The sequence below is a fragment of the Puccinia triticina genome, chromosome 7A (genome assembly GCF_026914185.1).
Source record: "Puccinia triticina chromosome 7A, complete sequence".
NCBI lineage: Eukaryota > Fungi > Basidiomycota > Pucciniomycetes > Pucciniales > Pucciniaceae > Puccinia > Puccinia triticina.
In genome coordinates, this window is record NC_070564.1 from 5,768,221 (window position 1) to 5,838,534 (window position 70,314).

Here is a 70,314-nt window from a genome sequence, read left to right on the forward strand (position 1 = left end):
GAGGATGAGCTTTGACTGTTCATAGATCCACTGGAAGCAAGAGTTTGCTTTAATGAGTAAAGTCTTCATGTGTTCCGCCGAAGAATTGGTGCAAGGAACCAGCAAAACAAGTGGAAATACTCACAATTGCCTTTTTTCAAGGAACCCATTCACAATCGGAATGACTCTTGCGTTGGCAACAGCAGCAATGCCAGCAATCAGGTAAGGGCTTGCGATCCACATGTCCAGCACCAGATAAAACCTGGCGATTTTACTTGAGGTAGTTGAAGGTGCGTGTCGGTGGTAATTAGGTCGTATGAAGTACTTGAGGAAACTGAAAAACGCCCAAACACTTCAACCCTTAGCCAGTATCCCGCGTGGGATATCCGGTACCTTATAGAGGGCACCTCGAACAGAAACACAAGGACAAACAACCGTTGCAGACAAACGACTACAGCCGTAACCCGCGGGGCGAATTCAAAAAGGCCGTGGCGCCACGACCGCGCGGCCGTATTCTTCAGCCCCCAAGTGGACCACGATTTGCGCCACCATGGCCGTGGCGTACAGGTGACCCATGGCGATATTGTGGCGCCCCTGGGCGCCACGGTCCTCAGGGCGGTCCCGAGGCCCGAGCGAGACCCTGACCCGGCGTCCAAGAGGCGGGCCAGCGGTCGGCCCTCAGGCGCCCCGGCCGGGCCGCGATTGTGACCACCACGCAGCGATGGCGGCATTGTAAAGTTGGATGCGCCCCGATGCGCCCCTCGGCCGCCTCTATGCCGCCCTCGGGACTAACACCTTGGGCTTCCAACGATCACCTCAAAAGGCTCCCTCCCAGCTGAGAGCATCCGCATCGAGCTTAACAAAGCCTCTCCGAGGAGGTGCGAAGCGTCTCCGAAGGAGAGGCTTACCTCTAAAGTCACACCATTGGCCCTACAGACTCGAGAATTTCTGGCAAAAAAACACATATTTTCTTTATAATTACTAGCCCACTCCACCTACTGTGAAGTGGTTCTGGGGTGGTGATCCAGCGGTTTTTGGGCTCAAAATTTGAAATTCCCTGAGCCCGCGCGGGCTTGAAGGGGGGGATTGGGCACAGAAATCCACCATGTAACAACATTTACAGGAGGTTTCTTACAAGGGGGGATGGATACGGGGGAGTTTGAAGTAGGGGAAAATAAGCTAAGAAGCTGGTGATTGTAATGGTGCCAAAGGCAAGGAGATAATCAGAATTCTAGAGGGTGATATTGGGGAAAATGGGGGAGCGTAGGGTCCTCCCTGCCATTTGTCTTGATCCTGTAGGGCCAGACATGCAACTTTAGAGGCAAGTCCCTCCTTTGGAGGTCACTACGCTCCACCGAGGAGGGTACACTTGTGTTAAGTTTGCATCCGCATGCATGGCTAAGTTAGCCCGGATTAGGGCACTTAGTCCACCCCCGCATCCGCATTGGCTCGGATCAACTTGGGATCAACTTGACCCGGAGCTCCGTTTGGAGCTAGTGGGGTCTAGATGTACACCCCACTAGTCCTTGGACTAAACACAACATGCATATTCATCATGCTCAAAAGCGTGAACTTTCCGGGAAAAAGCCGGTGGGTACCCAGGTAATTAAATGCACACCCGCCGGATCCCTTCTGATTGCCAAGGTTGTACAGCCTTGGCAGCCAGAAAGCTCCTCCCAGTTGCCAATGTTTGCAGGGGAGCAAGTGAGGAATGATCAGTTCCCCCCTGTCCACGGAGGCAGTATGTGCGGACAAGGACCTGGGCATGCCTGAAGGGGGGGCGGGCGCCAAGTCATGCACATCGACAAATCCCTGCCACGCAGGTCATATGAATATGAACCCGCAGTGCTGATGGTGTTGAATCCCTCAGCGCTCTTCCCCCCATCATCGCCCAGAGCCTGCCACTCAGAGAAGCTCACCTTTCTCAGAAAAACCACCCACCCACCCCTTTTCACATGCAGGGTTCTTTGGGCTTACGCCCAAATCCCCGAATCCTCTATGTTCCCTTGGCATAGAGATCAGATGCAGGTGCATCCTCTTCTCCTGGTCAAGGTCAGAAAGGGTCATTAGCCCTTTCTGCCTTTCCTCCTGCACTTGCTGTGGTTCAATGACGGCACCAAAGAGCCACAGCAAGTACCAGGCAAAGAGCGGCAGCCACAGTGGACATACATACAACCTCTTTGACCAGGGGGGATTCCTTCCGGTGGCCGGGGCTGTATCTCGGCGACCAGAAGGAAATCCTCCTGGTTGCGGAGGTTATACAGCCTCGGCGAGCAATAGGAAATCCTCCTGGTCTGAGAGGTTATACAACCTTGGCGACCAGCAGGAAGTCCTTCTGGTCCGAGAGGCTAAACTGCAAAAAAAACTTTGTCAACTGTGAGCAGTTGACATGCGGCAACTCTGAGGAAGCTTGTGGTGTTACACCAGCCTTAATCAAGGTTTGACTCAACCAAGCTTCAATTGCACAGTCACTGTGCACCTTGCACAGTCACTGTGCACCTTGCACAGTCACTGTGCACCTTGCACAGTCACTGTGCACCTTGCACAGTCACTATGCACCTTGCACAGTGACTGTGCCAACAAAGGCACTTCTGCATTCGTGTGGAGTTACAATGGCAGCTTGGCTTGAGTATCCTGTTATTTTTGCAGTGTTATACAACCTTGGCGACCAGAAGGAAGTCCTTCTGGTCCAAGAGGTTATACAACCTTGGCAACCAGAAAGAAATCCTTCAATGGTACGAGAGGTTATACAACCTCGGCGACCAGAAGGAAATCCTTCTGGTTGCAGAGTTTATACATCCTTGGCGACCAAGAGGGATTCCTCCTGGTTGCAGAGGCTATACAACCTCAGTGACCAGAATTAAACTCCTGGTTGCAGAGGCTACACAACCTCTGCAACCAGGTGTCAATATACTGAGTGCAGAAGTTCTACAACCTCTGCGACCAGAAGGAAATTCTCCTGGTTGCAGAGGTCATATTGCAACCAGAAGGGTTTCCTTCTGGGCGCCAAAGCCATATGGCCTCCTTGACTGGAAGGGATTGCTTCTGGCACCAGGAAAAAAAAGTAGTCAGTTGATGACAACTGACATAACACAGCTCTGGTTTCAGCTCCAAAGCAACTCCATCTGCTAGTTCAGGGCTGGCTGGCACACAGCTCAGTGCCCATTTTGGCACAGCTGAAGCCTCTAGCTTGCAATTTTCACAAGCTGCTCCTCAGCGTTGTCCCAGGCACAGCTGCTGCTCAGCCTTGGCCCAGGCCCAGCTGCCCCTCAGTCTTGGCACAGGACAAGCCACTGCTCAGCCTTTGCCTGAGCAAGAACGGGTGTTGATAAACACACACCCATCCCCCGGAGGAACGCCCTCGCCCACGCCCTTTGAAAAGGGCATGTGGGACCGCACGCCCTTTATCAAGGGTGTGCGAGTCAAAGGGCATGCACACCCCTGTATGGGCGTGCAAGGGCGTTCACTGGCGTGCATCATGGCTCGTTGGGAGCCCCTCGGCGGGCAGGTGCAAGTATACCTGCTCGCCAAGAGCCCCTCGGCGGGCAGTTACAGATACCACCTCGCCGAGAGCCTCTCGGAGAGCAGGTATACATGCACCTGCTCGCCGAAAGCCTTGCCTGCTCGCCGAGAAGGATAACTCTTGGCGAGGAGGTATACAAACACCTGCCCGTCCCCCTCGGCAGGTAGGTGTATTTATCCCTGCTCGCCGAGAAGAATAACTCTCGGCGAGCAGGTATACAAACACCTACCCGCCGAGCCTGCTCACCGAGAGCCCCTCGGCGGGCAGGTGCATGTATACCTGCTCGCCAAGAGAAATCCTCGGCGAGCAGGCATACAGATCCCACCTCGCCGAGAGCCTCTCGGCGAGCAGGCATACATATCCCCGCTCGCCAAGAGCCTTGCCTGCTCGCCGAGAAGGATGACTCTTGGCAAGCAGGTATACAAACACCTGCCCGCCGAGCCTGCTCGCCAACAGCCCCTCGGCGGGCAGGTTCAAGTATACCTGCTCGCCGAGAGGCTTTTGGCAAGGTGGGATATGTATGCCTGCTCGCCGAGGATTTCTCTTGGCAAGCAGGTATAAATGCACCTGCCCGCCAAGGGGCTCTCGGTGAGCAGGCTTGGTGGGCAGGTGTATGTATACCTGCTCGCCGAGAGGCTCTTGGCAAGGTGGGATCTGTATGCCTGGAGCAGGTGTACATGCACCTACCCGCCGAGGGGCTCTCGGTGAGCAGGCTCGGCGGGCAGGTGTTTGTACACCTGCTCGCCAAGAGTTATCCTCATCGGCGAGCAGGGATACATACACCATACCCGCCGAGGGGCTCTCGGCGAGCAGGTATGTGTACTTGCGCCTGCCCACCGAGGGGCTCTCGGCGAGCAGGCACGGTGCACGCTTCTGCACGCCTAGGTGGGGGCGTGCACGCCCTCGCACGCCCTTGATAAAGGGTGCGCGGTCCCACACGCCCTTTTCGAAGGGCGTGGGCGTGGGCGTGCCCCCGGGGGACGGGTATGCATTTATCAATGCCCGTTCTTGCTCAGGCAAAGGCTGAGCAGTGGCTTGTCCTGTGCCAAGACTGAGGGGCAGCTGTGCCTGGGACAAAGCTGAGGATCAGCTTGTGAAAATTGCACTAGAGGCTGGATAGCCAGCTGGAGCAGGTGTCATGTCAGTTGTCATCTAGTGACTACTGATTTTTCCTGGTGTGGTCGCCAAGGCAGGGGCGGGTACCCGCGGATATCCGCAGGGGTACCCGCCCAGGGAGACAGGTACCCGCCAACGAGTGCGGGTGTCAAGAATTGGTCAAACAGACCAGCGGGTACCCGGGTACAAAAGTGCCATCTCTGCACAAACCTCCAAGCTGGGCGGGTTGAGCCCACAAGACGCCATCCTGAGCTGATGAAGTTTACACCACGTGCCTCAGCTTTCCATGGGGACCACCAACAGTGGTCCTGTGTTTCAGTTAGGTAACCCGGGGGGGGGCAGATCGGATTAAAACCGCGGGTAATATTGCAGAATGTGGTACCACCAGAGTACCACACGCTGCATCGCATCTCAAGTGGCCTTTGTAAAAACATAAAAAATGAGAGATTGATGTTTAGAGAAAAAAAAGAGAAACAAGAAATAAATGGGAGAAAACGGAGAGAAATGAGAAACAGCGGAATCAGATTAAGGTGTCTGCAGCAACGCCTTTGTCTTTGTCCTTGGGGACCTCCTAGGCTCTGCTCACCAACATTGCCAAGTCAAGAGTTTCATAGTGCTAGCCAGGACATCCTTACAAGACCTAAAGAGCCAGAGCTGAGCGAGAGCAGTGGGCTGGTCCTGGCCCTTGACAATCAGGGTTTTCCAGGCAGAGCTGACGGCATGGGTGAGTCTTTGATGTTTTGCGCGTCTTCATTGATTAACAAACTTTCAGAGTCCAAAACAAATTCCACTCAATCACTAAATTTCACTTAATCACTCTAGCGTGTTGCCATCCTTGGACCTGGGATGATGAAGGAGAGCACATGATCAACAAGAGGAAAACAAAAACACCAAGGCAAAGAACTCATCAACCAAGGGGAAAGAGATGCGTAAACAGAACAAGAGAGAGGGAGAACATCAATGACACACCTTGGATGCCGGCCGCAGAAATAAATAAACCAATGGAATCAGCAGTCATCCTCCAGCAGCTGTGCGCACTCAGAGGGACTCTTAGACCAACACTGTTCCAGGAACTTGGTCAATGGACCCTCATCAAAAATGAACCATCTGGGGACAAGACCCGGAAAAAATAAACGCCTTGGTATGATTGAGTCAGCAAGTCAATGATGGAGCAGATGTGGGAAACTGACTGATTGGGATCTCAGGGTTGTTGGCCAACGCATGGAGGAGGCCAATCGTACCACAGGCATTACTGATTGTTTGCCTTCACAACCATCCCAACAGGATGAGTGGTATGTACATAAAGAAACAAACAGCAATTTTCCAACTTGTTGAGCACTCAACTTGATAAAGATCAGTCACTTGTCCAATTTGACCGTCCCGCCGGCCTGTTCAACAATCTGTGCATGCTCAGCTGCCCGCACCACTTTGTACTACTTTGAGATCGGGAAGAGCATAAGGACCGCATAGACCGGCTTAGGGACCATCACAATAAGTTTGGTGTCAAGTCCTTACATGTCTGTGAAGCTCACCTTATCGGTCAACAGGCCTAGAGATGAATACAATTGTTGTCAAATGTCAGAGGTCTTCCAATGTGATCATGTTACATGATTTGAGGAAGAACATGGATTACTGACCAGATGACCAGGCATTCATCACCTCCGGATTAGATTCCAACAGCAGCCAGCACATCTTGGATGGAAACATCTAGCTAGTTGGTTTTCTTGATTGGTGATAGAAACTTGCTCAATCGGCTCAAGTCATGGTTTGCGCTAGCTTAACCAAGCCTCTCAAACAGAGGGTCCGGGGGACCCCGCCCAGAGGGCTCTATGTAGGAGAGGCTTATGCATAATGTCTGAAAGCTGGCAGACAAGGGAAGGATTTTCAACCCTAAAAACACAAAAACAGAATTTAAAAATCAACAACACATGTACAGAGAAATCTGAGTAGACAGTTCTCTTGGCAGTACTGATGCGCACCCACACCCAAGTTTTTGATGCATAAACACCAAAACTGATTGAATGAACCTGTTTTGAAGGTCAAAGGAATCCTGAAGGACCATTGCTCTGAAGATCCAATTTTGGATTTTCTGATAATATGCACAATTGAATATCCTATCTTCAACAATTGAGTGGCTACATGTGTAGGATCTGCAGATATCTGCAGGCTTGTGAATCCAATATCCACAAGGCATGATGGTTGTGATTCCTTGGTTTACATTTCTTTGTGTTTTCTTATTTTTAAAAGATTAGTATAAGGAAAACGGTTGGGATTGAGGAGATGAGACCAGCACCATTTGAAAGCTGAGGTTCTGAAGTATATTTTGGATCTGGGACAGGTCCGCAGGAGCTGAGGGGGGGGGGGGGGGGCTGGGTGATGCTAAGTATTTTTCCTCCAGTCATTCATGATTTCTTTCTCAGCCAAATTTTTGACTTTGCGCACAAGTCCCTCCCTGCGGGAGGGGCCGCTTCGCGGCCAGCCACAGCGAGCCTCCCACCAGGGGGGACTTGTGTCAAGTTAGGGTTCGCGTATGTAGTGATCGGTCGTACCTGGATAAGTTGTTGCTTCCCTTGGGAGCCGTTGAGTGTCCTCAAAACGCACACGAGCCACGGCCGATATCACTGAAATAACCCGAACACCGGCAATGCAAGGGCATCCGTGGGTTCCTCGTCGTTGGGAACGACGAGGAACTCACGGGGACAGTTTCCACCGGGATCCCAGAGGCAGCCGTGGAATCGTCGTCATTTTCCCCATCGGAATGACGAGGAAATCCCGGGCGGGTGGAGACGACGGGAAAGCCAGTCGTGTCCACCCATCTTCCCCGGGAGGGTGGTACCGACGGGGGGAGCAGTGAAATCCACGTGGGTTTCACAGAGCCGGCGATCCCGTCGTCTCCACAAACCCGCGGGCCAGGAAGCACCCCCGCCGTGTAGGGATGCTTGGTGACGATGGCCGTTGTGGTGCGGCCAGGAGTGAATTGCATATCCAAAGCTCCGGTTGGCCCCTTCGTTGCGGCGGGGTGCCACGTGGCAGCAGTGGGAACCGTGACTCGGTAGCCCAGTAGCACCTGGCCCCGTCATAAGCAGACCGACCACCCAGGCCATCCACCCGACTCGTGTGGAACTCGGGAAGACTCCAGCCAACAATCATCAAGCACCCTCTCCTAGCCTTCGCCTTTGCTGTTCCGAAAGTATGGAAGACGCCCACGCTGCCTCAGTCCAAGAGGTTTTGGACGAATTTCATCTCAAGCCAAACCATGGCCTATCCTCGGTCCAGGTCAAAAACTCAGAGAAACAATGGGGTAAAAATGGTAAGTGTCTCTCCCTCGATCTCTCTTCAAACGGATCCTGTCCCCCTTCAGGCCGTTATTGACCCGTTGTTGTTTTCATTTGCAGTCCTACCCCAGGAGGATGGAACTTCTCTCTTTGCCATGATCCTCGAGCAATTCAAGGACCAGCTTGTCATCATCCTTTTGATATCTGCCATAGTCTCGTTTGCATTGGCAATTTTAGAGGAATCGGAGGACAAGGCAACCGCATTCGTCGAGCCATTGGTGATCTTGTTGATCTTGATAGCCAACGCGACCGTCGGAGTGATACAAGAGACCAATGCCGAGAAAGCAATCGAAGCCTTGATGGATTACGCACCTGATGAGGCAACGGTCACTCGATTCGGGAAAACGTTCAAGGTTCATGCTTCAGATTTAGTGCCCGGAGACGTCATCACCGTCTCTGTTGGTGACAAAGTGCCTGCCGATGCCCGAGTGATCTCGATCTCCTCGGCCTCCTTTACCGTCGATCAAGCCGTCCTCACCGGTGAATCTCACAGTGTTACAAAGTCAACCGAGACCGTCAACCTGCCCGGTGCCGTTAAGCAAGATATGGTCAACGTCCTATTTAGTGGGACTACCATCGTCAGCGGGAAAGCTCAGGCTGTCGTGGTCGCCACCGGTAGTCGGACCGCAATTGGTGATATCCATGAATCGATCACCAGTCAGATATCTCAAAAGACTCCACTGAAGCAAAAAGTCGACGATTTCAGTGACGTCTTGGCCAAGGTGATCACTGTGATCTGTATCCTCGTCTGGGTTATCAACATCCGCCACTTCAATGATCCCAATCATCATGGTTGGCTAAAAGGTGCAATCTACTACTTCAAGATCGCTGTTGCTTTAGCCGTCGCTGCCATCCCCGAGGGGCTCCCGGTGGTCATTACACTCTGTCTTGCCTTAGGCACGACAAAAATGGCTAAGATGAATGCGATTGTCCGCTCTCTACCAAGTGTCGAAACTCTGGGCTGTACAAATGTGATCTGCTCCGACAAAACTGGAACTCTGACCACCAACCAAATGTCGGTATCTAAAGTGCGTGTCCATCCTGTTGCTATATGCCCTTTGATTCAACTAACATTCATATTTGATTTTGTTGACTACGTTCAGTTTTTGGTTGTCGAAGGTTCACAAATAACCGAGTTTGATGTCAAAGGTACAACATATGCACCCGAAGGCCATGTCTTGTGAGCAATCACATCTACGCGTCGACCAAATGTTTTACTCAAACTGACTGGTGCTCGCACTCTTCCTTACAGAGATGCCGCCGGTCGCCAATTAGTGGAGCCTGCTGCCGAATCGTCTGCGATTGAGATGCTAGCCCGGATATGCGCATTGTGCAATGAGGCACAAGTAGTTGTGAACGAGGTCAGTAGTGTCTTGTTTTAAACCCCTCCTTAGAATTCAAACTGATGGGTTTGCTTGGTTTCTTTTTCCTTTCGATAAAAGTCTACGCGCACTTACACCAACATTGGGGAACCAACTGAAGCAGCATTGAAAGTCTTGGTGGAAAAGTTACAAACTTCCGATCGAACGTTCAATGCCAAACTCTCTCAATTCGCTTCCGAGTCTCGAGTAAGAGCTGTGAACGACCACATCGAGGCTAGATACGAGCGAAAATTAGTGCTTGAATTTAACCGGGATCGAAAGTCAATGTCTGTGCTAGTCACGGATACTCAAACTGGACGGACCTCTCTGTTTGTCAAAGGAGCCCCCGAATCTGTTTTAGCTCGATGTACACATGTCAGCCAAGGTGGGAACACTGGCGAGCGGGTCAGTCTTGATCCCCAAACGCGCAAGGGCTTAGAAGAGAAAGTAAAAACATATGCAGAGGAAGGCCTTCGAGTGTTGGCCACCGCAGTTATTGAGGACGTGGATGACAATGTGGAACACTACAAGTCAAGCTCATCTGCTGATTACGTCAAGTTTGAACAAAACATGACCTTCGTTGGTCTTACCGGAATGTTGGATCCACCCCGCCCCGAAGTCAAGGAGGCGATCGCCAAATGTCGTTCGGCGGGAATCAAGGTGATTGTGATCACCGGTGACAACAAGTCGACTGCCGAGACGATCTGCCGGCAGATCGGCGTCTTCGATGCCACAGAGGATCTAGCCCTACAGAGTTACACCGGAAGAGAATTCGATGCCCTCTCGGAAAACGAGAAACTTCAAGCGGTCTTACGTGCTGGCTTGTTCTCCCGAGTCGAGCCATCCCACAAGCAGAAGATCGTTGACCTCCTGCAATCAACCGGATTGATTGTCGCTATGACTGGCGACGGTGTTAACGATGCGCCGGCCTTGAAGAAAGCCTCGATCGGAATCGCGATGGGAAGTGGAACGGATGTAGCCAAATTGGCTGCCGACATGGTCCTCGCCGACGACAACTTTGCAACAATCGAAAAGGCCGTCGAAGAAGGCCGTGGGATTTACGAAAACACTAAACAGTTCATTCGTTACCTGATCAGTTCCAATATCGGCGAGGTTGTTTCCATCTTCTTGACTGTCCTCGTCGGAATGCCTGAAGCGTTGATCCCGGTCCAACTGTTATGGGTGTAAGCACATATTTTTTCTTACTTGCTACCATCAGATCATTCTGCTCAACCACCGTTTCTTGATTTATTTATTTACTTATTTATTTATTCTAGGAATCTTGTGACAGACTCCTTGCCTGCCCTCGCCCTCGGTTTCAACCCTAAAGACCATTTGATCATGTCCAGACCTCCCAGAAGCAGCAAAGAACCCTTGGTCGGAGCCTGGCTATTCTTCCGTTACTGTGTCATTGGAATGTACGTCGGTTGTGCTACTGTTGGGGCTTACGCATGGTGGTTCATGTACTACGAAGCAGGCCCACAAATCACATTCAATCGATTGGTAGATGACTCTGTCACTCATATTACAAGCGCCCTGTTAGGAGAAGGTATCTGACATGACTCAATTTGACTGCTTTTTCAGACCAACTTCGGTCAATGCGCTACCAATGGGGCCTTGATGGGTTGCGATATGATCGGAGCCGAGTTCCAGAAGAAGGCGACAACGATGTCGCTATCTGTTTTGGTACTTATCGAGATGTTCAACGCGATGAACTCGTTGTCGGAGAATGAAAGTTTGTTCACCTTACCGTTGTGGACGAACTTGTACCTCTGTGGGGCGATCTCCTTGAGCATGGGATTACACTTCATGATCTTATACGTTCCATGGCTCGCCGTCAGTCTTTTCCTTCTCAGAACGTTTGCTTTGATCTTTTCACCAGTCGTTATCTTACAATTTCTTTTGTTATCACTTCCAGAAATTGTTTGTTATCACTCCCTTGAATGTCGCAGAGTGGAAAGCGGTCTTTTGGATCAGTATACCCGTGATCGTGATGGATGAAGTGCTCAAATTTATCAGTAACACTTTCTTTTGTGGGTTTTTGGTTTCGTTTCGTTCTGCTCCTGCCCTTCGATAACAATGTCGCTTGATTAATTAACAAATTTCGTTCTTCCTTTAGCTCTTGAAATTGAATCCTCAGATAAAGAAAAAACGGAATAAAAGACGATCGGCCAGCTGACTGGATCAAACTACGTTGGAATCTCATGTGATAAATATGTCTTCATCATCATTTTCATCTCCATCATCATTAGAAAGTGAATTAAATTCAAATTGCATTCTCTTTTCTACTAGAAGCTTAAAAATCGTGCCCGACCTCCCTTTGTTTTGTCCCTTTTTTATACATATTGTAATTAGTAGATACATAGAGACAGGATTCCCCTGGTCGTAGAGTCAATCTCCTCGTGAGAATGATGATGGATAATGAGATTCTCAACATGGGCCCTGACTGAGCTACTTGCTGCCACTAGTTTGTTTGAGTTTGTGGTGAAGCCCCCTCCATCAGATCCGAAGAGGGGTACTCTGGGCTACCCCCTCGTCAACCACAGGTCGCCCGGTCGACTGCGTCCCTATAAAACCCAGCGCCTGCAGAGAGCCACAACAAACACCGACCGTTCCAATCAACACTTCAATTTTCAATTTAACAATGACCATTTGGGCCTTCGGGCCATTTATCTCCGAGTCAGTTTATTTATTACCGACCTCCGCACTCTTTTAGACAGTTCCGAACCGTACGATCATCTCGGCTTCTCCGAGATCATCATCCTCTTAACGGCTTCAGGAGATTCAGAGTCAAGCGAAGATTAATCAGATCTCGTATTAGAAGTTGCCTTGTCCCGACACCCTGACCCATTCTTCGGAGTCGGATCATGGTTGTGTATTTCTTTGGTCAGGTGACTGTCAAACGGTTCTCACACTCTTAGTCACCATATTTTCATCCCATGTTTTGTTGCAATTCATCACTTGTAAATGGAGGCTGTTGGGTCGACCCTTGTCTTTCCGTAGAGCTTTGTGCAGTGTGAATAATCGGGTTCATTTGGAGTAAATAAATAAATTTACGTACCTCGTTCTTCAAATCTAAGCGAGCAGAGCTAAGCAGTTCACCCACCAATCCGATACATGTGTTGGTATTTATCACTATTGGATTGGTTTTGCGTCCAATACATTGTATCTGTACCGGATCTGCCAACCAATACGATCCAGATATATTCGGATACGTGGATTGGGTCACCGATCCAATCCACATTTCGATGGCCCAGAAAAGGAAGAAAAAAAAATCAATGTGATATTTACCATCATGTTGTATCTGTTTGCTAACTTAACGCCAGTCCCTCGCTTCGAAGGGCCCGGGTGCAGCCTGGGCTAACGTCTGCCTAACTACACCACGGACGCAAAAGATTGAAAGCCTTCCGAAGTTCAATCAAAAGATGTTCGAACTCCCCGCCAGCAAGAGGGGACGTCGCCAACTTTGTCAAACTAGTTGACCAAGTGAGTTCGAACTGAGGTTTCGAAGTCCTTTCAAAGGCCCTTCGGATATAATTCGAAGTGCCCGTGACATCGAATATTGTTCGGGTGGAGACTTCGAATACAACACAAAGTATCTTCAAATAATAATTGAATAGCCTTCGAATATAATTCAAACTCCGATTTGAATTATACATAATTGAGGCCCCGTTTGGAGCCAATATATAGGTGATATAATCATTTGTAAATTCAATAAAAAATACAAAACTCAACATAAAGAATCCATTTTTTTTGTTGGAAACCTACAGTACTGGTCTCATCAACTATGAAGTCAGATTTAACTAATTCAGCCATCTTCAGCACCATAATACCATTATATTGCTTTGTTTTGGTCAAAAGCAATATAATGGTACTACAGTACTGAATATGGCTGAATCAGTTGAATCTGGCTTCATAATTGAAGGGACCAGTATTGTAGGTTGCCTAGAAAAAATATTTGGAGGCTTTATGTTGAATTTTGTAGTTTTCATTGAATTAACCAATGATTATATCACCTATACTTATATCGGCTCCAAACGGGGCCTGAATATTGCCTTTGGGATACCCTGGAATTTTAATCAAAGCAAACTTGATTGAAATTCAAATGTACCTTGGAGAGTAACGTTTGAAATGAAATCAATATGCCTGGGAAGCAGACCCGGGCAATTGACAAGCTTAACAAAGCCTCTCTGAGGAGGTGCGAAGCGTCTCTGAAGGAGAGGATTACCTCCAATGTCGCACCATTGGCCCTACAGACTTGAGAATTTCTTGTAAAAAAAAGCATATTTCTTTTGAAAATGATTTGAAAAATGTAGTTTATGGTTCAAAGAAAAACTGAGTAGACATACTTGTAGCCTACCATCTCACCTTTCATTCCACATTTTTTTGACCCTATTCTCCCCCATAATTACTGCTCCAATCCACTTCTACTGAAGTGGTGTTTCAGGAATTTTCAAACTCACAAAATTTGAAATTTTCTGAGCTCTCAGATCATGTAGCATCTCACGGGTTTTATTATACATGCATAGTATCAGATAGTATCCTATAGTATCTGTTCCCCAATAAAAAAAATTGATCGGCTTGCCGCTCTTACAGTACAAAGTGCATGGGATGATCGGGGATGGTCCTTACTCGATGAAGACTTGAGACACACATTATTTATCTGGCAAGAAAAGTGTAACAAGACCTGAAAACCCACATAGAGCAAGACACCGACAAAATGATTAGACCCAAGAAGTCCCCGCCAAAATCAAGCCTGCAAAAATCAACCGGCGGCGTGACCGTTCTGAAGAAACTTCTTGGGCAGAAAGAAAATGCGCTGAAGAACAAAATCGCCAGTGAGGCTAAGAAGTTTTACGATGGTCAAGATGCGAAGCCACTTCAAGTAGTGACAGTCGCAAGCCTTGCCCAAGGCAAAAGTACATTTCTTCTGGCTGGCACCGGATTTGGCAAGTCTAGGATTCCGGAGATGTATGATCTGCTTGGTGATGATTGAGGGAGGGGTTCAAGGACTTGTGTGTTTGTGTCAATGAAAGGGGTATTTCTGTCAGTACTTGTAAAAATTGTGCAACAATCATGATACTGGAGGGAGAGTATGCGCAAGCAAAGTATGTGCTTATGACCGTTTCTTTGTCCCAAAATATCCGGCCTAAAACGCGGCGGATTTGTTACAGAAATCCTTCACGGAAAGAAATTTACAAGTTGTTTCTTGCCAGAGGGGAGGGATAAAATGGATTTTGAAATGGGAGAAAATTAGCTATGATCCTGGTGATTATAATGGTGCCAAAGGCAAGGAGAGAATTGGAAGTCTGGAGGGTGATATTGGGGAAAATGGGGGAGCGTAGGGTCCTCCCTGCCATTTGTCTTGATCCTGCAGGGCGAGACATGCAACTTTAGAGGCAAGTCCCTCCTTTGGAGGTCGCTAAGCTCCCCCAAGGAGGGTGCTTGTGTTAAGTTTGGGCAATTGATCCCTCGTACCCAACCCACCCCCGTCAGCAATTTCATTGTTCTGCTTGCCAGCGTTCAAATGGCTCAGAGCCCCACAAGGGGCACTATTGTAATATCATTGCATATCTCAAAATTGGGTAACATGTATCATAACAGGACATGTATACATATGAGGTAGGGTGTGTAGCAAGCTAGCAAGAAAAATTTGGATGGAAGGAACAGGGGGGGGGGGGGGGGGGTCACAGGTATTGAAAAAAGCTGCATGGAATTTGCTCAGTGTTCTGGTGTTCTTTAGGAGAAAAACATGAATTTGGTTGCATGAGGGTCAGTGGGGTGGTCATTTTGAATGGGCTCATTAATGTCCCTCCTCCTCCTCTGCCTTGCCTTCCTGATTCTGTGGCTGGTTCTTGAGGTATTGCTTGGCCACTAATAACCGCCCGCCCAGATCCAGTGGTAACAGCACAGCCAATTGCTAGTCTTGCAGACGCTTGTAGGTTCAGTGAATTCAACAGACTTGTCTTGGCCGACAAAACCGTGGTTGTGCATCCATAACTTGGAAGTTGATAACCTGGATCAATGACAAACCCCCGATTTAAGGGTTAGTATACAGCATTTTCAAGTGGGGTATTTTCTTGGACTGACCTTCCAAGCTGAGTCTGGCATGCATTGGTGATATTCACATTCCGCAGAACAATAAGCGCTGCCATTGAATCCCTGTCCATCAATCATCTCACCGCACCACACGTCAGGGAAGGAGGGGGGGTATGTGTTGGTGTGTGAATATGTTGCCAAGCGCGGAGGGGAGAGAGAAGAAAGTAGCCAATCAGGCCAGTGTCTAGATTTTTAGTTTTGATATCAATCTCAGCATTCCTTGGGAGAGGATGGAGGACAATGGTACACTTTTACGCGCGGCTGACCAGACCTAAATTCTTACTATTGTCAATATGTCCATCACCACCAATACCGGAGACCAACAGAGTAAGGATGCCCGCTTTGACAGTGGTTGCTATAGTTTGCTGCAAGGAATCAGAGCTTAGAGAGATTAGAGAATTTACCAAGCAAGCAGAGTCAACACGACCGGGGAACCTGATGTTCAGATACAAGGATTTGAAATTGATCAAGCTGATTGAGAGGGTAGGGTATCTGGCGAGACCCTTGATCAAGATTTTTGCGTTCTTCACATTGGTTAACAGGGGAATGGGGTGGTTGGAGGTGGCTGGGAGGCTGAGTTCGTCATTTTGGGGTAAAGTGAGGCAATGTCTGGAGTGAGATAGGCAATGTTGGCGTTGTCCAATTTGTGTTTGAATATTGCTTGATTTGCTTTCCAATATCGCTGCCTGAGGATAAAAGTAGAAATTAATTTGAATTGACATCAAAAACCCTCCGGAAAACAATCAAATGTTATTCAAAGCGCACTCAAACAAGAGTTTGACCAGAGTTGATTTGGCAAAGCTCACAGATAGTCCGGATATTTGCCGGATCAAGCCAACACTTGATGATTCCTCAAATTATTTCCCAAATCATGGGATAAAATTTGAAGAATATTCAAAATCCCACCAAGTAGCCCCATTTCAAAGTTTTTTCAAACATATTCCTTCACTTTGAACGGCATTTGGACAAATTGCTTGAAAGTGCGCCCATGGGGTAAGCCTCTTGAAGGGAGGGGGGGACCTCCGTACACGGCGGCGAACTTAGCAAAGTCCCTCAAGACTCCGGGCCCCCGGGGGGTAGGCTGAACTCGCGAAGCAAGCCTCCGTCCAACGATGGGCCACTACGCTACGCTACGCTACGGGCCAATATCCGTTAGTGTATCTGTGGTTATTTGGCGAGACAATTGGGGTATTGTTATCCCCAATTATAGCCCAATACACTAACAGTTAGTGTATCTAAAGTTTCTCATTGAAGATCTTGGGTATTGTTATCCAGAATACACTCAAAATACACTAACAGGTAGTGTATTTCTTTTAGATAACCAACATTTCCCTGAAAGTTAGTGTATCAGAGTTAGGATAAAAATCTTCTGCACTACAGTATCTGTTATTTCATGGTTTTTAGCCTCTAGAAAATGATTCTCAAAACATCATGTCCCAGATTTATTTTTTTTGTAACACAAAACCAACTTTACTACCAAAAATATCAATACACTGAAAGTAATTTTATCATTAATTGCAGAGATAAACTGACAGTTATTGTATTTGTTATCAGGAATAACAACAGATAACAATCATGAAACTAGGATTTGGTTATTGTTAACCTGGCATATTTCAGCTACACTAACAATACAATAACAGCCAAAAAGAATAACATCAAAAAGATGTATTGTTATTGCAATAAAATCAAGGATAACAGTATTATTTGTGTAGTGCAGTGGAAAAAACTAACAATACACTACACTAACAATACAGTTAGTGTATCAGCCCACCGTTGCTCCGTCAGGAGGGACTTATACCGTACCTCCCCATTCTGGCACACAGAGAATGGTTTTTTCAGATCTTTTTTTCCTTTTCTTTGTTGTACATCTTGCATACCATGACTTTTTGTTATTATTTTTTGCTCTAGATCAGCCCACCAAGCTACCGCTGATTCTGGTATTTTTTTTCTTCTTTTTGTACTGGCTCATCTGTATCCTGAGAAATTATAGAAGAGAAACAAACCTCATGAAAGTTACTGACTCTGTAACCCAGATTTGCAGACATTCATTGTGAGATTAGAGCACGGACCCTCATTTGAGGACCATGCTCATAAGTGGTGATGTAGCTGGACAACGCAATGGCCAGTTCATTACAGGATCCCCACCCAACCGGCCATTAGGTGTACACTCCACTCAATGACAAGTTATCGAGTGGAGTGGCACTCCATCCAATGACCGGATCCAACATGGCACTCCACCCAATGACCGGTTGGGTGGGGTATACACCCCACTTGATGACTGGTCATTTAGTAGGGTGTGCTCAGTCCACACTCCATCCATTCCAATGACCGGTCATTGAGTGGGGTGTATACCCCACCCAACCGGTCATTGGGTGGAGTGCCACTTCGCGGTCATCGGATGGAGCACCACTCCACTCAATGACCCGTGATTCCCATCCAATAAGTGGTCATTGAGTGGAGTGGGACTCCATCCAATGACCGGTTTTCAAGTGGAGCTGGGTCATTGGATGGAGTTTGGACTCTAATCAATTGTAGCACACTCCATTGGATGACCCATTGAGTGGGGTGTATGCTGGTGTATGGTATACTGTAAGTTGAAAAAAAAACTACATGTAGATTTCATTGAGCACAGATGATCTCTGTTACTCGACTTCAGTCAACTCCAAGGTTTTATTTTCTTGTATAATTTATTTGTACCAGAAGAAAAGGTATAACATAACTTATGAGATGATAGGCAGGAAGCAAGGCTTTATGCCAAGCAAATTTTTAAGGTTAAACATGTTGAAAGCAGGAAACTGTGATGGTTTGAATAAACCACCCAGCCAAACTCAGAATCTTGGCACGCCAAAAAGGGGCAATAGCGCGCAAGTCCCTCCTGCCAAGGGCTATTGGAGGCTTGCTTTGCAAGACCAGATGCCCGCAGCAGCAAGGGACTTGGGTTAAGTTCGACACAGCGGGGTTGCTTCCTGGCCCACGGTTTTGTGGAGACAACGGGATCACCAGCTCTCTGAAACTCACATGGATTTTGCTACTCCCCCCCATTGGTACCACCCTCCTGTGGAAAATGGGTGGACAAGACTGACTTTCCCATTGTCTCCACCCGCCTGGGATTTCCACGTCAAGAATGACAAGGATTCCACGGCCGCCTGTGGGATTGTGGTGGAGCCCACAAGCACAAAACATGCAGGAGAACAACGGGGAATCCACGGCTGCCCCTGCATTGCCGGTGGAACCAACAAGAACACAGCTCATTGGGAGATTAGGGCTAATTTGATGACAACCGCCGCGGCTTGATTACTCTGGATGACCCAGGGCAACAAAGCCTCCTACCAAGATGGAATCCAGGAACAAACAAGAAGTCCATCACACTCCTTGGCTTGGTTGGTATTTTCAATTTTGCCCGCCTTTGTTGTCAAAACTGCGGCCAATCATGACCAGCCTATCCACAAAGATGATGAGAGTCAAGAAAAAAATAACAACATTACAACCCCTGAGGCTGATGACACCACTACCACTACTGCCACTGCCTACACTGTCCATGAAGTTTTCAATTTGACTGATGGATCCAATTCCATACCCCAAACCACTTCGCCAAGTTGATTCCAAACACGTGCTGATGAGGCGCCCATACAAGTGAGCTTTACAATTCTTTACCATCATCGTGCGTGACTCCTACTGACTGCTGATCTGGCTCATGGTTGGGAGCTAGCAGGATGCAAAAGAGAGTAGGGCTATGCATCCTCAACCTCAAACCAGAAAGGGTGGCCGTCCTACCAGCCGGGCAAGGAGCACCAGGAGGAGCAGAGTGCTTGGTACAAGGTTATCAGCAAGATGGTCCAGCGGAGTAGATCAAGTAGAAAAACTTGCTGTAAGGGTCGCGTGGACCCTCACTGATGAAGAGGAGAAAGGGGCTCGGTACAAGGCTAAGAAGCCAGAATGTTTCTAGGTCCAATCTGAGGGGGCTGTATTTCTTGGGAGCTAGCCGGGAGAGATATAAAATTGAGGATCTCTCTTCAGTACAACTAGAACAAAATGAAAAGAAAGAAGAGAAGGAAAATTTCTTACCTAGCCGGGAGAGATATACAATCGAGGATCTCTGCCAGCTAGGATGTGGAAGTGAGAGGGAACTAAGTAGTCAGGTTGAGAATGTGTGTGATATCCTTTGTGAAACCCCGCAACGCGCGGGGGCTTCACACTTGCTGCTCTACAAGCTTGGTGTTGTGCGCTCCAACAACACCTGCTTGCAGGCTGTCACCACTGACAAGGAGGACAAGGTGGCATGCCTCAGCCAGCTCAAACTCTTCATCACCCAGCTCAAGGCCTCCACCCTCTCTTCCAAGCTCTCCAACTTCTAAGAACTACCACCAGCTAGTCCAATTCCTTCCTCCCTCAACCCGGCATCTGCCCACCTCTGCTCCATCTCTCTTTTTATACTTTCCCCTCTTCCTATTGTAAAATTCTGTCTCTTTGTTTTTGTTGCTGTTTTTCTTTTCTTTTATTCTGATCTATCATGGCCGCTTTATATTTCTTGTACCACATCCTGTGAATCCTAACCCATTTTATTTAATCTGCTCCGTGAAAGGTACCTGAGCCACACCACCCCTGGTGGATGCAAAAGAACAATGAGCCATGTGGATACATCAATGCCAGGGGCTCAACCTGCTTGTTGGTATCACTACAAGCCCACGCTGCATGTATCTTGCTCTAAATCAACTATCCCGTAGGGATCACAAGCAGTCCACGGGGATTCTACGTCAAGCCAAATGCTGCTGTGGATTCCCTGGGATGATCACAATGTGCCCGTGTGATCATCCCGGTGGAAATCCCGTGATTCCCTGGACCTCCAGCCGCTGGTCTGACCTTGCGCACAGGGATCACATGGAGTCCTCAAGGATTCCAAGTGATTTCCCTGTGGAGGGACTCCCCGGGTGTAGAAGAGGCTTATGACTAATGTCGTAAATTTGGCCTGAGAGTTCCGGGCAATTGTGGCATTTCAACCCTTTTTTTCTTTAGCCCCTCACAAAACAAAAACCATTCCAACCCGGGTGAAGCCAAGAAGGGGCTGAATAGCCAACCATCTTAGCTTCCAGCTCCTTTTCTCAAAATTAAAATTGAACACCTGAGCTGGATTGGGAAAGACATCTTAACAAGAGCCTGCTTTCCTCACATGCCATACTGCTTTCCGTCACAACTATGGATAAAAGTGGTAGTATGCATTTTCAGTGTAATACAGCTCTCCAGCTGGTATGCAAGCAACAGGAAGGTGTGTCAATCTAGATACATACACGCATAAGGTACAGGTCAACAAACCTTGAAAACCAAAAGTTTGAAGGAGAATGGAAAGAGAAGGGTTGGGTCTGTAGGGATGGGTGTAGCAGCAAAAGATGGGGACAAACCAGACAAATCTTGTGGTCCAAAAGGCATGTGTGGGTCTGTTTGGGAACACTGTCAAAATTTGAATGGCACAAAACACCCACCAAAAGGCCTCAAACCCTCAGCAACAGTGCAACAAGTACAATACATGTAATTGTATTTCACTGTATTGTATTGGAAAAATATCAAAATAAATGTATCTGTATCATAATTTTTTCCAAAAACTGTACATATGTAGCATTGGAATTGTTTGGTGAAACCAATACAAAATGTATTTATCATAATTGAATGTATCTGCATGAAAATATGATACAATGTATAGCCTATACAATACATGTATTGTAATTGCTGCAGCGTTGCCCTCAGGCCAAAAAGTGGAAATTAGTCCCAAATCCCTTCTTTGGAGTTTGCACTTTGCACCATCCCAGGCTGTACCAGGGCCCTCCAAAGTGGGGGAATTGTGTTAAATTAGGGCTGGCATGAAGCGTGAGCCTCCAAAGGAGGGACTTGGGACTAGGTCAAATCTTTGGCTTGAGAGCTTGGGGCTGTTTGGCAGGGAAAGTTTTACCCTCACATTTGCCCCACCTTCCTGGAGGAAAACCCTTCAAACAAAACAACTGGCCAAAGGGCCTGATTTTTCTCTATCTTTCTGCACTAGACAGACCACCAGGGTTTGTCATCTTCTCTTTCAATAAATTATTGAAATTTTCATTTTCCTGTGTGTTTGTACTATGTGAGTAACTGTATGGATCTGTGGCTGATATGCTCCCTGTGCCAATTGAACAAAGTGCCTTCAATAGAGACCCTCACTCAAATGCCATGGAATGGATACTATTAGCCCAAAATATGACAAAAGAAGTTATGGCCATGAAGCCAAGATGCTAGACTACATGCAAAAGTTCACGGCATGTTAATTGGCTTGATGGTTTGGGAGTTACAAGTGTCTGAGTTGCAAAAAGGCAAAAAAAGCCACAACAAGCCACAGCTTTCAGGCGGACTTTACTCACAAACCCCTCTTTCAGAGGCTTGCTTTTCAAGGCACCTTTGGCGCACCGGGTCCTGGCCCCTGAAACAAGGGGATTATGCTAAGCTAGATCTGTTTGTCAATAAAAATCCACCTAAGTCCCTCCCAAGGTAGGCCAAACCCAAAGGCCTCCCTCTAGGAGGGACTCATCCCTTATTGGTGAAATTTGCCTGAGAGAAATGCCAATAATCCTTACTTTTTTATGCTAAGGCCCCTGCACAGAACCGCCTTGGTGTAATCACCCTCTACATTTATACTTAGACTCATCAGATGCCTGGTCATCTCCTGCCACCTTTTTGTGCATGTTTCTCCTTCCCAAACGCAAGATACCAGGTGTGTAGTAAACAAAAACTTCATCCTGGCAAAACAGTCAAAGTATAAATGTTTTTCAAATGAGACCCCTTGGAATCTTGAGTGAACAGGCCCAAATGCATGTTATCACAAAGTTTTTTGGCAAGGATGGACATCTGTCCTGGATACCTTTCATTTTTTTCTCAAGGCAAGTGTATGGATTTGCACTAAAAATGATGTTTTACGGTGTAAAGCTCAAAAGCGTTTGTGAGAACCTTTTGCTGAGTGCGGAAAGGGATACATGAGGGAACCTCTGCCTTTCCTGGGTCACTAGACACTAAAACAAGCCCCCCCCCCCCCCCCCCAATCTTAGATTGGAAGGTTTTATGTAGTGATAGTGGAGGTGTATCAAAAGATAGTCTACTTTGAGAAGGTGGCTTAAGGGTTATGATGATGTAGCTGATGTGTAAGTTTTTGTAATGATGTTGTAATTTGTATGTAAGGGTGTGGGACCACAATATAGAGTGGAGCTAATACTGTAGAGTAAGCAAGTATTGTACTGTTATGGGGTAAGCTGAGTGCAAGTAGTTTGCTGAGAGAAGTTGCAACTGGGGGGAGGAGAGCCTCCTTAAATAGAAAAGAGTGAGACATTTTAGCTCCAGGGTAACAAGAGAATGAGGGGTTTTAGCTGCCCTGAAGGCTACAATGAGGTATTTTGGCTGGTGGTTGACAGGTCACATGAGGTCATGATGTCATATGAAGGAATTTACCTAGTGAGAGATAGGAGGTGAGATGCTTTAGCTGGCCTGGCCTGTCAACTGATTTCATCTGCGAGCTGCATGAGGGGTTTTTGCTATCTTGACACCTGCATGATCCTGCATGATGTCATCTGTCAACTGTCAGACTGCAGCCCCTATCACATTAGTCTGCATGCACCTGCATAAGGCTGCATTAGACTGCATAAGCCTGCATCAAGTGTGCATAACACTGCATGACACCGCATGACATGTGCATAGCACAATGTAATGAGTGCAGCTGATGAGGTCAAGTAAATGTAAAGGGTAGACAAGCTGTCAGGGTGGTCCATGTAACAGATTACATGGTCCTGGGTAAGTGTGGCCATGTAACGGATTACATGACCTGAGTATGGTGTTTGTGTGTATGTAACTGACTGATGGTGTCTTGAAGGGGTTGTATCTTCTGATCCAGAGGTGTAAGGTGTGTTGTCCATGTTGTCCTGTGTAGTTTTGGCTGTAGAATCCAGTGGTGCCGCCATGTTGGTTGATTTTGAGAGTGTAAATATGAGAAAAAAGGAAATTTTGAAAAAGCATACCACAATGGACCTCCAGCTTGGCTCTTGCAACCTCCCATCTTCAATGGGTTATTGTGAGCAAGGAATGAGTAAATGTGATGATCTAAGAGCTTCAAAAATTAGACAATATGCTTGGCTTTCACAATATCCATAAATCTTGATGAAATCTTTGGAGGTAAGCAAGCTATTGCAACATTTGTTGGAAATGGTGTTTTTAGCCATTCCTCTCAGACCTAAATCACCAATGCCGTGTAAGTCCCTCTGGTGGAGGCGCTTCCTAATTTATCTAAGTCCAGAGGTGGAGGCGTGAAGCGCCTCCACTGGAGGGACCTAGGTGGTATTGGTGACTTAGGACTGAGAGCAAAGGCCAAAAACATCAATTTTGAAGAATGTTCCCATAGCTCCTTCACCTCCAAGGACCCCAGAGAGCCCCTACAAAGCCGCCTCATGTAGCACTTATCTGGGGGACATTTTTTTGCAAAATGCTCCTCATGTAAATCAGCAAACATTTATCCAAAATGTTTTATTTGTCCAAGATGGCCCTAATGTAATTGGTATTTATTGAGGTTTGCCTTGAAATAAAAATAAAATATTTAGAGCATCTGCATTGGTTGCGGATTAAGGGGATTAGTGTAACTAATCCTCCTCGGCAACCGCATCAGGTCCAATTTAATTGGACTAAACTCCTCCCGGGAGTACAATTTGGAGTAAGCAGGAGTAAATTTACTCCTTGCTAATCCTGGGAGTAAGCGCTGCATGCAGACACTCCTCCCCACCCAAAAGTATGCACCAAACACAGCTTACATAAGCTGTAGGTGCATACTACATACTTAGGCTGTGTTTGGCAGTGTCATATTAGCACTCTTCACGTAAGCTAAACATCAGCAAGATTGAAATAAAGTTTATCCCATTGTGCCAGCCAATTTGGCTGGGAAAGTATGCTGATGTATATCTCTCACCATGGTCATAGATTTCTTACGTGAACAGTGCTATTACACAGTGTAATGTTCAAAATGCAATACCATTACATATGTAAAAAACATTTTTTAGGATAGTCTTTTGAAAGTAAGCTGTCATAAAGCTTGATAGTTTACTTCAAAAAGATCAGGCCCAAAAATAATGTTTTACATAATGTAAAGGGGCATGCCCCAATTATTTATTGCACAATAATGACACTGCCAAACAGGGCCTTACTCATCATTTAAGCCCGCACCAATGCGGTTGACCACCCGGATTAGTGCTAATCCCGGAGTAAGCTAATCTGCTACTCCTCAAGTTACACCCGCACCGATGCGGATGCTCTTAGGTCTTGGGTTGACAATTCCCAACCAATAAAGGCATTTTTTGTCCAATTTTGACCTGCTGGGGCTTTCTCCCAAAAAATCCTCCTCTGCATGTACCACGTATCTAGACCAGGTCCAGTTGGGAAAACCCCAATTTCCCCACGTATCCAAAACCCAGAATGAGCAGAATTTACATGAGGCAGCTTGGTCGGGGCTTTCTGGGGTACTTCTGGGAGGGACGTTAAGTTAGAGGCGCTTCGCGCCCCCACCATTGGACTTAGCTAAGTTTGTTGCTGATACGATACCCAGTATCAAATTCTTGCGTATTGAAAAAAAAATAAGATCCATGGTATTGCTGTTACCTGCCTTGGATCGGATCGGTTGCAGCGTTGGTTCACTCCAACCAAGGGAACTCATCAGAGCACTGAAATCACATCCCCCAGAGACCCAACTGAAGTCCCACCCTCCAACCCAAAAAAGTTATGTAGAACAGGGGCGCCCCCCGTCCATACCTGGGGACTAGTTAGGTTAGCTCAGAAACATACCACTTTCTTCCGTGATGAATTGCAAATGTCTTGGCACCACAATCGACTATCCTCCCCCTACTACATAGCCTCGCTCGAGGGAGTTTTCAGCCTATGTAGAAGGGGTCGACCGCCCTCGCAATCCCTCGCGCGCGCCCCTTTACATTGCAGACTGTCTTACATGTGTAACACGAACCTGTCTAGAAGGCTGTCCGATCCGCAATTCGGATCAGACTAAGTCGGGGAAAATCCGGATACCTACCTGATCGGTGATCACTGTAATTATGAGTGGGAGTTGTGATCCAAAGATAAACAGCTCCTTCTCGAGAACACCGCCCTCCCGTCCTGCGAGAACACCGCCCTCCCGTCCTGGCCCGCCTTGACCACCCGATCGACGGCACTCCTCAAGTTAAAGAGCTACCCCGCCGAGGACAATACTACCTACTACAATGGCGATACTACCAGCTCCGACAACAATACCGCCATTTCTAGCACGGCTCGCGGCAACCCTATCCGTGCGACAGGCAGCAGGATGGTTAACATGATCTACAATGGACCGGCTCGCCGCCCTCGAGTCCGCAGACGCGGCGACCCCCGTATCCGTGCGACAGGCAGCAGGATGGTTAACATGATCTATAATGGACCGGCTTGCCGCCCTCGAGTCCGCACAACACCAACCCAGCGCGAAATCCTTCAGCAAGCTCGCTTTGACCAGAATATCCGCGATGGTCAACGGCTGGGTGCTATTCCTGAAGCTCCAACCCCTCTAGCTAGACCGACCAACCCCACAAACGATGATATAACCAACCCTCCGGACGGAGCTAACCATCAGATGCCATTTGAGGAAAATCTCCAAGACCCCGCGTGGCTGGATGACGATCCTATCTTGGCTCATGCTAGCTATCATCGAATGCGCCGTTACGCTGAACGCCGAGAGATCATTAGCACCCAATGGACACAATTGGAGACCCAAGTCACATCAGCTTACCTGCAGTGTCAACGTGATACCTCCAACTGGACATATCAACCTCAAGGTTTACCAGCTGAGTTGTGTACCTGTTTGTCCGACAATATTCATGAACGACAAGTAGATCTCATTGATATTCTCCGTAAGTCCCTCTTCTCCTTAGTTTTGAATCAAGAGGAACTAATCAGCCTCAATTTTGTAGAACATCGTCCGCGCACCGCTATTCCCTTCTGCAAGTGTGTACCAGACGTAGTTCGATTAATTCACCACGGATATTTTGCCTCTTCTGCCGATCAACCACGAACAGCATTTTCAATACAATTGGTCCAGTTCCATCATTTCATGTGGCAATCAGCTGTTGTCTCTTCTTCAGCTTTTGTGAAAGCCCTCGCCGCCTCCTTAGGACCTCGAAGTAACCAAGCAATGTTTGCTCGCATCCTTGTACGCACCAAGAAAATTCTTAACGATGGATTGCAGCTCTCCAAAGTCAATCTTTGGGCCAATAAGTGCCCTCGATGTTTTGGTCCCGGGTTGAATGAAGTCAAATCAAACCCAAATGAACCAGACGTGATCATTGCTATGGATGGAAACTTCCAACAACAACACTATGCTCATGCCAGTAAAGACCGCCCTCGTGATGATCAGTATCCAGTCGATTTTCTGTCACCCTTGCAGCTAAATGCTGATGTTACAGCAGTAGAATCTACCGAGGCTGTTGCTGTAGGAATTGATGTAAGTGGCCTCTCTCACCAGGTAGAATAATTGCTTACAGCCAATGTACTCTAGCCACCATGTTCCGACTTGCATAAAGCCGCAAATGATACTCGAAGCGGGACAAGCTGGGAGAAGTGTGATGATAATGGTCTTTTTGCCGGCGCATGTCAACATGACGCTCCTTTGCTCTTTGCTAACATATTTCAGACTGGTGAAAAGTGAGCCCAGCTTATTGCCTGACATCCGAAATGTAGCTAACTACGTCAATATCTACAGGCTATATTATCCGGTTTCGATTGTGCGCAATATCATTGATGACTTCCCCAGCCACAAATTTGGCATTCTTTATGACCTTGGGTGCCATCTCGAGACTCATTTCAGGAAGGTAAGATATAAAAACATCTTGATTTGGTTGCAATCAAACTAACAAGCATGCTGTGTAGAGGGGATTGTTAGACAATTGGATTGATGACCTGACGTTTGGGACATCAGTGTTCCATTCATTTGTGCATGAATGGTCATGTCAAGTGAAGTATAACCCTCGACTGAACCCCTGGTGGGGATTATCAGATGGCGAAGGTCTTGAACGCCTCTGGTCTTTTTTTTCACAACTTGTTTCCGCACTTCGTGTCTCAACTCGACTACATCGGCTCACTCAACTACAGGCCCAAGCCGATTACTATACCCAAAACCTCATGGAAATGACAGGTGATTAACTCACATCATCCATCCACCCAAAGCGTTGAAGAGAAATTCATCATGATTTCAACCCCTTAGCCAATTGGATTTTCAAACGGCTGGTTTATGCTACGGAGGTAGTTCGGTCATCAACTTCTGAACTCAGCAAGCTCCATGCTAAAGACAACAGGTTTACTCCGGGACAGAACTACACGAACGAGTTCTTTGAGGAGCAATGGCGGATGGAGCAGGAATATCATCGTCGGACTAATCTAACTGTGAAGAAACAGAAGATTGAACTTGGGAAGCTTTTATGCCTCGAAGAAGCCCTTGACACTGCATGGTAAGCTTCTCGACTTCTATTTGGGGCACGTAACCATTACTTATTTTCTTATTGCATCTCAGGAGAAATGTGGTCCTTACACCTGAGCAAGCACTTGCACGTGCAACTGCGTGTGCTACTCTTACGCGGAAGATTGCCGACTTGCGGGCATTGGTTGGAGACAAATTGCTCACAGCAGTGAGTGGTATTGAGACGGGTAAATCAAACTGTAGCCTTTTATTATAAATGTTAGAAATTGACCTACCTACGCTTTGGATCTTCAAAAACAACAGTGGAGGAACGAGAACTGCTGATGAAGATTTGGTACAACAAAACAGAACTACGACAAAAGTTCTTAGCTTTGCTCCAGGAGAAGCAACCATTGGTACGAGTCCGCCGCAGAGGTGAATCAACCTCAATTGGTAGGCCCTCCTTGTTGTATGTCTTTTGTTGAGGAATTGAGCAATAAACGATCTCTACTTGCAGGTACGCGTGGTCAGCAAAAGCTCATGGCTTTGCTGCGAAAACATGCGGAGCGGCTGCATACAGTCCTGGATGTGTACACTAAGCAAGTCAATTGGTATGTGGCAGCCTATCCTGCCCGACCAGCTCCACCCATCATTGGGTATTCCCAACTCCTGGAGCTGCAATCCGACGACCCTTTCTGGAACGATGGCTTGTTTTCCGAATCAAACGAAGCATGGGCAATTGACTTGACAACCCAGCACGGAATCCGTCACCTGGCTTGCTTGAATCAAGGGAAGGAAGAGGTCCGTTGGCTTGGATGGGAAACTAGGAGGGCGATGCGATGGGCCAGTCACCGCCATAATCAACTCAAAACAAACATTCGGCTGCTCTCTGAACTATCGGAAGATCAGCAGACTTCCGATGATCTACCTGAAAATCTCCGCCCACTTGTTGCACATTCTTACCTCCTTGACAATGACAGCATGTCTATTCGGCTTCAGCGTGTTCGTGTTCTTCTCCACTCGGCATACATTGAGATGATGGACTTGCAGCTTGAGTGGGACCCACTGATAAGCAAAATCTTGAAGAACACCGCTCCTCAGAATGACAATGGCGAAATTGAAACATCTTGGAATCTGCAGATGAGTCACATCCATTGGCTTCACGACACAGATTATTTCTCTGGCATACCTGGGGATATGCATGACCTAGCCCTTGCAGCAGACAAACCTCTACCAGATAATTTGCCTCCCCCATTATCAGCTCCAAATTTTCCTCCCCCATCTTCAGATCCAAATGATAATGAGGAGGAAGATGATGGCCAACAGGACTATCTGGAGCAAATGGAGAATGTTTTGTCAGCCACAATGTTTGATGACTTGATTCAAGGTGGAGGGAGTGTGTGAATCATTTGTTAGCCATGTACTTGGATTCATTTATTGTGTTAATACCTTATTTTATTTGACTGGTCAGAAATGCTGCCTATTATTTGATTGGCCAAAGTTGCTTCTCATTGTTAGAGCCAAGTTGCTTCCCATCATTTTTGCCAGAAATGCTGCCTATCATTAGACTTACCAGATTCACTTTCCATTGTGAGAATTTCCCGAAATGGTTGTAGGGTGCATACTCAGGTGTAGGATGATAGATAAAAGTTGAGATTTGAGCAGTGAGTGGTAAAAATGGAGTGAAACATTTATGATTTCAATACTTGGGTCATATATTCTGTGGAAGATGCAAGCCACACAAATTTGAACTGTGCAGTATCTAGAAAGATCACAGGTTAGTCATCTGTATTTACCAAACTATTCCAAACAAAGTATTGAAGAATGTTTCACTATTCCACAATTTGGAATCATGATGTGTGTCATTTCTAATTAGTGCACTTCAATTCAAATTGAACATATGCTGGATAAGTATTAATAAAGCTGTTCAAAGTATGGAGAAATGTTTAAAATTAATTGAAGTCAAAATCTAGAACTCAACCAGGGGCCACAATTTCTAGTTTTTGGGCTTTGCAGTTAGGCTGGATGAGTATTACACAAACTGTTCAAATGATTCAAAAGCATGAACTTTTGTTTTATATTAATTGAAATCAAATATTCCATGATTTGGAATCATTGCAGCTGCAGCAGCTTGGCTTACTAAATTGGGACTCAGGAATGAGGGGGCACCATTTCTAGTTTGTGTACAATATAGCCATACTTGGATTTAAAATGAGAATGTTTCTGTTGGATGAATATTCTGAATCTGTACAATATATTCAAATCATTTTGAATATAATCAGACTGATTTGAAATGGCACACCTATTTGAGTGTCCAGTGTTACCAGAACTGCAAGTCCAGTGTGATTCTGATAGACATATATATATAGTGAGTGCATCAGAATTTTTGCTGAATGTATTTTAGAGTGATTGGTGCATCAATTAATTAGGCCCTTTTGTTAGTGTCATCAGCGAGCTTGATAAATAATCTGAAGGCAAGTGAAATCCAAGTGAAGCCCCCTTTTTTGCAGGGAGGATTTTCACATGTCACAAATATTACGTTGTTTATCACACTTGATTATGACACAACAAATGGGGCCTTATCACTTCAAACTGGGGCCTTATCACTTCAAACTATTGGATTAATAGATTGGTACACATTTTTTTTTTATCTCAACTATCAGTCAGATTCACAAATGATTACCTTAACTACGGGCAGACAGGTGTTGTTCCAGCACGCAATGTCACCCCAGCAGTCACTGCTGTCACCAAGTTTATGTGCCACTGCACACTTGTTGGTAATGAGCCTGTTTGAAGTAGCCTGTGCTTGATTTAGGTTGTGTGTTCAAGCCCCACATTGGTCAGCAGTACTGATGTTGACAAGTTGCATTTGATAGAAGCAACACCACACATATTACGTTACACTTAGTGTAGCGGTTTTTTGGGGCCGCTACGCTAATATTACAATGTAGCTTATACTCTAGCTGGTAGTTCAGTGGCTTTATTTAGGGTATCATCAACTTTAAAACTGCTGTGCTGTGCTGAAACTCAGCGGGTCAGAGGTTGAGCCCACTGCTGATTAATATCACCGGACAAAACTGGCAATTTTCAGCCAGCCAAATCAGCAGTAAACTGCTGTGCTAACACTGCTTTCAGTGGAAAACCTCTAAAAACAGCGACAGCACAGCAATCAAACAACACTCATCTGGGTACCAAAGGATCAGACAACGGCTGATATCAGCGGTTGAATGATATTTTTTTTTGGGAGTTTTGGAACAATCATTTTTTGGGATGTAGCAAACTTGGATGTTGCGCCCCGCTGCAGCTGGGGGAGTATTCAGCGCTCCCAGCAGGGTGCAGAAATGTGCGCGCACTGAAACCGGTCAGCAGCTGCGGCAGTTGTCAGCGCTGCCAGCGCAGCAAAGAAAAATAAGCGCACTAACAGTGGGAAAGCGGTCAGTGGCTGTGGCAGTAGTCATCCCTGCCAGCGGGGCGCAAGAAAATCAGCAACAAAGCAGTCAGCTGTTTTTTTGCTGCACTAATTCTCAGCTTTTGTGCTCCTTTTGGCGCTGTGTAACACTGATCAACATCAGGTGTCAGCAGTGGAACACTGAATTCAGCCTTAGCTCAGCACTCTAACCGCTTCACTAAAACTGATTGGGCTAGAGGATTGGCAGTAGCAAGACCACATATATTATACTAATTACATTAGCACCGCTAGAAATTAAATGTAGCTGAGAGCCGCTAAACTTCCAGGCTGTTAGCTTTAGCTGTAATATTGACCGGCTAAGCTCTGCTAACGCTAGATTGCAGCTAATTAGCGGGCCGCTACAGCTAATTAGCTGCAATTTGTAGCTAAACATGCACTTTTTCCCAAAAACTTTGTAGCTGTAATTGTAGCTGATTATAAGCTACATTGTAATACTAGCCTAGCGGCCACAAGAAACCGCTACACTAAGTGTAGCGTAATATGTGCAGTGTTGGTGGTAGACCGCTGTGCTGCAATGAAAGCGCAACGCAGCAGTGTTGCTTTTGGTATCATCAACCGTGATTGAGCATTGAAACCAAACAAAAGAACTCTGTTTGTTTTTTAACGTATTTCTTGCAGGCAAGGGTGCAGAGCAATGTGGAAAGCAAGATAAATGACAAGAATAAAACAGGAAGACAGTTTTCATGTTATGAAGATCTAGAAGAGTAGTGAAAATATTTCAAGACAGAAAATAAACGGAAAGACAACTCCAATTTGAGTCTGAAAATGTAAGAAAAAGTCTTGGATCAGGGGGGGATGGGTAGGAAAAGTGGGTTTCAAATGGTAGCTGCTTCGATGTTGTCGTCATAAGGGCTGGACTGATGAGCTGCATCAGTCTGGTTCCACGGAGTTCAAACGATGTCAATCAGATTATCGTCCAAGTCCAAATGAATAGCTGTTATGTGGTCAACATGGAGCGAACGACTCGGTCGGCTGATCCACTCAATTTTGGTCCTGGCCAGAGGTGCGAGCGCCAACTTATACCCGGAGCTGGCCAGTCTTGATTGAGTATTGGTCCACGGCCATGTCTTGACAATACCTTTGGTCTTGGCCTCTGGATTCATGATTGTGATTTCAGAAATGATATAGTTGGATGCAGAACAGGAGACATGATGTGTGTGCTTACTTATAAATTCACGCATCCTGTCAGTGACCTTAACATCATGTGATGGCTTCTTACCACCTTTGTTTTGGGGTTTAGTTGCCAAGTCAGTGATCTGAGCAATACTGTATCCGGTGATGTAGGATTGCAATCGAGCAGCATAATGCTTCTCAGCATCGACATCTTTGGCGTAATTGAGGAAAACGTTGGCAACAGGTGTGCTTTGCAAGATTTGATAGCTGCTTGCGCCAAGGTGGGTGGACACCGCAAAGACCACAAACTGCGCGTTGTGGGTTGCTGCGACTGAAGTGGCCTGCCACAGAAAAAAACCGGCTGTCAACTAGGTGTATCACAATAAGGGTGACAAGCGGGAGGCACACCTTTTCAATAAATTCATTAACACATTTCTGAACACAATGGTAGTCATTCTTGAGGGAGACCTCACTGCGAACGGAAGTAACACCACCACCCACCTGTCCTGAAGGAGCCGAGGAAAAAGGCTCTTCAGGAAGGATCAACTCACCCGACTCGTCTTCATCAAGGGCACGTTCTTCATCAGTCAATCCATCGTCAAGGTGTTTTGCAAAAGCTTTTTTCTCCTCCAGGGTAAGCTTCTTCCACAACTCAGAGACTTTCTTCATCGCCGAATCATCATCGACACCACCAACTAAAGATGATAGAAATGTTAGCCACCACATGGACATATGAAAAAGGTCAATCAGAACGGAAAAACATCAATAACTTACCTTCTTTGAATATTGTTCGAGCTTCAGGGGTCTTGAGAAAAAGATTCCAGCAGTTTGGTCCCTTTAGGGCGAGGCGCTTTCCCCTTGAAAGGTCCAATCTGTTATTCAAGCAATGTTAGACAGGGCGTAGGTTATGGGAAGAAACTCACAGAAAGCCATCAATCATCGCAATGGAGAGCTGATACTCAATTGCTTTGATTGCTAGAAGTTTCCTTTGCTCCTCATAGAATTCGAGAAAGAAATTGCGGTCTGCTTGGGACATCAATCCTTTTGAGTTCTCTTGCGCTTGGACAACAAGTTTGTTGTAGGACTTCTGAAGGAGGACTTCGATTGATTGGGGTGAAGCAGAATCATCGTCATTGGTGGTACGTTTCCTTTTTTTGGTTGGGCGTTCGGTAAGAGAGGTGGAAGCGGGTGGCTGAACTTGAGGGATACCAGCAGGTGAGTTGGGCTGAGAATTTTGGCTGGCGGCATCTTCAAGATTGTCAATAATGGGAGCGCTGTGACCAGATCGAAGAAGCAAAGAGTGTTGACTTGGGCTGGGGATAGATCCACGAGGATTCAGGATGGGCTGATCAAGACCGTATTGATACTGAGGTGGGACGATGTGGGCAGCGGAGTGAGGAGGCATGTTGAAGAGACCGGGTGACGGCTTGAGGAATAAAAAAGAGCGCGTTTCTGAGGTGGTGATCGTCTTCCAACAAACCAAGGTACCGTTTGGACACTGTAAGGTTAGGTCTAACTTGCAGCAGGGGATACGCTGCGCAGCCGCGGCTCTGTCCGAACTTGAAGACTGATGTTTACATGTAAGACAGTCTGCAATGTAAAGGGGCGCGCGCGAGGGATTGCGAGGGCGGTTGACCCCTTCTACATAGGCTGAAAACTCCCTCGAGCAAGGCTATGTAGTACACAGCAGTTGCGCGGATTAAGGTTTTGCCCGTCAAAACTGCCGTCAAAGACAAAACACCCGCCTGATTGACCGCCCACCTGTCGGCCTCCAGTCAGCCGTCAAACTGCCAGCCAAATTAACAGCTGAACAGCCGGCACTTGACTTCAGGCAAGTTTAACATAACTTGCCTGGGGTCGGTTGGCCGACGAACGCGCTTGACCTGACAACAGCCGGTGGGAACAGTGGCAAGATGCCGGCCTCCAGGCTAACCCCAAAAAAAGGGCAGAGGGCCAAGACAAAGTCCGCCCATCAGAGGGACACGTCACCCTCGGCCCTCTCATTTTTTCCAAGTCCGCTCATCGGATCACCGCCACCCTCCATCTGCCCCACCCTCACCAACCCACATCCTCAGATGTGTCCCTCTGCCCCTGCCTCCTCCTTGCCCGGCCCACACCCCATCCACAGCACGCCCACCTCCACATCACATCCTCCATCAAGCTCCGCACCTCGCTCGGCTCTCACATCCTCCATCGAGCTCCGCACCTCACTCGGCTCCATCGGCTTCTTCCGAGCCACGTTCAACTATTGCTCCTCCTCGTCTTCCTCCTTGCCTGCTTGCTTCTGAGCTTATTTTTACTATTGGTCGATCTTTCCAACCACAGGGAACGTTGCAAGGACCCGCCGAGATTTGTGCGGTCACTGATGGCCAGGCCTTTTCTTCTCATCACGGCCTCCAAGCTGAGGGAACACCGCATCAGCCAACCACGCCAAGCCCATGATGAGCCCATCCCGCCGGTGTGGTAAGCCAATCCTGAATATGGCACCAAAGTTTAAGTCTTTTCCCCTCAATATAACCCTCTCTGGAATACTCAAGCACCCACCTCCCTTAAGGATCAAGGCCAGGACAACTCATACCCATCAACAGGCCCCCCTTTCTCTCTTCACCCTTTTTCCCCACCTTCTGGATACCCACCTACACCAACTCAGTATTTCTCAGGCTCCCAGCTAGGCACAAGTGGGAGAAAGTCACCCATCAGACAGAGCCAGACTATTAGGAAAGACCCTGGACATTGACCATCTTTTCTTCCCTTCCCAAACCAGCATAACAACCCCAATTAGGATTAGCCACACATGTAATAACCATAGAGATCCCATCTTGGTTACCCCTTGTCCCCTTTGGTTTCAGCCCTTCCCTTTTCAGACTCTCATGTGATATGTAAACCCTTGTTGTGATGTTTCATTGTCTCTCCACATTTCAGCCTCTTCTCAGAACTTCCCATCTCCATAGTAGTTTCAGCCTCAGCCCCTTGATTGAGAATTTTCCCTGTTTCATCTTTTCTTCCAACCACAACTCAGCCCCATAATATTTTGTATATAGTCTGCCCTCTTTGGCCCTACCTTTTGTCCCCCATCAGATCCTGCCCCAGAAATTCAGATAACTGGTCACCATTCACTAGCCTAGCTTATGCCATTAAATCAGAGTGGACAAGCTTGATAAGTCTATGCCAAATATATCAGGTTGGACAGACTTTACATTACCTTTACCTTGCTATTAGATTAGTAGAAATTAAACCCTTAGACATACCTCAAGAATCCTCTATAGCCACACCTTTCCTTAAGAGTCCATACTCTTATATTCTTTTTCTTGTTCCCCTGAGAGGCAGCCCTTCAAGCACCAAATCCCTCTCAAGCTCTATTCTTCCCTCAGAGTAGTTCCACACCGGCTGAGTTCGAGCAGCACTTCGGCTCTGTTATCGGTTGGTCCTCGAGAACTGGGTGGTGTGGCTGAGAGACCGAGAGGCTGATGCTCCTCATTTGCTTCTCCCCCGCAGAGTTGTCAAGCAAGGCATTGGGCAGCTCGATCGTTGCCGTCTCCATAAAGGGTGATCATCGAGCTTGGCGTTCCCTCAGGCACGATTGTCGGGTTCGACATCAACACGACCCTCTTTAGTGGCAACGAAGCAACGGCCTGCTCGGTCTATGGCCTCGACAGACTCAGCCCTGCCCCGGACTCGCCGGATGATGCTCAGGTGTGCCCTCCGCGTATAAATAAGTATGGGGACGAACCACCGCAGGCAGAGTTGTTGGCGCTTCTGGAAAGAGAAGCCGCACTCTCCCTCTAGCTCGGTATCAAATTGATTTTTCTCTCCCATTTCCCTCTTGTCATTTATTCATAGAAAAAGCTGAAAAAAAAACATAGAAGAGCCAAAAAAAGAACAAAAGCAATGTAAAAAAACCATAAAAACCAAAAAAAAGTGCCCTGGCGGCCATAAAAACTTTTTGAGAGTGCCATGCGAGTCGACCCAACAAACTGGGTCAAACCTGCGTGATTAACAGGCAAATCGCCGGCGATTTGTGGTCAAAGGGCGGTCAAAAAGCCCTGACCGGTTTTTGTAGGGTCTCGGGTTGGACGGCGAGTTGCCGGATGGGTCAAGGTGCCCTATGTTTCGCCAGCGCGTTCTCTGATTGCGCATTGGCGGGGGTGCCGCCAAGTTCGGCGGTCCGCTTGACGGTTGACCGGAGGCCGGCATGTGAACGGTCATGAATGGCTGGGGCGCGTCCGTCAAATTGACGGCCGAACTTTGGGCGCTTCGGCGGCGATGTGCAACTGCCGTGTAGGGGGAGGATAGTCGATTGTGGTGTGTCTTGGTCACCAAGCACGAAACTTATCTAAGGCCCTCCGACGCGAGGTGGGCACGAAAGGCCGCAGGCAGAAAGCAGCCTCACTTCCAGATTTGCTTGTAAAGCTATGCCCTATATTCGCTGATCAGATCCAGCCTTAGAAGTTCATAGCTGCTCAAGAGTGGCTTGACACTCGCACAACGTTGTGAACCATTGGCGATACAACTTTGTCTGGCTCGCAGAATAGAATCGCGGGAACACAACGCAAATATTTGCAAGGAGGACGGAGGCTAGGCAAAACTTCTCATTTTAAAGACATGAGCCAAGAAGTCTCTGGGGGAGATGAGGAACGGCATACAACGCTAGAACGTAATGAAGAAAATGGTGAAAATCCCTGCGCGAATCTCTAGGTAAAATGCTACTCTTCGCAGGCAGTGAGCAACAGGCCATACGTGCAACGCCGCTGGAGCTTCTGGGGGCAAAAGGAAAAACAAAAGTTGGTTTTCATTGCTGGTCACAGATAGGACGCGGTTCCGCACTCACTAGACCGCATTCATCAGCAGTGGATTAACCCACGTCATACCTTCATTTCTTGTGAGAAGAGCAATTGCTGCAGGAGCACGCTAGAAACATAAACATGAAAGAAGTTAGACATCATCTTTGACGAAGGCGATTAGAGGAAGGTTCGGGTAGGCAACAACGTACAAGCACCGCAGGAGCAGTTTCCAGAGCAGGGATTCATCTTCTCGTGGTGATAAAAAGGTTTGTTGAGTTGAGCTTTAAGGCAGTACTCGAAGGTTTGCTTGTACGACTTGGGATTTCGGGTTTGCGGATCTTTGTGCTGGTGGGAGGAAATAGTAGAACCTGAGCGGAGGTTATATAGCCATCAGACACTCCAGATTCCTCTTCTTTTCCGACAACCCGCAGCCCGGCGTTCACTTCAAAACCCAGTCCCCAAAACCTATGTGCATGGCTTCAAACATAACCCTTATCTTTATCCAGCGAGCATCCCGATTGACATCATCGGATTCAAATTCAATCGATTGTCAGTCTCCTTGGTCACCGCCCTTCACCGCCCCGACCGGACTTTGGCCAAACGAAGATCATACATGTATAAACAATGGGAACGGGAAAAGCCTTGCATGGGGGAATTTTGATATGAATATCTTCGATCAAACAACCAGTTTGTATAGTTTGTATCCATTAATCAAAACTTACTTCGGGATCCAATCGATGTACATACATATTTACAAACACCGTCGCATCATCACGGGACATGCCACAGCTTATAAAGTATGCACCCCAGAATCCCTCCGTTCAGATGGTCAATCATATTCACATATTCATTTGTTTACATGATTTAAAGCTCGCTTATATCCTCGCTTGGCGCAGAGGGCTGAGAGACTGAGGGAGGGGGGGGGAAAACTTACTCGCATAGCATCTGCATAGACTGGCGCGAGTGTGGTTATTTCGATTGGCCCCGGTTGGGGAGTTCGATCAGAATCTCAAAACTGGTCGTGCAGTGTACGTGCACTTTCCTGTGATGCGGTGTCTTGGACAAGCTTGGGTTCCGGATTATTTTACTAAAGTGATGAGAAACGGACAAGAGGATGCGCACAATCACATTAGGGGGGTTCACAATAGGATAAAAATAAAACTTTAGAGCTAATTTTAAGGCCTTTATGAACAACTTTTTAAAAAATAAAGACGTTGCTCTGATTCTCAGGGGATACCCAGTCCTGCACACCTTGCCAGATTTTTAAAAATTTGTTGATAAAGACCTTAAAATTGACTCTAAAATTTTACTTCTATCCTATTGTGAACCCCCCTATTAAAAATAAAACTTGAGAGCTAATTTTAAGGCCTTTATGAACAATTTTTTAAAAAACAAAAATAAAGATGTTGCTCTGATTCTCAGGGGATACCCAGTCCTGTACACCTTGCCAGATTTTTAAAAATTTGTTGATAAAGACCTTAAAATTGACTCTAAAATTTTACTTTTATCCTATTGTGATCTCCCCTATGAGGGGGGTTCACAATAGGATAAAAATAAAACTTGAGAGCTAATTTTAAGGCCTTTATGAGCAATTTTTTGAAAAATGAAGAACTTGCACTGATTCTCAGGGGACACCCAGTCCTGTACAACTTGCCAGATTTTTAGAAATTTGTTGATAAAGGCCTTAAAATTGACTCTAAAATTTTATTTTTGTCCCCCCCCTATTACATGTAGAGAAACTGAGAGACAATTTTATATACATGTAGATTGAAGGGGGTCTAGGAGAGCTCTAACGGTAACCTAGTCTGGGGTTACAATCCTGACACTATTATCCTCCCATAATCCTCCCCCGGAAAAATTTGAAAGCCTCTCTTCCCAAAGCCTTGGTGAAAATATCTGCTAGTTGCTCTTTGGTGGGAACCCAGATAAGATCAGTTTTCTTCTTGTGTAGTGCTTGCTTTGTGAGGTAGAATTTGTGATCTACATGTCTTGCTCTTTTGTTGGCTGAATCATCTGTGCTTACTTGTATGGCCGCTTGGTTGTCGCAATGCATTAGGCCCGTGTAATTCTTTTTAAGGACATCACTGAGGAGATGCCAAACCCACAGCATCTGTCTTGTGCCTATCCCTAGCGCCATGTACTCGGCGTGACACGTCAAGGCCGCAATTGTTGCAAAACACCTTGAAGTCCATAGGATCAAGCATCCATAGAAAGTCACAAGGATTCCATACGTGGACTTCACAAATTCACCTCCCCACAATGTGTCACAGAAACACTTCAGCGGATGGTCCCCGCTGTCCGGGTACAAGTCCAAGAACAGGTCCTGAGAATCAGCTAGGTAACCTATAAGGTTCCATACTGCTTTCCAGTGAGTTGGTGCCGGGTTAGCTGAGAAGTGTGCTAAAAGGTTCACTGAGAAACAAATATCTGGTCAGCTGCCTACAGCCAGGTAGCTGAACATGCCAATGATGGAAAGATACTTAGTAGATGTGGAAGAGTCACCAGAGGTGTCAGTAATTGGATCCACTGAGGCAGGTAGCGGAGTTTTTGTCTTGAAGGCTCCATCCCAATGGGGATTCAGAATGTTGCTGATGAGTTTTGATTGTTGGAGGCGGAAACCGGATTGATTCCTGTTTATATCAAGGCCTACAATTGAATCTAAACTGTCAGACCATTTTATCTTTAGTAGGCCTTTCAAACCTTCTTCCAAAGACCTCAGTAGCGCTGCAGAGGATCCCATAACAATGCCATCGTCCACATGTATCCAAACAATACCGTGCTTATCTTTGTGTTTCACTGTGTAGAGAAAGTTTTTGTACTGACTTGCTTCAAAACCAAGGTCTTTCAGGACTCCTTTGAGATGTAGCCAACAGCAGCGCGCTGCTTGCTTTGTGCCATACAGAGCTTCGTGGAGAAGAAGGGATTCTCCTGGTTTGACTGTCATCCCTTTGGGGGCTTTGACCCACACCTCTTCATCAATTGGGGCGTTTAGATAGGCTGTAACAAAATCAAAAGAATATACTCTCCAGTTTAATTTTGCCGCTAGGGTTAGTACCAGCCTCATTGAGACAAAGGTTGCAGTAGGTGCAAACGTTGCAAGGTCGTTAAAGATGATGATTGGGATTCAGGTACCCGCCACAAGTCCGGGTACTTGGTTTATTTTTGACCAAAATTTGGTACCTGGTACCATCGGTACCCTTGGTGGTATACCCGGGTCTTCTTTGCTTGCTAGTGGGGGCGCCATGGGTGGGAAGATGATGATTGGGGAAGGATGCAAACAGACAGGATGATGTTAGGTGACAGGCAGAGCGTAGCTCAGAGGTCCCCGGTGTCCATGTAGCCAGAGGTGAGCCAGTGACTTTGGCACAAGAGTCTTGCATGTCAGACAAGACTCTACCGCACTGGAGCTGTCAGCTACATCATGCTGTGCAGGCTAGGCTAGCCAAAGGACAGACACTAGCAGCTCTGGAAGAGATGGTCCCTAACTCCAGAAGAGTCAGGGAGTTGTGGCCTTCTTAAGAAGACCAAGACAGAGAAAGAAGTGAAGCCAGGGATTTTTCTCCTAGCTCCCACTTCTGTTTGCTACTCATCTTCAGGAAACTACGTATCCTGAAGATCTTTTTTGCTCCGCCCACACACCCTAAGCACTGCGGGGGGTAGACTTCGAAGGCTTGGGGCTTAGCGCCTCAAACCCCACTCCCTGGGCAGTCTAGGTTTCTGCCTTGCTTGGAGGCGGTCCCTGATTTGACAGAGTCTCTACCCTCTGGCGCATTGAAGAAACCTTGTCCTCTCTTGGTCCCACACACAGTAGGCCTATAGGCCAACAAAAAGGGGCTCCCAGTACGGTAGAGCCCCAGGCGCAGCCTAGTCCCAACTGTGTCAGATGCAGAAACCTGCATTGGGGGGAGCGGCCAGATGGATGCCGCGCTGGCGCACTAGTCCCTGGGGCGCCGCCCCCCGATTTTCATCCACCCACTGAGGGCCACGTAGGCGGTAGTGGGCTGCATTTGTACATGCAGCTACAGTGGACGTGTGACATGTCTGAACCAGTTTCACAGGGACCCCGCTGCATGGCACACCAGGGAGGAATGTGTTGCACTATCTAGAGAGTGCCAGACCGTAATTTCTTTCTAGAAGTCTGCCAGATATGAGTTGAGAGTTGTTCATATGTTCATACTCAACTCATGCTGGTCTGATCTTTATCCCATCTTGTTTTCTATGGTGAGTTAAACTCAACTAATAGTGTTCTCCACTCATAGTCTGGTACACACAGGTGGTCTCCAATGACCGGTGTGTACTAGCCATCAAGTGGAGAAACCCTCCACTTGATTACCATTTTTTATGGCCATAAAGTGGAGAATACCTCCAATCCATTACTGGTTTGTAAAGAAATCAACTGGAGAAATACTCCACTCCATGATCCTCTGTATGAGCCATGGAGTATAGAAATCCTGCAATTTTTGACCATGTATTCCTGCCAATGAGTGGAGATATCCTCCACTCAATGACCAGTTTGTATTTCCATTCATAGGAGGTATTCTTTTCTCAATTACTATTTTATACCGGTCATGGAGTGAAGATATCCTCCACTTGATCACAGATGTGCTGCTAAAAGTTCAGCTTAATGAATAGTACATGTTGTTCATTTATGAGAGCGGCCCTTTCTACTATACATAGTGCTGGGTAATTCCTGGCTCAACTGCCAGGGAATGCTGACCATCCAGCTGCGCTTTTGTGAGCTGGGTGGACAGTATATATTGCCTAACAAGCTTGGGAAGGCTGGCTCAATGACCAGTATCTGTTGGTCATTGGGCTCGGAATTCACCCATGTGATGGCCAGTAGGTGCTGGTCATTGGATTTGAGCTCGGGGAGGCAGCGGGTTGATGTCCACTGCACTTTTCCACCACAATGTTCGGCCAAACGTTGTGGTGGACAAATTACAGGGTTCCCCGAGTTGGGGAAGCAACAACCTGATGACCAGCACATGCTGCACATTGCGCAGGCCTTTCTGAGCTTGGCAGGCAGTAAATACTGTTCACCAAGCTCGGAAAAGCCCAGTTGGATGGCCAGAATGTGGTGGATATTGAGCTGGGACTTTCCCAGAGCAATGAAAAACACACACTGGTCATCAATTTTGGTTACATGGGTAAACTTCTGGCCAATGTCCACCCTGATGTTTGCCCAAACATGAGGGTGGAAATTACAAAATAAAAAACCCCTCCCTGGTAATAAAGGGGAATTCTGAGCCAATCCAAGTGTACCCCCGTGCCCATAGTTCACTTGTACCAACCTTCAAACCACCAGACACCAGTTTTTTTACTTACTTTCCTCACATATTTGGGCAAATCCTGCTTTCTGAAGGCCACTTATTTTGAGTGTTCTGGATAAAGCAGGTCTGCAGTGTAGAAGTATTAACTAACAGGTGGTGCTACACAAGTACCATGTGATGAGAGCAATCAGAGACATTTTTTTGAACCATGCAAATCAAAACAAAGGTAGATAGGAGGAGATTCACGTAATATGGCTGGGTATAACATCTAAAGATGATAAATTTACAAGAAAAAATGTGTTACCAACATCGGTATTTGTGTGGGCATTATGATTCAATAATTCACCACTCACCTTGGATTTCTCAGACCAGATTTTGAATTATTTCTCCAGCTAGCTCCAGGAGCAAGGGAATATTGATGCACTTGTGAATATCCAACAATCTACCGTGTTTCCCTTGAGAAGCTTTGTTTAGGCCTCTAGAACATGCATTTTTCAGTCAATTGTATTTCAATTTATAAAAAAAAATTGTACAGTGTGTAGTTATGTATTAGGCAAGGTGTATATTCCCAAATTGACAACTCTTCAAAATTCACAATTCAACATTGTTTTCTGGTTCATCCCTTGGAAAAAATGGTAGGTAAAATTGACTCCAGCATTTTCATATTTCATATTTATGGGAGGAAAATTGCATGTTACACAGGTTTTCCTTGCTCTGACACTGATTGATACTTGAAGAATAGAAAGTTGATGGCAAACCACTTTCTTTCCATTTTAATATAGGGAATCCGCATGGAAGAAATATGCTGCAAGGATTCATCAGCCAGTTGGCTGATCCTCTGAAGTTTCCACATTTCAAAATTATGTTGCATGGTATGATTTTATGGGTTTTTTGACTGAAAAGATCTGCAATGAAAATTATTCCCCCTCACTTGGATGAGGATGTATTTTAGAATACAGATAGGTATATTTTTGGAAACACTTGTGTGCATTGAAGCTCAATTCCACAGTTGTTATCATGATGAACCTAACACAAAACTTCAGCCAAGAGATGTTCATGTGTTGGAATTGAGTTACAGATCATTCCAAAACAACTTGACCTACAGTTACCCTTGTATTTGGAAGAAAGTGAAAAAGAGTTGAAGTTCACATTTGACTCACATCAGACCCCATTTCATACAAAATTACGGCTTGGCACTCCCTAGAGAGTGCAACACATTCCCCCCTGGTGGCATGTCCACGCAGCAGGGGTGTGGGGGAGGCGGTACCCAGGTACCTGCAGATTTTACCACCCAAAAAACAGGCACCTGGTACACGCCGGCGGGTACCCAACAGGCACTCGCCGCACCCGCCAGGCGGTACCAGGTACCCAATCATCATCTTTAATTTGGAACCAGAGCCATAAGAATGCCCCTCCTGCCCCTCCTCATGGTGCTGGACAGCTGCCCTCAGCCTGAACAGAGGGGCTGACGGAGCCCGGGATTTTTACACCAGCTGCAAGGACAAGAGAGATGTGGGATAATTGAGCCCAAAGTTAATCTTGAATCAGAAAACAAATCCATACAACAAAACAAAAAAAATCCAAGATTCTTGAAAAAACACAATATGTATATTTTAATCTTGTATATGTGACTCCCAATGATTGAAATGATAATAACAGGGGTTTACAATGGGCCATCAAAGGCTTGGTACCATTCCTTGAGGCAAATAAGGACCTGCCCCTCCTCCCCCTTGCCCTCAAACACTTCCATGCCCACCTGCTTGGAAAGCACACCAGCAACATCCACTCCGCGGCCTCCCACCACATCTCCTCCAAAAAGGCCCGCCGGCTGGTCATCAAGGCCTACTACCAAATCCTGCCCACTTCCACCCTCTCCCTGTGGGAAGATTGTGGAGGGACCAAGAGCCTCAGAAGAAGCTTGTCGCCGTCCTGGGCGGCCAGGGCATTAATGGCGCTTGGCCAAGTGCAAGGGCTGACACCAAACAGGATTTTGTTGCAGCTGACAGGGGGCCTTGCGGGGCATTTGCAAGGGGTAGCAGGAGCGGCGCTGATCAGCAGACACCTGGGTGCGGGGAAGGACAGCTGGACAGGACTGGTCCTAGCTTGACGGAGCTCACAAGGTTGGCAATCCATGCGCTTGAATTGCTATTCCACATTGGCCTTGAGACCGCCTGGGCTGGGTTGGGTTGGAAAATTTCCAACCCGCCCTGCCCCATTTGTAAATGGGCCGGGGCGGGTTGGGTTGAGAGATAGTCATTTGGGACCCGGGTACTGCACCGCTTTTTGGCCAATTTCTGCTACCTAGTACCGCACCCGGCATTGCCTGGGAGGTACCACGGGTACCGCGGGTACCACCTGTGATATTTTTTGGTGTGGCAGAGTCCTGCTGTCCTGCTTTCTCCATCCAGTTTTTTGCCGCCCTTTGCGACAAGCTGGAGGGCGAAAAGACCACTGTTTGCCGGGAGGGACTCCTCCCAGCAAGCACTGGCTCTCCTCTTTGACCGGAGGAATCCCTCCGGTTGAGGAGGAATACACACCTCTGACTGGAGGAATTGATCCATCCAATTGGAGGCATGTACACCTCTTCGACCGGAGGAATGGCTCCGGTCAAAGAGGCAAGTCCACCCAGTGAGCTGGATATGTGTCCATCTTGCCCGGTGGACATCCCTTGCTAAGCTGGATACATAATATGTATCCAGCTTTCCAAGATGACTCATCCCTCACCAAGATGGATACACAATATCCAGCTTGGCTAGTGAGGTCTCACCGCGAGCTGGACACATCCAGTTCCCTTGGAAGATTCCTCTCGGCGAGCTGGATACATATGTATCCAGCTTGGCTAGGGGACTCCTCTCCAGCTCATCAAGAGGTTCTTCGGCGTACGCAAGCTGGATACAATATATGTATCCAGCTCCGCGGGAGGAGTCCCCTTGGCGAGCTGGATACGCCAAGAGGAATCCTCCCAGCTTACTGGGAGGCCTTTGCCAAGCTGGATCTACCAAGTCCAGGCTCTCAATCCCCCAGGGGGTGGGAGGTACTTGTAGGCGGTACCCGGGTACCGCACCGCTTTCTGGCCAAAACCCGGTACCTAGTACCCCACCCGGAACCGCTGCGCGGGTGCGAGGCGGGTGCAAGGGGGTACCCGCCAAGCGGTACTAGGTACCTCCTGCGGGTACCAAATGACTATCTCTAGTTGGGTTGGAGTTTCAAAATATCAAGACCTGCCCCATGACCCGACCCATCAAAAATGGGGCGGGTTGGGGCAGGCTGGCTCATGGGCCAGTCTTGAAAGATGATTTCATAAAAATTGCTATTGAGACCTGACCGCCCTCATGGGTTGGGTTGGCAAGGGTCAAATTTTGTCATCATGTACAAGTTTGATCCTCTGTGATCATGCACATGGGTTATCAGGGTGTTTGGAAGGAAAAAGATAGTTTTTTTTTTTAGATCATACACAATTGCAAATTGCTTTCAATTTGCCATCAGTATGTTTTTAAGCCTACCCCTATGCTCGCCATCACCGGCCTCCCCCTCGACTATGTTCCGAGGCTCCAGCGGCGAGGACTAGATTCCCCTCAGGGGTTGAATTTTTTTTTGGTTCCATCCCCGGGGTTCAGGGCATGCCCCGATCAGTCCGGGGTCTGTGCTTCGGGACCAGCCTCATGCCCCGTCCCGAACCCCGGGTCCCACCCTTGGCCCACGAATTCCGGCAGCGGGAACCGGGTGGCATCAAGCAGCGCAGACGAAACCAACAGCCGTAGACCATGATGCTTCCGATCTTCTTCAAAGTCTTGTCTCGACCTTCGGCGACCCAGTTACTATCCCCGAACCCGACAGCTCAGCTGACTCGGGCTGCTTTCCATTCTTCCAACATTGCCGAGGGCGGACGATTGAGGTCGGTGAATTTTTGACAAGAACCATCACTTGCATTTTCCAATTATTGACTTGAAGAATGGCTTCATTTTTTACAAAGCAAGATTCCTTGGCGACTATCGACTACCCGGAAAGCTAACCTCAGGAAACGACTGAGAGAGGTCGATTCGGTTATCCAAGCCGTTAAAGACAGCGGTGTTCAGTGTGGTGCATTGGTAAGAATCACTCCAAACGAAACTTTCCAGGGCCACTCAATCAGCCAAAATTTACCCTGTCCCGATCACGTTTCTGGATTATAGACAAAAGCTATGGAGTTGCCTACTGAAGCCGACATGACTCCGAGGGACAAATACTTCGTCTTCTCAGCCCGGTCCAAAGGATACCGGAAAGGCATACACAAAGTGTAAGATCGTAGCTGCTGGTTTCCTCACTATGTTTTGATCAAGTCCCTGACATTCAAAACGATTCTTGTCTTCGTTCTTCTTACCCAGGCCTCATTTTACCAAAATCACCCACCGAGTCAACCCGAAGGGGTTCTGATCTTATAAATCTACTGTTAATCTGTGATATGAAATATAAAATATAAAATACATCCCATGAAAAATTTGCAAATTGTGGGGCTCCTATGTGCATGTCATTTGTCGCATACGTGGTTTGCAAGGGGCCTCACTTTTGAAGTTTTTTGTCAATTGCAAACAGTGAGATGAATTTCACTATTGATAGCATGTAATAGCAAAATATATCTTTAATAAGATTAGAAATGTAGTAAAATAATATGGCTAACACACTTTATAAAATGACAATCTACCATCAATTTTTCTATACTTCATCAATATTTTTTTGTATTAAAGCGCAGGATAAAGATTGGCAAGTTGTACCTGGTAAGTTTTTTTTTTTTGGTGGTCAATAATGTGAGACCAATTACAATACAATAATATTGTTAGAGATGTTAATAATAACAGTTAAATATATACTAGAGGCCAAGGGGGCTTTGCAGCTGTAAATACAGAGTCCTGTTACATTCCCATCCAGGTACAATAGGTCCCAGTCCCAACCTGGCTAGCATAGCACCTCCAAGAACACACCACCCCATGGCATAGGCATGATAGGAATATAGATTGCAAATAACCCATTGACATCAAGCCTTCCAGATGACATGAATTCCCACCAAAAAACAAATCTATCTGAAATTGTGAACCTGATACTTGAGTCATCTCCCACAACACCAGGAAAAAAAAAAAGTCACTTGATGACAAGTGACATCATGCCAGCTCCAGCGGGCTACCCATCATCTACCCACCATCTACCCATCATCTACCCACCATCTAACCACTTTCAGAATTTCCACAGGAGATCCTCAGTTTTCAATGGGCACCACTGATCCCCATTTCTGGTCAGCTGATACTCAGCTTTAGCTCCAAGCTTATGCTCAGCTTTGTTGCCCAGCTCATGCTCAGCTTTGTTGCCCAGATCAGAACCAGTCCTGGCCCAGCTGCGTTTCAGCTTTTTTCCACTCATGGCTCATCTTAGACTCATACTAGGACTATCATTGGCCCAGCCAATGCTCAGCTTTGGACCAGTAGTATTGGCTTAGCTGATTTTCAGCTTTGGATAAATCTCGGCCCAGCCAATGCTCAGATTATGAGTCTGACCACTCCTGTAACAGCTTATGCTCATCTGTGGACCAGCCTTGGCTCAGCTGATGCTCAGCTGTGGACCAACCTTGGCTAAGACAATGCTCAGCTGTGGACCAGCCTTGTCTCAGCTGATGCTCAGCTGTGGACCAGCCTTGGCTCAGCTGATGCTCAGCTGTGGACCAGCCTTGGCTCAGCTGATGCTCAGCTGATGCTCAGCTGATGCTCAGCTGTGGAACAGCCTTGGCTCAGGTGATATTAATCTTTTGAATAGTCTTAAAACATCTGATACTCAGCTTTAGAACAGCCTTGGCTCAGCCAATGCTCAGCTTTGTACCAGCATTGGCTCAGCTGATGCTCAGCTTTTGAAAAGTTTTGGCCCAGCTGGTGTTAATCTTTGGAACAGTATTGTCCCAGCTGATCCTAAGCTCTGCACAAGCCTTTTCCAAGATGATGCTCAGCTTTGGACCATTGTTGGCTAAGCTGATGCTCAGATTTGGAATATTCTTGGTCCAGCTGACACTTGAGTTTGTATCAGGCTTGGAATATCCAATGCTCAGCTGTGGCCCAGGCTCAGCCAATGCTCAGCTTTGGCCCAGGCTCAGTCAATGCCTACTGCTCAGCTTATGATGAGCATCAGCTGTTCCTGGGAAAAAAATTAGGATCAGCTGACTGTGCCACATTGAGTGCTCTGTTGCAGTCCTGCAAGCTCTAAAAGTGCTGGTGGAGCAGACTTGGAGCAGCGCTGGAGTAGCTCTGGAGCAGAAACCAAAGCTGCATCATGTCACTTGCCATCAAGTGACTATTTTTTTTTCCTGGTGCAACAACAATTTTTTTTAAAATGAACCCCCATCAACTTATTGCCTAACAAAATCTTCATTTATTATGTGACTATTTAGGCCATAATAACAGGGGGTTTCACAATAAGAATTCTTGCTTAAGTTCCTGTAGCACCAAATTTGGTTACTTGGGGGTGACATCCTTGCTTAAAATTTAGCCTGAAGTACAAGCCATAAAGCACCCCAAGCAGCATGTAGCAATACTGGCAAGCGCTCCAACTCTTTCCTGGGTATCCTTATTGTGAAACACCCTAATAACATCTATCATTGGACCTCTGAGATGACTCATCCTCTGTGACCTTTTCAAACAAGACAAAACTTGTTGGGTGGTTCTTTTAAGTTCTCCCTTGAAAGGCTTGCAGTTTTTTCTCCACTGATAGTAACAAAAGCAAGTAATGGTCATAATATCAAAAAACGTAAAACTTTTGTTAGGGAGCAAGACACTAAAATTGGTCATGCTTCTATCAACATTTCCGCCTAATTAGCACTCAAAAATACAGTTAAAGTGTTCAAAGTTGAAATCATAAACTTTTCAATACATAAAATCATAAAATTTTCAAATGATGATTTTATATGTACCATTTTAGAAATGTTGCTCTAATATGAGTGTTTGGGTGGTACATATTTTTTTCAGCTTAGATTTTATGATTTTATGGTGTTATGATTTTATGCAAGTCAACTTTGAACACCCTAAGTGAATGATTTCATGTGAACTGAGAATCTACAGGACTTTTATAACTATTGTAAGATATCCCATTCAATGTTGAACTGAAGTTGATTATTGGGACCTCAATGAGGATCCCTCCTTCATGAAATTCCTCCAAAAATTTTCTATTTACCATCCTGGGATGTCAGTCCCGTCCTCTATTGATTACATAAAGAAGGGTTGGGTTTGAAGAAAACAAAGCATGTTGGACTAAAATTGGCTTGTATAAAATCCTACACATACAATTTTTGAAAAATTCAAAATCCTTCTTGATGGGGATGAAGACCCCCAAATTGGGCACACCCTGCTCAGCATTATTTTCCCATGGGGAGTTCAGTGTATTTTACATGATTTTTACAAAGAAAAGTACCTCAGAACCCCAATGGTGACACACGGGCATGCTTATTTTGGATAGAAGCCTCTCCTGCACTTCGTGCGTTTGACGGAGAGGCTGCACACGCTCAGAGCTGTTGAGGGGCCAAACTTAACACAAGTCCCTCGGAGCTCGGTGGTGCTTCGCGCCCCTCCGTCCGGCTCAGGTTGCAGGTGGGCTTGGGCGGCCCGCGGGCAGCCCTAGCCCGTCCTGGGTTCGGGGCGGGCCCGGACAGGCCTATATGAAAGAAAACACATCAGCGGCCCGGCCCACGGAAGCCCATGTTTGTCCCGGGTTGGGGCCGAACAATCCGGCCGGCCCAAGTTGGCGGGTCCGAGGAGGAAAATGAGGATGATTCCTGATTTTGTTTCTCCTACTTGTTTTCTATATGCATTATCATTCTTTGAATACACGGAGCTGTTTTCTCAAAAGATAACTGCTGATGATTTTAAATATCATATAATCATTGTTTCAGTACTGAACTCAAGAAAAAGAAGTGCCTCCGGCCCTCCATTGATAAAAATTAAACACCCTTGGGCTCACCCGGCTGCATTACTCAGAGCCCGTGGGCCGACGCGAGCCCGACGCGAGCCCAGTCCGAATACTGCTTTCTGGGCCGTGGGCTGGGCAGAGCTTTGGCTCATTTTGACCCGACCCGGCCCAGCCCGCCTTTCCAAGTGGGCCGGATCCGGTTAGCGATTTCGGGCCCGAGCTCAGCCCACGTCCCTTCGGTACGCGGGGTCGGGCCTCCCCGACCCTGATCGAGAGGCTTCGTTAAGCTCGTCGGCAATGATCCTGTAGCAGGTGACGTCACACTTGCTATTTCAAGATGCTCTTGGCCATCCGACGAAGCGTTTCATGCTTGCCCCACCGTTCACTCACTCATACGAGACGGTACCAATCTAGCCAGACGAGCTTCCAGAACATCATTTATTCGAACCCATCACCAGCAGTTGGTCTCTTGACTCTCAACAGACCGAAAGCACTCAATGCACTCTCGTCGCCTCTATTCACCGAAATAAACGAGCTTTTGAGCTCAATCAATTCATCCTCCTCTCCAGTCAGATGTCTCGTCATCACTGGCTCTGAAAAATCATTTGCAGCCGGCGCCGACATCACCGAGATGGCCAACAGGTCCTTGGCCGAGGTTTATGATTCTGACTTCCTCAAGTTCTGGTCGGAGAAAATCAGCTCTTTTAGAGTCCCAATCGTGGCTGCCGTGAGTGGTTATGCACTTGGCGGGGGTTGTGAACTGGCTATGATGTGAGTCTTGGAGCGGATGCCTTGTTCGGATGTTTTCTCCCTTATCGCTGATATCTCTTTTTTCATTATGATTTTTGTGCATGTAGGTGTGATATAATTTTAGCTTCGAAAGATGCAAAGTTTGGTCAACCAGAAATTAATGCGAGTAGATAAGATCTATAAGAAACAGAAAAAAGTAAAATACTGCGACCCCGCCTGATTTTTGTCCTCCTCATGTTCAATCCAATTCGCCCCCTAATAAAAACTAGTTAGGTGTCATCCCTGGGGCAGGAGGTACTCAAAGACTGGTCAAAGCGATTGGGAAATCAAAAGCGATGGAATACGTCTTAACTGGAAAAACCTTTAGCTCCCAACAAGCATATGAGTGGGGTTTGATATCTAGGTTTGTCGAAAAGTGATAAAGAATTGAGTAGAAACTATAAAACAGTGATTAATTTTAAACTGTAAACTGAATCCACTCTCTTTTGCGATTGTTGAATCTGAAGAATCGTTGATGGAGGCCACGAAGAGCTAATTAAAGAATCGCTAGCTTTGGCAGATTCAATCTCAACCAAACCGAAATTGGCCACCAAGGCAGCGAAGGAAGCTGTCAATTTAGGTGCTGCTCTTTTTAAAACCCATCCGGCTCTTGTCATTCTGGCTGAAATATTTTTTTCCTCCTCCTTTTCTAGCTTATGAATTACCTCTTAGCCAGGGATTAGAATTCGAGAAAAGATTGTTTCATTTGTTGTTTGGTACAGTTGAGTTTGATTTACATTTTTCTTCATCTCGCTCTATTATGATCGAAAAGCTCTCCGAGATGCTGATGGGTTCATCTTTTTATGCAGAACGATCAAAAAGAAGGTATGAAAGCATTTGTTGAAAAACGTAAACCCAAGTTTGAACACTCTTAGATCTGTGCATCTATAACTTGTTCCAATCAAGAATCAAAAAGCTTGATCAACTTGATGTCAGGGTGTCAATGGGTCGGGCCGACCCGGATCCGACCCGATACCCGTCGGGTTTTGGGTCGGATTCTGGCACGTTTTGAGTGAAAATTGGACCACTTGAACTAGGATGGCAATCGGGCGGGCTCGGGCCGCCTGCGGGCAGACCCGAGCCGGGCCGCCTGCGGGCAGACCCGAGCCGGGCCGCAATATTAGTGGGTGGGTCGGGCCGCGTCATTTTTACTGAAATGGCTGCCCAACCTGAGCCTGTTTATGAGTTGGGTTGCCTGTGGGCCGCCGACGGGCCCCAGCCAGAAAAGATATAATAAAAAAAATCTTGTATTTTGGTAGGGGGAAGGGTTGATGCAGTGTTTCTACACCATATGCATCACAGTAATATACAAAGGAGTTGATAAAAAAGAAATATACCCCACAGGAGCAGGTCAACGTTCTGTTGACACTCCGTCTTTGCATCCCCCAAACGTTGCTTTCCTCCGCAGGGGGCAACGTTCTGACGCGGTCAGAAATTACCACGAAAATATGGGTTGGCGTGGTTTCAGTTGTCACAACAGCATCCCGGCGAAGAGGAGCGGGCGCGCCGACGTTGCTGGACCAATGAGGGTTCTGCACCTTTGTTTGCCAATCACTCCGGCAACGTTAGGTTGACGCCTTTCCCTCTGCGCTCTAGAAGAGCGTCAAGGGATTGAGCCCACAATGTTGGCAAGGGGTCAATCTTGTAGGTGCCAATTGGCAAAAGGAACTGTCCAGGCTTGAACCCACAGCTGATTCTGCCCACAGGCTTCCTCCCAAGGAGCTTCTTCCCCCTTGTACTACACAACACTAGCTATACCTATCCAGTGGAATTGCACCCTCTATACCGAAGTGAACCAGATTGCTTCCACCTTTCCACAAAAAAAACATCAAAGGTAAAAAAGAAGAAAAAAAGAAAAAAAGTCGAAATCAAGCTGTCTTCTTGAACACTCACTTGGCAAAGCATCTTTGCAGGTGGGCACAGGAAAGCAAAAAAAAAAAAAAATCTGCAACCTGAGCGTTGAGAACCGGTTGGTCGGACCATCCTGTTCTAGCAACGCCCAAGTTGGGGGACCTTGCTGTCAACGGGAATTTTTGGTTAATGAAAACATCTTTTTGACGTTTTGTCAAGATGTCCCAGGAACCCAAGCATCCCATTGATGATCACGTCCTCAAAGCGTTGTTTGAATGCTTGAGCAGGCTGTCCTTGCAACCCAAGTGTCCTATCAATCGCATGGCTTCAGCAAATGACCTACGGACGCCGGTGAAAGCGTCAGGATAACCCAGGTATCCCGAGAACGGCTGGGTTGAGGCCATTGTCCTCTCAACACCAAGCCTTCTGTCAAGAGGACTTTGACGTCCTAGCAACCCCAGATGCTGCAACCACCGCAGTCGGCAAGGACGTCAATGAAAAAATGATGTCTAAAAAGTGTCCTACGGCCAACAAGACAACCTTAACGTTCCATGGCGGTCCTAGCGGTTGCTAGGACATGTGATTCCTGCAACCGTTCTGGGAACGTCCCGAGTTCTCTCAATCGCTCCTGTGGTGTAGGGAGTTGAGTTACTTTGCTGCAACTTGCTTTGCAGCTAGCTTCCTGGCCTTGATCCAGTCTTGAGTGCAGATTAAAGCCTCAACGGATTCCTTGTTCAGGCGCATTCAATAGTTTTCAAGGACCCGCCCACCCGTAGAGAATGACAATTCAGATGCAACCAAGGTAGTTGGGATCATGAGAATCGTCCTGGCAGCCTGAGAGAGTTACGGGAACCGTGCAGCGTTCAATTTCCACCAGTCAAGCAGATTGAACTCCAACTACTCCAAATCTGGGAGGATGAGGTTTCTCTCTTTGAGGTACAGGTCTAAATCGGCCATCGGAGCGTTGGGTTGAGAAGATTCCATTGTGCCAGCCATGTATTCATGGAAGGCTGAGAGGTCTTGATCAATGGTCTTCTTCTTCTGTGAGGTCTCTTGTTGACTGCTGGAGGGGTTGTTGGCGGGTGATGGTGCTAGAACATACAGATTCCACAGCCCCAAAAATAGGGACTTGACTTGGCCAATGAACTTGTTCACATCTTTGTTGCCAGCCAAGTTCTGCTCAAGGTTGGAGCAAAGGTAGCGCATCTTGTAGTGCGGTTCAAGGATCAGTCCAATGACAAGTACTGTCTTTGTCGGCTCCCAGTATTTCTTGAACTTCTGCTTCATCAATTCAACCACACTGCTCAGAGTTGGGTTTGCCAAGGACTTGTTGAGTTGTGCTTCAATAGCTGACATGAAACAATAACCATAGTTGAGTGTTGGATATTGTGTACCAACAACGGTGAAACCATTACAATACATGTATTGTAATGGCCGTTACAGTCAACAGTGGGTCGCTACTTTACAGTTATTGATATTGTAACATTATTGTACCAATTTTTGGTCCCTCTACGCTAACCGGACCGGTAGCCATGGGGAAATGTGGCACAATATTAATATTGCACCGGGCGGGTGTTTTTTTCCAGGCTGCTACAATATCTATGGGCAGAGCAGCAGATATTTATCAATATATTGAGCAATAAAAGGCCATTTCAGGGCTGATTTGGCCTTTCACTGCTTAATAAAGTGTTGCTCTTCTTGATAAGGGCTAATTTGGCCCTTAGTTGCTTGATAACATGTTAATTTTCTCAATAACATGTTACTTTACTAGTAAAGGCTGTACAAAAAACAGGTCAGTTACGATAACTGTGACGCGGCTATCCACGCGCTAGCATTAACAATAACTGTAAAAATGTTATGCGCAGTTTTCTACTTTACTCTACAGCTCCGGTTATCGTAGATTAAAGTAGCAACCCACTGTTGTTACAGTGCATTGTAATTGGCAAAAAATACATGTATTTTTGGAAATTGTGGCGCATTGCTGTGCCAATGCGCTACCGCTGCAGTGTATTGGGTTTGCCAATCTTCATTTCTCAGTGAATGGTGCAGTCTTGGCCAAGGGCTACAAATACACAGTAGTGTAGCGGCCGGCCGATGCACTACCGCTGCAATGTAACGGCAATTTTTTAAGATACACTACTGGACGCTGCAAATAGATTTAGCGCAGCGGTTTCAGCGTTGGTACCACTCTGCAATAATACAGTTGCTGAATGGAGGAAGGAGAGATCTGATCAGCCTATTGAGGAACTTAGGAAGCAACAAGCAGAGAAACATCACACCTTGGTAAAATGGTTCAAGAAACTGCTCCACAAGCACCAGTTCCTCCCATTGAACCTTGGTTGGAAATTCCTTGATTTTTTTGTTGATTATTGCAAGTTCCTGGAAGGCTAACATGCATGGCAAGGAAGCCTCAATCTTGAGGTAAGCCAATGTGGTGACAAATACGGGTGCGGGGCGCCAGAGCGGCCGGCAGGTTTTCTGGGTGTGCGGTGCTGCGGAGGAAAGGGGCAATGGATGCCCTAGGCACGGTGCGGATTAGAGTTGCAGAGGGGGGGCGCATTACTTGAGCGCAGAGCGGCGGTCAGATGCAGCGGAGTTGCGCATGCGGAGAGGAGCAGGCTGCGCAGTCCAGGCAGTCCAGCGAGGACTTTCTAGTAGCGGCGCGGAGCTGGGTGAAGCCGCGGCAGCTGAAGCGGGCTGCGCCAGCGGGCACAGATGGGGCGGAGGCAGGGAGTAGGATCCCAAGCCTCTGGAAGCTAGGCAGGGGCGTGGATGATGGATGCGAGTTTTGTCCCTTTTTTCCTTTGGCTATTAGCCAAAGAAAATAATGCATTTTTCTTTGGCTAAAAGCCAAAGGGCAGCAGAGCTGACCGGGCCAGCTCCACTGGAGCTGGCGTGCTGGATGAGCTGGCATACATTGTATTGATGTATCCAATACATACCAATACTATGTTTGCTGTATCTGATACAAAGCGACACAATGTATTGCTGTATCTGATACAAAGCAAGAAAATGTATTGCTGTAACCAAAAAATAGCAATACATTGTATTGATGTATCCAATACATACCAATGTATCCAATACGTACCAATCCGTAACAATACAAGGTATCTTTGAATTTGGTACGTATCCGATACATGCCAATACATATCCAATACATGCTGATATGTATCTAATACATACACGGCAGTTGCACATCGCCGCCAAAGCGCCCAAAGTTCGGCCGTCAATTTGACGGACGCGCCCCAGCCATTCATGACCGTTCACATGCCGGCCTCCGGTCAACCGTCAAGCGGACCGCCGAACTTGGCGGCACCCCCGCCAATGCGCAATCAGAGAACGCGCTGGCGAAACATAGGGCACCTTGACCCATCCGGCAACTCGCCGTCCAACCCGAGACCCTACAAAAACCGGTCAGGGCTTTTTGACCGCCCTTTGACCACAAATCGCCGGCGATTTGCCCGCTAATCACGCAGGTTTGACCCAGTTTGTTGGGTCGACTCGCATGGCACTCTCAAAAAGTTTTTATGGCCGCCAGGGCACTTTTTTTTGGTTTTTATGGTTTTTTTACATCGCTTTTGTTCTTTTTTTGGCTCTTCTATGTTTTTTTTCAGCTTTTTCTATGAATAAATGACAAGAGGGAAATGGGAGAGAAAAATCAATTTGATACCGAGCTAGAGGGAGAGTGCGGCTTCTCTTTCCAGAAGCGCCAACAACTCTGCCTGCGGTGGTTCGTCCCCATACTTATTTATACGCGGAGGGCACACCTGAGCATCATCCGGCGAGTCCGGGGCAGGGCTGAGTCTGTCGAGGCCATAGACCGAGCAGGCCGTCGCTTCGTTGCCACTAAAGAGGGTTGTGTTGATGTCGAACCCAACAATCGTGCCTGAGGGAACGCCGAGTTTGATGATCACCCTTTATGGAGACGGCAACAATCGAGCTGCCCAATGCCTTGCTTGACAACTCTGCGGGGGAGAAGCAAATGAGGAGCATCAGCCTCTCGGTCTCTCAGCCACACCACCCAGTTCTCGAGGACCAACCGATAACAGAGCCGAAGTGCTGCTCGAACTCAGCCGGCGGGATGGGCTCATCATGGGCTTGGCGTGGTTGGCTGGTGCGGTGTTCCCTCAGCTTGGAGGCCGTGATGAGAAGAAAAGGCCTGGCCATCAGTGGCCGCACAAATCTCGGAGGGTCCTCGCAACGTTCCCTGTGGTTGGAAAGATCAACCAATAGTAAAAATAAGCTCAGAAGCGAGCAGGCGAGGAGGAAGACGAGGAGGAGCATTAGTTGAACGTGGCTCGGAAGAAGCCAATGGAGCCGAGCAAGGTGCAGAGCTCGATGGAGGATGTGAGAGCCGAGCGAGGTGCGGAGCTTGATGGAGGATGTGATGTGGAGGTGGGCGTGCTGTGGATGGGGTGTGGGCCGGGCAAGGAGGAGGCAGGGGCAGAGGGACACATCTGAGGATGTGGGTTGGTGAGGGTGGGGCAGATGGAGGGTGGCGGTGATCCGATGAGCGGACTTGGAAAAAATGAGAGGGCCAAGGGTGACGTGTCCCTCTGATGGGCGGACTTTTTCTTGGCCCTCTGCCCTTTTTTTGGGGTTAGCCTGGAGGCCGGCATCTTGCCACTGTTCCCACCGGCTGTTGTCAGGTCAAGCGCGTTTGTCGGCCAACCGACCCCAGGCAAGTTATGTTAAACTTGCCTGAAGTCAAGTGCCGGCTGTTCGGCTGTTAATTTGGCTGGCAGTTTGACGGCTGACCGGAGGCCGACAGGTGGGCGGTCAATCAGGCGGGTGTTTTGTCTTTGACGGCAGTTTTGACGGGCGAAACCTTAATCCGCGCAACTGCCGTGTACCAATACCATTACAGTGTACTATACACCTTGCCAAGTTTTTTTTTAAAAAACTGCCCTAACCCCTAACCTGCCCACTAACCCCCAAATGGGGCATGGGGGCAGTGGGAATTGAAACAGCAACCTTGTTGTAAGGAGGTTTGCAGCCAGCGCAGCTGCAAACCACTAGGCTAACAACCATTGTTTGCGCTGTAAAGCTCAAAAGTGTTCCTGAGAACCTTTTGCTGAGTGCGGAAAGGGATGAATGAGGTTAACTCTGCCTTTCCTGGGTCACTAGACACTAAAACAAGCCCCCCAATCTACGATTGGAAGGTTTATGTAGTGATAGTGGAGGTGTATCAAAAGATAGCCTACTTTGAGCAGGTGGCTTAAGGGTTATGGTGATGTAGCTGATGAGTAAGTGTTGTAATGAGGTTGTAATTTGTATGTAAGGGTGTAAAACCACAATATAGAGTGGGGATAATACTGTAGAGTGAGCAAGTATTGTACTGTTATGGGGTAAGCTGAGTGCAAGTAGTTTGCTGCAAGAAATTACAACTGGGGGGAGGAGAGCCTCCTTAAATAGAAAAGAGTGAGACATTTTAGCTCCAGTGGAAGAAGAGAATGAGGGGTTTTAGCTGCCCTGAAGACTACAATGAGGTATTTTGGCTGTTGGTTGACAGGTCACATGAGGTCATGATGTCATATGAGGGAATTTAGCTAGTGAGAAATAGGAGGTGAGATGTTTTAGCTGGCCTGGCCTGTCAAATGATGTCATCTGCAAGCTGCATGAGGGGTTTTTGCTATCTTGACACCTGCATGATTTCATCTGTCAACTGTCAGACTGCAGCCCCTATTACACTAGTCTGCATGCACCTGCATAAGACTGCAGAAGACTGCATAAGCCTGCATCAAGTGTGCATAACACTGCATGACATCTGCAAAGCACAATGAAATGAGTGCAGCTGATGAGGTAAAGTATATGTAAAGGTTAGACAAGCTGTCAGGGTGGTCCATGTAACGGATTACATGTCCTGGGTAAGTGTGGTTCATGTAACGGATTACATGACCTGAGTATGGTGTTTGTGTGTGTGAAACTGACTGATGGTGTCTTGAGAGGGTTGTATCTTCTGATCCAGGGGGGTTTAAGGTGTTTTTTCCATGGGGTCCTGTGTAGTTTTGGCCGTAGAACCCAGTGGTGCCGCCATATTGGTTGATTTGAGAGTGTACATATGAGAAAAAAAGAAATTTTGAAATGGGCTAGATGGGCAACCATAAAGCATACCACAGCGCTTCCCAGGTTTTGTGGCTAGGTTCCTATGAGCTCAGCTCCGCCAGCCCGGCCAGCTCCAGCACTCCTTTGGCTTTTAGCCAAAGAAAAATGCACATTTTTCTTTGGCTAAGAGCTGAAGAACTATAGTGCCACAGGTGTGGAATGCATCATCTGTTACCCCCTGGTAACAGCTTTCAGCTCAGACAAATTTCACCTGATGAACCTATATTGCTGGTCAGTGATAAGGTTAATGAGCCCATCTGATGCATGGCCCCACGTGGATCCAAACACTTGTTGGATCATGGACGGGGAGGCTTCAATGTGTCCGAGGAAAGCTCATGGCATCCGTGGATTTCATGGGTTGATCCCGTGGAGACCACCCCTGAGATGTTGGTGGTGACCTCGTGATACCCTGGACCGTCATCTGCAGGTCCAACCTTGCCCACGGGTTCACCAAGGATTCCTCGCACATTTTCAGTGAGGTGCGCGTGGAGGTACTCCCGGGGTGTAGGGCCTTTGGGCCTTTGGGGATATTCAACGTGCCAAGTGAGAATAATGGGCATTTTTTGCCCCATTTTGTGAGAGAAAAAAACACCTCAAAACTTAGATCTGCAGGTCTAGAATTCTGTGGATTTAAGAAAGTGGGATAACTAAAGAAATGGCCTAAACAAACCAGTACAAATATCTGTCATGCGAGTAACGCCGGGGTCGTGCAAGTAATGCCGGCGTCAATGCTATGCTTTTGTATTAACCACATCTTACTCCACATGGTCATGAACAAACTATGAACCTATGGCCTGTGTCCCCGATTTCGTTTGAGCAAACTCAACGGATTTATTATTTAACACCCCCTGGAGCCCCAAATTTGGGGGCTATTGCCTTGTACTTTCATAACCAATAAGGGATTTCAAAGTTGGCCAGATGCAACTTACATGCACTTTTTGTCAGCTAGCTACTGGTATCAGAGCTAACTGATCAAATAGAAAAACAAATAAATACTAAAAATCTAAGTATAAAATAAAAAGAAACTCCATCTGAGTAGCGCGCGGATGCGCAATGAAGTAGTCAGTATTTGTTTTGATAACCAAACGCGTCTACACAGTAAGTGTACTGCGTAACTAAGAGCAGAAGAGTACACTGCGCGACTAAAGCGCTAAGAACAACAGACATACATAAAATATAGAGAAAGGACTGAGCTCATCAACGGGAGAAGAGCTCTTCCTCGGAAAAAAAATTACATATAAAGAGAGCGCTCATCTTCATGACAGAAAGAGACTAAGATTCTCCTTGTCAAAAGAAGATGAGCCCTAGACGAGAGAAAAAGAATAAAGAAATACCCTATAAATAGAGCGGGTGTTTCCTGAGTAAGAGATCCCCATCTTCATACACACCAACATTGTACATAGCACCTTCCACTCAAATACCCTTTCGACAGAAAGTTCACTCTGTTCAGTTGTTTGATTCCGTTTGAAGTTCGAAGACTTCTCAAGCGCTACTATACAAAGCGCTGAATAAACCATCGCGGTTCTCTCCGAGGAAACCTAGTCTAGATTCCTGGTAGGTGAAGGTTTAACACAGCCAACTAGTGAGTCTCCTCAGTTTCTTCCTCTCAGAAAATCCTTCTTCTGAAGGTTTTCACCGGGGTATCTCAGCAAAACAAACCTGATCATCAGGCCCCCGCTGCATCAGGCACTTTAATACCCCTGCTTAGCAGGCCCTGATAAGTTACGGAGGGCACTTAAATACCCTTAGCTCTTGGAGTTAAGCCCCTCCGCTAAAAAAATATAAAAGATATTTCTATTTTTTCCTTTATTTGCCAGTATTCCTTATCTGAAACCGCGCTACTACCTTTTTTACCACTACCATTTGGCACTTTTTGCAGCTGGTGTAGCTAGAAGACATTAGTCTTGGTATCACCACAGCTGAAACTTTTGCAAGTTGGTGTTCAAGTTCATTCTTGAACACTGAGTTGCAAAAGTGCATGCAAGCCACACTGTACTACACCCCCTAAGCCTTCTTGAATGTTTTTTTTTTGAAATTTGGTTTTCAATAAAAGCCTTGAACACCAACTTGCAAAAGTGCATGCAAGTTGTGCATGGCCAACTTTGAATCCCCCTAATAGCTGTGCATGCAATAAATTGACCATGAACAACGTTGTGGTGATCAATTCTGGAACTCGTGTCAAATTGTCCATGGAGCTATCAGTGCGGCGCACAGGCGGTGCGGAAACAGTGCGGAAACAGTGCGGAAATGGTGCGGAAACAGTGCAGAAACAGTGCAGAAATGGTGCGGAAACGGTGCGGAAACGGTGCGGAATGGAGCGGAGTGGAGCGCACAACTGAAGGCGGCGGCGCGCGGAGCTTGACGGCGGAACTGGACTCAGACTAAGCAGGCCAGCGCGGACTGGATAGCGGAGGTGGTGATTGGGGGAAGCCTTGGCAGCCAGAAGGGTTAATCCTGACATCATAGGCTAGACAGGGGTGTGGAAGCTAGAGAGAGGAGTTTGATGGCGGTTGAAGGCAAGCGGCAGAGACAACAGGAGTTGGCGTGAGAGCAGAGCTTGGCGGATGACGTGCGTGTGTGTAAAGCACTTGGTGGATGACAAGTGTGCATGGAGTTATTGGATGGCGTGCATGGGAGGTGGGTGGAGGATATCTTTTAGTTCTCTTCCTTTTCTCTATAAAACCACAGTGGTGGAGGGAGGATTCTGTATCATACTCCCAACAGACTCTCTTTTTTACGGTTTTACTTTACTTTGCAGATTGTTGTGCTTCTTTTGCTTTGCATACATTGCAGAGCAGAGTTTTACGTTGCGGACTTGCTTTATGTGTTACGGTTGTGCTTTGCAGAGTTTTGTGTTTGCTTTACGGCTGTTTTCTTGCGGTTTTTGCGGAGTTATCTTCTTTATGCGACGGAGCTTTATTTTACTGTTTACTTTTGTGGAGCTATATTATTTTACATGCTTTACTTTATTTATCCAACTCAGAGCCCTACAACGCGGCGGAGCTGTGGAGTGGAGTTTCTCCAGATCACCTGACTTTACCTGGGAATCATCTTGGAGCAGCGGGGTCCCAACATTTCTACGCAGTGACCACCTTTGTTCATCACAATGTGCATACAACAAATTTATTAGCAGCAAATGCATCATCATGGCAGACAAGATAATCACAAGATTGATTCCAAGCTTCCCTCTTTGTTTGCTGGTGAAAACTTGATCTCAATCAACTTTCACCAGCCAGTACTTTCCCTCTAGAATAAGAATTTCAGCCAAGCTGCCAATGGGGAAGTCCTCCAGTACCCCCACAAGCCATGTTTTTTGCTGTCAAATATCTGCATCAATTTGAAGATCCAAATCATTTGTCAAAACCCTCTGCTGGATTTATGATATGCACATAAATTATGAGGTTGGGTCTCTCCTTGGTCACGGGGTCCCCCGATCCATTATATGTTTACATAAGCACATACAGTCTTCTGGGTCGGGCTGACTGCACGGGCCTCTCGGGGCTGACGCGTCGCATGCAAGATCCAGTCCACGCGACGCGACTTGAGCTGGCCTGTTCTGGTCCCAACATCCGGTGTCACAAGCTCACCCACCACCAACACCAATACCAACAACATATTAACCTGTCATCCTGTCCAAGAAGTCGACCGAATCCCACACTTCGCTATCACCTGTCTCTCCTCTCGCCACGATGTCCTTGATATCTGCTGCCAATTTCAAGACAAAATATGACTATTCGGCGGATATCGAAGTTATGAAAGGTTTCTTGACGAAGACCAAGGGACGTTCCATTTCCGCGAGTGATCTACTCGACGAGAATGAAGAGGGTGCGGAGCTTGATACTCACAATGAAGATTTCGACGTCGAAATGGATGATGAAGATGGCGGTTCCAACCAAAGGTCGATTTATTTTCCCACCAAACTATGAAATTACCGCATGTAACTGAATCCTTATCTGTTTCGAACTACAAATTCTCTTTATCAGGCTGAGATACGTTGAACAGATGCAACTTGTGGCTGATCGAGAACAATCGAAATTCGTCATTGATCTCGAAGACCTGCGTAGATCACGCGACCCGGAGCAGCTCCGATTATTGGAGAACATCTCACAAAACACACTACGATACGTCCAACTGTTCTATCGGGTGATTGACGAATTGCTTCCCGAACCAACGGATCCCATCAGTCTCAGAAACAAATACGACGTTTTGGATGTGATTATGCATCAACGACGTGAGAAGAATCTTATGAATGACGAAGCTGGCGAGGCCACTTTCCCCCCCATTCTAACCCGAAGATAGTGCGCCATCACTTTCACTCACGTACATGCCCTTGAGAAGGTCCTTAGCTGACTATCTAACACTTTTTCCAGCAACCTCTATTTCCGAGCCCCGCGATCCTCCACTACCTTGGCCGTTAGACAAGTCAAGGCTGTGCATTTGGGCAAATTAATATCAATCCGAGGAATAGTCACTAGAGTCTCGGAGGTCAAACCATTACTGCTGGTCAACGCATTTTCGTGTGATGCATGCGGTTCGGAAATTTTTCAAGAGGTCGAAAGTAGAAACTTGACACCATTGACTGAATGTCCCTCGGAAGAATGCGTCAAAAACGGAACCAAGGGCAATCTAGTCATGCAAACTCGTGCCTGTAAATTCGAACCCTTTCAAGAAGTTAAACTCCAAGAGATGGTAGGTCATTTATATTAAGAGACAAAATCCATGTTCGTCAATTACTAAGAAATCGAAAAAAAAAAAACAGGCGGACCAAGTTCCAGTTGGGCACATACCTCGTTCCATGACTTTGCATTTATATGGTCCATTGGTCCGGTCTAATTCTCCAGGAGATGTCGTCAATGTGACTGGGATATTCATTCCAACGCCTTATCAAGGATTCAAAGGTGTTAGAGCCGGTCTACTGACTGACACCTATCTAGAATGTCACCACATTTCTCAGCTCCGCAAATCGTACGAATCTCTCGAAATCACACCCGAGATTATTAGTGAGATCGAAGAGATGGCTAATAATGAGCACAACTTTTACGACCGTCTGGCCAACTCAATTGCCCCTGAAATCTATGGGCACCAGGATGTCAAGAAAATATTGCTTCTGCTTCTCATAGGTGGTGTTTCAAAAGAAGTTGGCGATGGTATGAAAATTCGTGGTGATATCAATGTTTGCCTCATGGGTGATCCCGGAGTGGCTAAATCCCAGCTGTTAAAATACATCAGTAAAGTAGCCCCTCGTGGTGTCTACACGACTGGTCGAGGATCTTCGGGGGTTGGTCTTACCGCCGCTGTTATGCGGGATCCAGTCACAGATGAGATGGTGCTTGGTACGTTGACATCTTCATCCTAATTGGTTGAATCGTTGGGTTTGACACATTTTTTCTTTTCTTTTCAGAGGGCGGAGCACTAGTACTAGCGGACAACGGGATATGTTGCATTGACGAGTTTGACAAAATGGACGAGTCCGACCGGACAGCAATTCACGAAGTGATGGAGCAACAAACTATTTCGATCTCAAAAGCTGGGATCACGACCACCCTCAACGCTCGTACTTCTATACTGGCCGCCGCCAACCCGTTGTACGGTCGATACAATCCCAGGATCAGTCCGGTCGACAACATCAATCTACCGGCTGCTTTGCTTAGTCGATTTGATATCATGTTTTTGATGTTGGACAAGCCCAGACGAGAGGATGATGAAAGACTGGCACAGCATGTGACACATGTACACATGCACAGTGCTCATCCCGTCATCGACCCCCCACCAATTTCACCATCTTTACTCAGGAGTTACATCGCTCTGGCCCGGAAAAAACGACCGACCGTTCCACAACAGATTTCTGAATACATCATATCGGCCTATGTCAATCTGCGAAAGCATCACCAAAAGGAAGAAGCAAGTGGAAGGTCATTCACCTACACCTCTGCGCGAACCTTATTGAGTGTCATTCGACTTTCCCAAGCTCTTGCCCGAATGCGAAACTCGAATGAGGTGGCGAGAGAAGATGTTGACGAGGGTTTGCGGCTGATGGAAGTCTCGAAAGCCAGTTTGGATCAGGATCCGGACGAAGACATGGAAGTGGGTGCAAATCGAGACGTGACCGATGTCAGTAAAATCTACCGGATCATTCGGGAAATGACCACCAGTGGGTCTGGCAGAAAAGATCCATCTTCTGCAAGACTTGGTGGAAGGGTCGGCCGTGGCAGACACAATCAAGCCGCAAATGACAGCGACGATGAAGGAGGATTCAAACCTATTCAGAACATGCGAGAGATTCGTGAACGGGTCTTCGCAAAAGGTTTCACCGAAGAGCGACTACTTGTAAGTCTTTTTTTTAATGAATAATTCTTATTTGCTGGGGCCATCAGATGCTCGGCGAAAACCCAACAAAGAATGTTTAGAGTTCACGCATATTTCACTCTTTTCTCTTAGGCTTGTATCAACGAGTACGAACAATTGGATGTCTGGACACGCGAGAATAATGATAGTGAACTCCGGTTTTTGGATAATGGAGCCGCTTGATCACGCTCAACCATCGAGATTTTCTGACCCTTCATACTCTACATCCAAGATTTATCTGGATTTTTTCTCTCTTTTTTCTGCATTTTCTCCTTCATCTATTAATTGGCTATGCAACTCAATTGATGTTGTTGAGTTAGCCGTAGTTCTCTTTTCTCTTTTATTAAGCGTTTTCTAGGCGCTTGGTATTTCTTCCCATTCCGCTCTGGACCAGCATGCTTGAAATTGCTTGGACGAGAATATGCTTTTTTGCCTACTTTTCTTAGTCTCAAATACCAAAAAAAATAAGACAAGCAAAACTTGTCTCTGTTGTAGTAATCAGTTATATCATCATCATTCAGAACTCATTATGTCCAAATCAAAGTTTGTATTTGACGGAAATGTATTTGGATTTTATGAAGCAGGCCAAACCATGTATCCATTTGTGTCCTATTTCATTGATTTGTTGGACACGTGAAAAATGCTCTGAGCACCCTTTTGTCAGGCCGTGCATATAAAGTCCCTCGCCTGCCGAGGTCAGGGCTGCGAAGCGCCTCGCATTCATTTGCACAAAGTGCGACTTGAGAAGCTGTGGGGCTACTAGGTTGTAGTAAGAACCATAGCTTGCTTTGAATTTCTTAGCAGAGCACGGCCAGCACACATAGACTGTGACCTCGAGGTCCTACGGCAACATACAAACCAGCAGCAGTGAAAATAAACTGTCACAACCACAGGTGACATCAGCTCAAGTCCAATGAGCTACCGGCCACCCGTTACACAGTTGGCCGCATGGACAGCCCGGGTCAGTCAGGTGGTAAGTGTTTTTTTATTAAAACAAAGTGGGAAAACATTGAAAGGATGCGATTGAAGCCATCCTTATCTCTATTCAAGTTATTTGTTGACTTACAAAGCCTATTCAATAGCGGTCTCATTTATGTACCTCATAATTTGACATGAAATTCTGACACCAGCCAAATTGGTGGAAGTGGTCCTCAGGACCCACACAGAAGTTTGCCTATTACTCCCAAGGTCCTCCTTCGGAGGCTGGCACTTTGTGCAAGAGGAGCTTGCCAACAACCTCGTACTGATCCAGTTTGCCTGTGTAGAGCCTTGGTTATTGGCATGGGCTCTCTGGCCAGGACCCTACGGGGGTACCTGGTGGGCCAAAGTGTCACTTGGTAGAAGACAGTATACTAACCACATGTTGGATGTGCTTTTTGGAAAGATGTACAGAGTTTGGCTAATCAATATCTATGCAGGTAAATTCCAAACCAGTCACTCTTCCCTTTGATTCAGCTAAATAATTGGAAAGAGGAAATGATTTTAGAGAGGAACAAACAGCCACCACCTCAGCCAACATTTTTTTGTTTGTATTTTTCAAGGGTTTTTCCTTATTATTTTATTGTAATGGTTTCTAGGAGAGAATGTGAAAGTCAAAGCTAGACAAAATGAATGATAAAATTGCTATGGTAAGTATGAAACCATAGGCTGTGTTGGTTGCTTCTATGGAAAATAGAGGCAGCACTACTACTGTTTTTTACCCAGAAGAAAAATAAAATAACTAGTGCAGGAAGACACTTTGGGGGAAAATGTGACCTAGCTCCTAGTGGTTAATGATTTTTAGACTGCAATGGGTAAATGGTTGTCGAAGGTTAGGCAACGACTACCGGGTGACCTGTTGAGTGCAGGTGGCTTGGTGGGGCAGTGTGTGCGTGGTTTGATAATTCAATAAGTATTGGTTGAAGATCGGTGCCTTCGCTGATTTTCTTCAGCTCTTTGTTGATTTTGGAATTGGACATTTCTTTGATTCCATCGGGTTCAATTCTGAACGCATTCTCGGCGTGGTGTTGGAAAATCTCCTCAATTGTTGCATCCTTGTTAGCGGAATGGTAAACTCCAGCCTTTGGATTGAACACGCGGAGTAAGTGGCCCTGCAAATGTTCTATATTCTCTGGGGTAAAATATGTTTTATTCCTCTCGAATATACCCTTCATGTTGGAGTAGATAGCGCTCCGGTATAATCTCAATTTTTTGGCCACCAAGTCGGGGTGGTGTCCCATGGCTTTGAATTCCCCAACAGTTTGTTGATATCCCTTGTACCCAGCAGAAACATAGGCTAGCTTATCCATGCTGTTGTTCATAATTGGATGGACGGACTCGTGTAGGAAGTGTTTCATCTCGTTGGTATTCGCAGACTCCTGATGCTTGAGTGCTTCTACCACACCTGCGAAGTGTGGAGATTCATCGAGTGGAGCATCAGTCGGCGTCATGAGCATGACTAATTGCTGGAGCGCACGATCGACCGGATCTGTAATCATCATAGCACTTGCGCTTGCAAGGCAGAGGCCCAAGACGGTAATAAGCTGGCGAATGTGCATGGCGTTGGACTGTGTAAGGTGATGAGTGAAATGTAGAGGTAGGCCAAGTGAATTTAAAAAATCAATAAATGATTTCAAGCGGTGGATTTAAACTGCTATCTAACTAAAGTTGATGACTTTGAAGAGGATGCAGTGGGCGGAAGGTGTGTTGTCCTCCCATGTGGAAATTGGGGGGAATTTATAGCTTTTGCGTATGGGGGAAGTGGCCGCTTCAGCTGACGAGATGACTTGTGGGCGGCATTGACTGCGATCGTTTCCCCTTGAGCTCCCCCGCAAGCCTACATGCCAGACCAGACCAGCAGGTGACTAACGTTGGAAGTTGTATGCGATGCCGGTGCTACGTATAAGCCTTGACTTGTTTGGAAGTCGTATAATGATACTCGGGACTCTGTCTTTCGGTGAGCTTGGTGAAGCCCAGACAAATTTGGCAGTATTACCGCACAAGGCATCGAGGGGAGAAACTCAGTCAACTCACACTGATCTATGCCATTTCTTCGCCCAATCATCGCCTAGAAAGTTGTATGCAGGTCAAGTGGATACATTCTTCACGTGTCATTTCCTCCACGTCGACAGTAAAGGCAGCTCAAAGAAACTCTGTTCGAGATAGAAATATTACATGTCGAGTGCGAAACAAGTTAGAGAAATGATAAAAAAAATTGTGCATAAAGAAAGTTCAGGGCCGCAGGAGCTTGATCGAGCTCAGCGTACAGGGTGAGTCCGAATAGCTTGTCGCACAAGCATAAACAGAGGGGAATAGTAGGAGACCGGGCTAGACCGGAAGGTGCCTCATCCAATGTATAAGAGTTTGGAAAGCGGGGTGAAATATGATCGAAAGTCCAGACTGCACACCTTGCTTTCGATCCGACGATTCATTCGATTGTGTGCCACCGGCTAAACATAGATAAAAAACTTTCTTCCTCAGCAGAGCCTGCATTTTACCCTTTTTTAACACGTCAGCGATGCCCTACATACAAATTGTATTGGCTTACCACGGCCCGACAGGTAAGAAAGTGGAGATGTGGGCAAGAGTAGAGAGCTGTTTCCCTGGCGAGCATCAAACCCGGCAGACGTGTGTTTGCCACCTCCGCTCAGGCTGGCCGCTGGTACCGTGCCATGGTGCAGGTGGATCGAAAGTCGGCAACGTGTAGATCATACAGCGGTATACCTCCACGTCGCGGGCGGGCTGACTCTCGACAGCTCAAGTTTCAAAAGTTGATGTGGATCAAGAAAGAATCTAACAAAAGTCTACGATGGGCTGCGGTCAGTTACGTTACCAATACCCATTGTCGAACGTAGTTTAATAGGACTGCGTAGGAGCAGAGGGATCCCTAATTTCCGTGACTCATACGCAATCTCGCCTTGCCAAGAGTGAGGGAGGAGATGTGTAGTGTAATGACTAGAGTATTACAACAAGCAATCGGACAGGCCAGAGATAGATATCTCACGAATGTCTACAGACGAGCTAATGACAACGAGGGCACACTTCAGGATAATAGAGATTTATTCTTAAGAATTCTTAAAAGATTGGTTTCTTCAATAATGCTTGTATTTGCGTTTGATGATGATGATGGAAAAGAACAAAAATATTACGATGAGGAAATATACAAACAAAAGAAGGGGGTTGAGAAATTGACTCCCACAAATTAAAAAATTGACTCCCAAACGCAATTTCCGTTGCGCGGACCGCCTCGGGACGTCTTTCCCGGGTCCCCGCGACCACATTTTGACCCAGGGGCGTTTTGGGAGTCAGAATTGTAATTCTGCAATCCCAAACGGGAGTTGGGATTTTAATTTTACAAAAAATCCCAGGAAATAGAGAAATATTTACATCTCCTCACTGGAGCACCCAAATGCTCCCAAAATTTTACAGCAATCTAGATACACTGTCTAGAAAATATTTTGAGATTTACAGGAGTAGAAACCATCAGGAAGGCCTTGTGGAACAGGGGTTAATTTGGCGGATTTCCTACTAAGGCAAACCCCCAAAACCTTATCTATGGTGCGCCAAATCACTGCCAGCATGTTTGACTGGGATGAAGACATCCCAGTTTAACTGGGATGCACTCAACCAATTTAAAATGGGTTGATCTCATCCAATGAAATATGAACCCAAGGGGGGTACCTTGGATTTATATTTCATCAGTTGAGATCAACCAAGTTTAAATTGGTTGAGGTCATCCCAGTTCAACTGGGATACCCTCAACCTAGCCAATTATGTTGGCAGTGAATGGCCCCAATTTTTTTCTGCCACAAGAATACACTCTTTA

The 70,314-nt window shown here is 46.8% G+C and overlaps 10 protein-coding genes across 10 annotated transcripts in view; 5 read left to right on the forward strand and 5 right to left on the reverse strand.

The window, feature by feature from the left end:
• The window catches only part of PtA15_7A626 (uncharacterized protein), a gene marked incomplete at both ends in the record, with an annotated part of 1,402 nt that extends 1,180 nt beyond the window's left edge, over positions 1-222 (reverse strand). The window contains 2 exons of the mRNA XM_053171252.1: positions 1-30; positions 125-222. The exon at positions 1-30 is cut by the window's left edge and continues 940 nt beyond it. Of these exons, the coding sequence (XP_053022452.1) occupies positions 1-30; positions 125-222 (128 nt within the window). The remainder of the gene's footprint in view (positions 31-124) is intronic.
• Positions 223-7,810: 7,588 nt separating this feature from the next.
• On the forward strand, positions 7,811-11,474 carry PtA15_7A627 (uncharacterized protein; the record flags this gene model as incomplete). The annotated part of the gene is made up of 9 exons (XM_053171253.1): positions 7,811-7,928; positions 8,014-8,981; positions 9,057-9,133; positions 9,206-9,314; positions 9,396-10,498; positions 10,592-10,817; positions 10,899-11,150; positions 11,233-11,347; positions 11,434-11,474. 9 exons carry the CDS (start codon positions 7,811-7,813, stop codon positions 11,472-11,474), a joined length of 3,009 nt encoding a protein of 1,002 aa, XP_053022453.1.
• A 3,714-nt stretch (positions 11,475-15,188) lies between these two features.
• PtA15_7A628 (uncharacterized protein) lies at positions 15,189-15,469 on the reverse strand (the record flags this gene model as incomplete). The annotated part of the gene is made up of 2 exons (XM_053171254.1): positions 15,189-15,330; positions 15,405-15,469. 2 exons carry the CDS (start codon positions 15,467-15,469, stop codon positions 15,189-15,191), a joined length of 207 nt encoding a protein of 68 aa, XP_053022454.1.
• Positions 15,470-25,839: 10,370 nt separating this feature from the next.
• PtA15_7A629 (uncharacterized protein) lies at positions 25,840-28,654 on the forward strand (the record flags this gene model as incomplete). The annotated part of the gene is made up of 6 exons (XM_053171255.1): positions 25,840-26,329; positions 27,721-27,922; positions 27,985-28,118; positions 28,195-28,305; positions 28,388-28,526; positions 28,627-28,654. 6 exons carry the CDS (start codon positions 25,840-25,842, stop codon positions 28,652-28,654), a joined length of 1,104 nt encoding a protein of 367 aa, XP_053022455.1.
• Positions 28,655-32,154: 3,500 nt separating this feature from the next.
• On the reverse strand, positions 32,155-33,857 carry PtA15_7A630 (uncharacterized protein; the record flags this gene model as incomplete). The annotated part of the gene is made up of 6 exons (XM_053171257.1): positions 32,155-32,214; positions 32,290-32,432; positions 32,505-32,793; positions 32,861-33,147; positions 33,227-33,324; positions 33,538-33,857. The coding sequence occupies 6 exons, from the start codon at positions 33,855-33,857 to the stop codon at positions 32,155-32,157; spliced, it is 1,197 nt and encodes a 398-aa protein (XP_053022456.1).
• A 3,553-nt stretch (positions 33,858-37,410) lies between these two features.
• Positions 37,411-37,708, reverse strand: PtA15_7A631 (uncharacterized protein; the record flags this gene model as incomplete). The annotated part of the gene is made up of 2 exons (XM_053171258.1): positions 37,411-37,601; positions 37,699-37,708. The coding sequence occupies 2 exons, from the start codon at positions 37,706-37,708 to the stop codon at positions 37,411-37,413; spliced, it is 201 nt and encodes a 66-aa protein (XP_053022457.1).
• Positions 37,709-46,267: 8,559 nt separating this feature from the next.
• On the forward strand, positions 46,268-46,916 carry PtA15_7A632 (uncharacterized protein; the record flags this gene model as incomplete). Its single annotated transcript, XM_053171259.1, has 4 exons — positions 46,268-46,398; positions 46,477-46,591; positions 46,676-46,779; positions 46,868-46,916. 4 exons carry the CDS (start codon positions 46,268-46,270, stop codon positions 46,914-46,916), a joined length of 399 nt encoding a protein of 132 aa, XP_053022458.1.
• Positions 46,917-50,757: 3,841 nt separating this feature from the next.
• Positions 50,758-52,084, forward strand: PtA15_7A633 (uncharacterized protein; the record flags this gene model as incomplete). Its single annotated transcript, XM_053171260.1, has 6 exons — positions 50,758-51,191; positions 51,278-51,332; positions 51,440-51,573; positions 51,677-51,789; positions 51,863-51,930; positions 52,019-52,084. 6 exons carry the CDS (start codon positions 50,758-50,760, stop codon positions 52,082-52,084), a joined length of 870 nt encoding a protein of 289 aa, XP_053022459.1.
• A 10,770-nt stretch (positions 52,085-62,854) lies between these two features.
• Positions 62,855-65,693, forward strand: PtA15_7A634 (DNA replication licensing factor MCM7; the record flags this gene model as incomplete). Its single annotated transcript, XM_053171261.1, has 6 exons — positions 62,855-63,063; positions 63,149-63,463; positions 63,536-63,854; positions 63,925-64,498; positions 64,567-65,492; positions 65,604-65,693. 6 exons carry the CDS (start codon positions 62,855-62,857, stop codon positions 65,691-65,693), a joined length of 2,433 nt encoding a protein of 810 aa, XP_053022460.1.
• A 1,628-nt stretch (positions 65,694-67,321) lies between these two features.
• On the reverse strand, positions 67,322-68,047 carry PtA15_7A635 (uncharacterized protein; the record flags this gene model as incomplete). The annotated part of the gene is made up of 1 exon (XM_053171262.1): positions 67,322-68,047. One exon carries the CDS (start codon positions 68,045-68,047, stop codon positions 67,322-67,324), a length of 726 nt encoding a protein of 241 aa, XP_053022461.1.
• Between the last annotated feature and the right edge of the window lie 2,267 nt (positions 68,048-70,314).